We start from the raw sequence: 72,089 nt of genomic DNA on the forward strand, positions 1-72,089 counted from the left end.
GTTAGTTTGAAAGCTCCAGTTTCTAGAGTCCCTAGAGCGACTAGCCTAATCTAGAAACTAGGAAAACTAGCTGAGGGAATCTAGATTCCCTCACATGCCTCCATAATGAAGCTTTGCTGTTGACGAAATTTTAATTTTTGCAAAAAACTTGCTCCAATCCCTTCAAGAAGAAATGCCATGTAAAGCGAAAAACATTGCGACCAATCACAATAGTTACTGCAGAGAAAATGTCAGATAAGCTGAAAGTCAGTATTAAGCCTGGCAAAAAGTTGTGCACATCATGCAGAAAGGAATTCGACAGTAACCAGGTGAGTGAGTCCAGCTCTACTGAATCTGATGGCCCTGCTGATAATATGGAAATCTGTGAAAGTGTAAACACAAGTTTATCAGTATTAGACATCTTACCCATTAAATATCAACGAGTTAATGCAAGGGATAAGCATGGTTATACAAAGCGTAAGATTAGCCAAACACAGGAAATAATTGCCAAGCAGATTGCTGCAATTGAAAATATTGATTGTCAAAACCTGTTGGTACCAAGCTTCTAGCCAACAGTGCATAAATTGCCAAGACTCCAATAAACTCATTGAAGAAATGAAGCTAAAATTCCATGTAGCAAAGTGCCAAAAATAATACAAATCCTAACCCTCGTGCCACAAAGCTGGTTTATCAAAAAGACAATGGAGCAATTCAAAGTTTCAGAATACATGGTTCGCGAATCTAGGAACCTGAAAGAAGAACAGGGAATACTAGCAATTCCTAAGAAAATACAGGGCAAGTCAATTCCAGAGGAAGTGAAGGAAAGGGTAGTACAGTTTTTTGAGGGTGAAGAATTTAGTCGAATGTGTCCCGGAAAGAATTGAAAGAAAAAAAGTCATAATCAGTGCACAAAGAAGAAGGAGAATCATAATTTCATTTTTTCGAAATCGCACCAAGGTATGTCATTTTCAGAGTCCTCTGGCTGAACTAGGAATTCAGATCCCATACTAAATAAAAGTTACTCTTGTTTAGAAAAATCTACTTTATCCAATGGTGTCATTCAAAACCAAATTGGGACTGACGCATATTGATATATTTTGCCTTGAAAGTTGGCTAGTTTTGCACATCAATTTTTTGGGGCTAACTTTCAAGTGGGCCACCTGTGGAGAGAAACAGCTGGCATTTGAGAATGGCAACGGGGCACCAGACGACCGGGAAGCATCATTCATCACAGCAGCACCTGGTGACAGGTCCGGGACTGCCAACAGGGCAAAGTCCTCCTCCCTAAAAAAGTTCAGAGGGCCAACCCGGCTTGCCCCACACCCCCAGCCTGGTGGCCCGATAGCCCGCACTGGAAACAAGTCCGGGGCTGACCTACATAGAATATGTGTACCATGGAGCCCAGTAGCAGGAGAGACGAAAGGATGGAGTCCTTCAATTGCATCGCCACTGTGTGTGTCCCATTCGGGATACTCGTCCACCACCTAGAGGAGACAGCATTCATATGGACACTCAAGACCAGCCCATATCGGGTGAAGTAACGCTGGAGTCGCTTCACCCACTGAGTCAGGGAACTCGAAGGGAGCACCATAAACTCTCACATAGGTAGTCTCACTGCATCTGTTCGACACTTCCACCGAACCACTACCCTCAGGCATAGTTATAATCTTCCCATCATAGCGGTCCACAAAGTCACGATACACACCCGTGGAGCTGAATTTCACAACAGCTCGATGCCCAGATACAAGTTGAACGGCGCACACAGACGCCACATTCACTCGCAACATATCAATCATGACCACTTCAACAGCCGGGTATGACGCTGGTCCAGTGAATTCCAGGCCAATGGTAACCCTCAGCTTCACAGGGAGGAGGGGAGCTGCCATCCCTCCAGCCGACACGGCCTAAAGGGCCCACTCACAAACACAACTACCACTGACCAGCAAAACAGGAGCTCACAGGCGACGCGTCCGCCTCCACCAAGAGCTAGGCGAACACCCCGACATCCCCCAAGTGATTTGGTATTGTTGCCTGGTCCCCAGATACGTCGCCCCCATGTGGTCCGATATTGATGCCTTGTCCCCAGATACGTCACCACCAAGTGGTCTTGTATTGTTGCCTGGTCCCAAGATACGTCATCCCCCCAAGTGGTCCGATATTGTTGTCTGGTCCACAGATATGTCACCCCTAAATGGTCCGATATTGTTGCCTTGTCCCCAGAAACGTCACCATACCAAGTGGTCGATATTGTTGCCTTGTCCACATATATGTCACGCCCAAGTCGTTTTGTATTGTTGCTTGGTCCCAAGATACGTCGTCCCCTCCCCCTAAGTGGTCCGATATTGTTGCCTGGTTCACAGATACGTCACCCACATTTTTTTTTTAATTTATGGAAATACACAATATATACAAAGTAATCCCAGTGTCAAGTCACCAGTACAAACACAAGAACCTTGAGGTTATCTTGAAGTGATTTTCAGGGCTTAGCGTCCCTGCGGCCCAGTCCTCGACCCGGCCTCCTTTTTATTACACCCCCCCCCTCCAGGAGGCAACCCATAGCAGCTTTCTAACTTCCAGGTACCTATTTACGGGTAGGTAACAAGGGCAAAAGAAACTCTACCCAGTTTTATCTCCCTCCACCGGGGATCGAACTCGGAACCTCACGACTACGAATCCGAGCACAATCCACTCAGCTGTCAGGCTCCCCAACAGAGAAACAGTATAAAATCAAAATATCATAAAACACCAACATGATACACAAACGAAAATACACAGAAGTACTAAATAATAGAATGTAAATAAAACCAAACCAAACACAGGAGCTTCCAACACAGGGTAGCAGCATAGACCGGGAACGAGGTCACGCACGCTTGACTGGTTTCTACTGATACTTATACTTCTCTGGAAACTGTTGCACAGGATACCAAGAACAGTAAGAATCCCAAAGAGGTGACTCCTCCTTGGTTGGGCGGATTGGGCACCACATAAATTCAGGAATGACGATCTAGGGAGGCGTCCGGACCTGATTCGACGACATGGGCCGAAGACACAGATGACACAGGCTGGAGAAGCAGAACCACGGAAGCGCAAGGCACAGAGGACGAAGATCTAGAGGACAGAGGGCAACTGCGCAGAGGCTGGCTGCACAGGGGGCAGACGCACGGAGTTGCATACAAATTCTGTAGGACGGGGTGTCCTCCAGCACTTTCTGAGCACGGAGGGCAGACACGCTGACCTCCCTGACCACGCCCTCCCTGAGGGCATGGTCAGAGAAGCCAGTGGCATGGGGGCTGCCAAAACAGAATCCTTCTTGAAAAGGATTTTAAGAAGAATCCACAGCTGGGGCCACAACCCAGGGGGGAACCAGCTATCGGGGATACAGAGGCAGCCAGAGAAGACACAAGAACAGCTAGGCATTGAGTCCACTACAGGACCCGACACCGCCACAACACAGCCTACAGGAGTCACAGGCACCCCAACAGCATCACCCACATCATCCGCATCAGAACTCAAGGAAGACAGCTAACTGCCAAAATCACCCACATCAGCATATGAAGCACGAGCAGGGCAAGGGGACGCGTTGTGAGCCACACGAGATTGTTTCGAAACTGGCCGCATATTATCAGAGTCCTCCAACGCCTTCACGACCTACACAGGCGAGCCATAGTGTGACAGCTCACAGGCACGCTCCGCAAAGCCATGCAAGACTTTCCCCGGAGCAACATGCGGAGGCATCAGACCATGCACCACCACACACGACGCAATGGGAACAGGCACGTCATCTGAAATACAAGGCACCACCACTTCCCCCATCCACCAAAGAAACCATATCCTCCAAAGAAACCGCCAGAGGAAAGAGGCCACGGGGAGGCGCAGGCTGGCACGTCACAGACGGGACCACACGATCCATTTCCAGGACATCACCAACAACCTGGGAGCACACGGACGACAGTGACATCCGCCACATCACACACAGATGCCTGCACGTTCACCAGCAGGGAAAAGTCTTCTTCAGGGAACAAGGTCACGGGAGCCGCACCATTTGCATGGCAACCTGTCGCCTGGTGCCCATCAAGACCACAATCAAGACCATCAAGACACGTTCTAGGCTGTTCAGCGTAAAAGATGTCACCGTTGAGGTCAAGAAGTATTATGGAGGAAGGAATCGGAGACTGAAGGCGCATGGTTATAATACATGGCTCGTTCGAAACGCCTCGCCATCTGCCAGACAATACAACGTTCATCCGCACTTTCACAACAGCCCGAAACTTGCCAAAAGAACGCTCTAACAGGCCCTCCGGGAACTCGAATGGTACTCCATGCACCACAACATAGGTAGAGGAACCACTGCGGTCCGATACTGTTACAGTTACACCGACACCAGGCAAGGGGGGGAACGTCCTCATATCATATGAGGCCTCCATATATCTTGATATCTTCGTTATCCTCAAAGACACCTCGAGCACTGTTTATGAAGGAGAGATATAAGTCTGTGTAATTTAAGTAAGTAGGTTAGATTAGCATTTTAAAAGCACTACACTTACATTCTTACACTGCGTCATTTCTATATAGATATATATGATGATGATTAACTGTGTGTGGTTCTTGCTCTGTGTTGCTTTATTTATTTATTTTGATGAGCTATGTGATTCGTTTTTTTTTGTGTTTCTTGCTTAGTTATTGTTGGGTTATAATGCTCAAGTGTTTTTTCTTTTCTGACTGTATTTCATTGTTACCTACGGTTATGATTCCATTTTGTGTATTGTATGACTTTTGTTTGTGTTTTCCCTGTTCTACAGTTTGTCAGTGTGTTTCTTGCTTTGTTCATGTAAATGATGCTGTTGATGTTTTTCTGTTTTGTTGTATTTGTTTCCAAAATAAAAAGAAAAACTAACTCTAAAGCGAAGGATAACCATAAGGTCTGGGACCCCCATTAAGAGAGATCTGGTAAACACATAGTTCAGTGATTTAATGAACAATCAACCACGCTGAATCCAGAAGCTGAATCCAGATGCTTACGAAAAGTCAGCACAAGCTCCTAGACAGCAGGAATCAAGTCGTGTTCATAGACTTTCTAAAATGACAAGAGATCATTATCCTGGGGGAAGAGACTCACGATTAAGAAGTCACCAGAAGATGGATTACTGTGATACCAGTGCCAATCAAGTTCAGAATTCTGCCCATGAGCAGCAGGAGTCTAGCTTCAGCCCTTTTTCAGACTTTTTAAATGTTCGTCAAGAATCTTTAAATAGAGATCCGTCAAGTTCTGTTACTGGATGTGAACAACCTGGTTACAACCATTAATAATTTATATTTTTGACATAAGAACTTATCTGATTTGAAGAAATGCTTAAAATTAATTTGTATATGTCATGGTAGAAGTTGGTTGATGACAGAACTTTATATTCTACCAGTAGAACCTAGAATCTTACATGATTCATGAAAGGACCAAACATTCTGATAGGTATGGGCATCATACAACAGTTCCCACATAACCTAATTGAACCTAGCTTCAGCATATAGTACAGACTGACTATACTTATGTAGCTTAACCTAACCAGTATGCTGTAATTTTAATATGAATAGCCACTTGAAATGGTTTGCTTTGATTTGGTTTAGTTGAAATTACAGTTCAGTACCTTTAAGCATAGACATCAGACTGGTAAGAAATAATAACACACATATTCTACTGGTAGAAGCATTAATTTTCCATCAAATTCCAACTTCTTCCTGATAAATATACTCTGTCCAAAATCTTGCTCAATATTCTAAGAAATTCCTTAAATTTGTCATAAGAAAGCCTAATGGCTGAAGTATCTAGATTATTTTGTCTCTTATGGGTTTAAGGCTAAAATAAATGTTGTAAGGTTAGTTAAATCATTAATAATTTTCTTGGTATGTCTTACATATTTAAAGTCATTTGTAAGCACTTTGTTAGATAGTCCATTAGGGGTATTTAATTTTGCATTTTTTTGTATGTGTAGATCCATAGTGTGTGTCGAGCACTTGGTTGGTAGTGTGCCAGCATATTAATTATGCTAGTGACTACTCTTACACTTACTAATAAAGCTCCGAGTTGATGAGTTTGTGTTAATGTTCTGCCCTGAAGAAAACCTTTATAGCCATATAGAAATGTAAAGATTTATCTTAATTCTCAGCACTGTTATTGCCCTCATCACCATTATTGTCTGCATCATCATCATCATTATTGCCATCACCATTGTTGCACTCATCATTATTATTGCCCTCATCACCATTATTGCCCTCATCACCATTATTACCCACATCACCATTGTTGCCCTCATCACCATTATTGCCCTCATCACCATTATTGCCCACATCACCATTATTACCCTCATCACCATTATTGCCCTCATCACCATTATTGCCCTCATCACTATTATTGGCTTCATCACTATTGTTGCCCACATCATCATTATTGCCCACATCACCATTGTTGCCCTCATCACCATTATTGGCTGCATCACTAATATTGCCCTCATCACCATTATTGGCCATAATAGGGAGCCGGTCGGCCGAGCGGACAGCACGCTGGACTTGTGACCCTGTGGTCCTGGGTTCGATCCCAGGCGCCGGCGAGAAACAATGGGCAGAGTTTCTTTCACCCTGTGCCCCTGTTACCTAGCAGTAAAACAGGTACCTGGGAGTTAGTCAGCTGTCACGGGCTGCTTCCTGGGGGTGGAGGCCTGGTCGAGGACCGGGCCGCGGGGACACTAAAAAGCCCCGAAATCATCTCAAGATAACCAAGAACGCAGTTACTTCTTGCTGTAGGCATCCCGCTGAGCCCACAATTCCGCAGATGCGTTAACGTGACTACGTGATCCTCGCTGACGATGCATGAAGTCAGAAACATCCAGTTCGGCGCCCTCCACCATGGGGGTGGAAGTCACGGGAAGAGACCGCACAGAGCTTTTCGGTACAGACGGTGGAACCCCATGGGACTGAAGCACAGGAGCCGGCCGAACACAGGGCGGTAACATAACGGGCAGAGTCGCAGGGGACACAATCACAAAGGGCGATGGTGCAGGGGCCGACACCACTGGGGGCGGAGTAACAAATGACGGCTGAGCATAGAGCAGCCGTGCAGCGGTCGGCATCACCGAGGGCAGACGCGCGGAAGGCACAGACATGGACGCCAGAGGCATGGGGGGCCGTTGCAACAAAATCTTTCTTAAGAACCAGCACCAAGTCCCTACCCTCTCGCGAAACCTCGGTCGGTGCCACAACCTCCCAACTCGGGGAACGAGCAACCGGGGACGCAGAGGCAGCCGAAGAAGACACCGGACCAGGGCCAGGTGTCAGTCCCACCACAGGACCTCCACTGCAGCAACAGGGCCCACAGGAGCCGCAGGCACTCCAACAGCGTCGTCCACATCATCATCCACAGACGACGAACTTCTGGAGACCCCAAAATCCCTGACGTCAGCCTAGGCCTCACCACGAGGCGGAGACAGACTCAAAGCTCGCCGCGAACGAGTGTGTCGGGGTGGTAGTTAGTGCATCCCCGGCCCAGTTGTGTCTCCTGTGGCGTGTGGTCTAGTGCCCCCAGTCATCGAGGATGCGATGTGTGGAAAATGTGTCTTCGGCCCATGTTGACGTGCATGCGGTGATGTCTCCCGCGGTGTGTGGTCCTCTTCCCCGGGTTGTTGAGGCTGTGATGTAGAGTGATCGTGCACTGCGTGGAGTTGTGCGGCCGACCAGAGGTTCTACTGCGGTACCTCTTAGCGGGGGTGATAGTTCCGACGACCTGTATCCAAGCGATTTCGGCGAGCTTCGAGTCTGTCTCCGCCTCGTGGTGAGACCTGGGCCGACGTCAGGAATTTTTGTGACTCTGGGAGTTCGTTTTCTTTGGATGGTGATGTGGCAATGATGTTGGGGTGCCTGCGGCTTCTGTGGGCTGCGCTGCTGTGGTGATGGGTCCTGCGGAGGGATTGTCATCTGATCCTGTGTCTTCTCCAGCTGCCTCTGCATCCCTGGTTGCTGGTTCCCCCGGGTTGGGCGGTTGTGGCGCCGGCCGCGGTTGCGGTAGAGGGAGGGGACTTGGTGATGGTTCTTAAGAAAGATTCTGTTCTTGCGACCCCCATGCCTCTAGCGTCCTTGTCTGTGCCCTCCGTGCGTCTGTCCTCAGTACTGCCAACTGCTGCGCTGCTGCCCACTTCTCAGCCGCCCTTTGTTACTCCACCCCCCTTGTGGTGTCAGCGTCTGTGTCATCGCCCTCTGTGATTTTGTCCCCTGCGACTGTGCCCGTTGTGCTGCTGCCCTCTGTAGGGCCAGCTTCTGTGCTCCAGCCTCTCGTGGTTCCACCGCCGGTGCAGCTGAGCTCTGTGTGGCCTCTTCCCGTGACTTCCGCCTCCGTGGAGGGGGCGGAAGTACTTCATGTATCGACCGCGGGGATCGCGTCGTTTCGTTTCCTTGTCTGCGGAGGTGTGGGCTAGGTGGGATGCCTTCAGGAAGAAGTACCCTCGTCGTCTATTTCCGGATAAATATAATGATGATTAACTGTGTGTGTGGTTCTTGATTTGTGTTGCTTTATTTACCTGTTTTGATGTGCTGTGAGATACGGTTAATTTTGTCCGTGTTTCTTGCCTGGTTTTATTGGGTTACAGTGCTCTGGTGCTTCTCTTTGTTCTGTGTTTAAATGTTACCTATGTTTAGGTTTCCATTTTATTTGTATTGTACGACTTTTGTTTGTGTGTTTGTTTTACTGCTCTTGAGTTTTGTTCATGTGTTTCTTGCCTTATAAATGTGAATGATGATGTTCATGCTTTTCTATTATGTAGTATTTGTGTTTACAAAATAAAAAGAAAAAACATGGGGGGTGACATATCTGGGGGATCAGTAAAGATAATGGATAAAGGAGTCCTTCCCCTCTTATATTATAATAATATTTGAACTGACAATTCATCTTCAATATAGTTCACACTACTAGAGGAACTTTACAACTGTAAACTTATTATTTTTCTTTGGTATGGGAACCTTTTATAAGCATTTTAGTACAAGTAAAAGTTTTTACATTAGTGCTAAATATACTGTGAGTATCTGTCTTGGAAGCGCAAGTCTTCCTCTCATCCCTCTCTTCTCCATCTCTATGTTGTAACTAACAATAAGGTAAATGACGATAAATAATAAATTTTTAAACAATAAATAAACAAAATAAACATAACAGTGAAGGAGGGCAAGTAATGTTCGGTTAGTTATGGGGTTAAGTGGCCCTTGCCTGCATTGTTGATATTGTCAATGGCCACTTCTGGCGGTGGCATCTGGCCACTTGCATGTTATGGTCGTAGCGTCATGAGTAACTAGCATCTTGGACCCCTGTTGAGGAGTAGCCAATTCCAAGCCAGGAAGGAACTGTTGCTGCAGACTATTAACCAATGAGAAGCAGTGTGGTGTGTATAAAAGTGGGAGTTGGCGCTGAGTTGTGCCAGTTACCTCCTCTCCTCCACAGTAAGACGTCCTATTATAGTGAAGGTTTGTGTTATTATGTTAAGTATTATTGGTAATAATTTTAAGGTAATAATTTTTAGGTAATTTTTAGGTAATAATTAAGTACTATGGTAGACGTTGTATAGTTAAATGTTTCATAATCTTTGTAAGAATTTTTCTAGATTATCACATCCACACAGGTGACGTCCTGATAAAGTCTAATCTTTGTCAATTGACTAGATTATGCACGTAATTAGTATACCATTACTAAACAAATCCATGGCATCTTATGGATGTAGGTAACTACGTAGATAATAACCTCTAAATTCATATCCTGCCAAAATGCTCTTTACTTAATAAAATTAAAATAATATTTAGTGTTTAAGATTTTCTAAAATTTTAAGTTATATTTTGGTTCCGAATTAGTGCTAAACATTCCTTGCTCTTTGAGCTTACTTGTAGAGGATGAAGTGGTTTGGATACTGTTCACTTAATGAAATTCATGCAATTCACTTGGAAGCTACTATAATTACTTGCAAATGAAACTCTTAACTATCCATAACAAAGTTTTATTAATTACTTTGCTCGGTCATTACGTTCCAAATTAGTCTTAACTAGAGCAGTTAAAACCTTACTCCTCTTCTTAGTTCGGAGAGGCGTCGTAAGTTGCAGACTTGTTTGAGTAACGGGTATTGCAAGGAAAAACTTGCTAAATTTGTAATTTAATGTTGCACCTTCAGGTATACCACTCATGTCCTTACTGATTTCGGTTAAACCTTGTATCTAAATTACTTTAAATTTAAACTATAGGAATGACTTGGAATATATATTTTCCTCATGGCTCTCGTGAAACATAACTACCCTTATCTTCACTAGATACCAGTCTACACAAATTTTATTGACGCTACTATATTACGTAAACCAATCTCGCCCTTGCATCCTTAACTTAATATTAAAAAAAACACTTGTGAATCCTTGCTTAATACTTGACGAAACGCTCAAAGTTTAATTGTGCATAAACATAACTAATCCGTAAACGCCTTGCCTTCCATTCACTTTTCATACAATAATTTTCCGGTGGTCGTGCCGGTGGGATCACAACTCGCCTCCAGTGAGGTATACTCTGCCTTAAACGTGCTCTTGTAATTTCACATACCGGAGACCAGGTGTGTAACATTGATTATTGTACTGGTAATAATGCTGAACCTGTCAATGAAAACTTCTTGATGAAATGGCTGTCTCACCGTTTACGTTAGCCTTCGATAAAAGGTAATTACTTTAAACATTGGATAGGTATTGTCAAGCGATACATTTGAGAAACTCTACAATTAACATCTTGTCTAAAATATACCTATTAAACTTAACGGTAGCATATACATTGCAAGTCTTGCAAAATTATTTAACTTCCAAAGATTTTTTTTTACCTAAAACTTAACGATAGTTTTAAATGCTAAACTTCTCGGTCCCACTAAACTTCCACTTCACACCCTAAATTTAAATGCCTTGCGTTTGTATTTATAACTATTCCCGGCCACACGATGTGGCTCTGAAACTCCTGTGAGTTTCTAAGCCACGGTAACTTTCCTGTCTCCCAGTCCTCTCCCACTATTACCACCTCCCCTGTCCTCTCATCCTTGTCCTTCCCACTATTCCCTCATTCCACCATCCCCTCGTCCTGCTGGTCATCCTGCCCCCCTCTTACTCCCCCCACTCCTGTTCATTTGTCCTTTCCATTCCTCCTCGTCTTTCCCTCCAATCTCCCACTCCCTCGCCCGATGCATCACAAATGATCTGATGTTCCTATCGGTGAAAAAGTTTTAAAACGATAAAAAAGGGGAAAATAAACCAAAATCAACGGTATGGTAAACGCTGCTATATCAATGCAATGTCATACAAAATAATAGAATAAAAATAAATAGACCTCTAAAAATTCAATTCATCAATGCCATTGCAAACATTGAAATGGAATTGTAACATAATTAGTTGAACTTCTGGAGCACTTGAGACAAATGGTGCTGTTTAAAAATTTTTTACCAGTCATAGATGTGCTATCTATATAGTAGATATATAAACGCACGCCTATTCAAATGCAACTGTCAAAATTTAGAAGTAATTGGTAAAGAGGTTTTGAAGATTTCCCTCTTGAAAGTCTCTTCAAAACTTTTTACGGTAGGATTTGATATTTGTGTATAAAATTCTGTTTGGATGCAAATGGATAGTTTTGTGAGAATTTCAAAGCCATTGGTGAAGAAATTTCCGACATTAGTGGTTTTGAACAACTATCTTTTCCATTTTTATTTATATAGATTTAATAAATACTCATTACAGATGGCTGCCATAATAATTCTGGTGATGGCGGCGGCAGTGATGCCATCCAAGGCCCAATACTTCGTTAATAACAACGCTGCTCCCGCCATCTTCAGAGATACTGACAGGCCATTCGTTACCTCAATTGGAAACCTCTTGGTACCTGAAGGCGGCCCCACCCAACCTCCTCAACCCCAGCAACCCTTCCCACAACTACCAGCCCAACAACCTGTGTTTGTTCAGCCACAACTACCAAGCCAGCCTCGGGTCTTTATTCCTCAACAAGTATCTCCACTATTGACTCCCTTTACCTTCCGTCCAACTTCATCTTTATGCAACCATGCTGCTAAACCCCTGGTAAGAAGAGTTTTATTTTCCTTTCACATGGATGTATTTAAGGTTAATTGGTAATTAAAATGAGCTCTAACATAATTTGTGTTGTAACTTGTCAGGTTGACGAGGTAGTGGACGGCAGAGCATACCACTTCTCATGGTGTCACGACTCTGGTCGACTCTACACCTGGGAGCAAGGAACCTATTACTGCTCTGGGCTTGGCAACGGTTTCCAGGCCGTCAGTATTGAAAGTCTCGGGAAGCAAGAGTTAATTTCCAACTATATGATTACCCGTAAGTTGAAAAGCTGGTCTGGGTGTTTAACTAGGCCTTGAGTTACTAACTTGGACGTAATGAAAATGGTATAATTTCAGACTACATCAGCGACATCTGGACGAGCGGCAACAAACGTAACTCGAGGTCTTGGTCGTGGTTATCTGGCACTTCCTCTCCCTACTCTAACTGGTCTAGCACTGGCAGGTGAGAAGTGGTTTGTTGATCTTTAACAAAACTATTGGTTTTGACTGGTAATGATCATGGCCTTGAGAACCACTTGTCTTCCCCAGGCGAGGACTGCCACAGCCAGACAACGATGAAGGCAACGAGGACTGTCTGGCGGTGTTAAACAACCTGTATAACGATGGTGTCACTTGGCACGACTCCTCCTGTTTCCACCTGAGGCGCGTAATCTGTGAGGCACCACGCTTCTACGCTCAATAGTTGTTCCCCATCAGTTCTCATTATTGTAATATTATAATCAATAGTTTAAACTTGTAACTCTATCGATTGATACAAATTAATTCTAAAGAGAATAAGATTATATTGTGTAGTAATATAAATGCTATAAACGCATTATCTGTTTTATTTTTCTGAAGTTTGCAAACACGGCCCATCTTACAAATGTGGTATAGAAAAGTGTGAGGGGCGGTAAAGGGGATAATGTGTCAATGTTGACACCTTTAGTTTTTCGTCAGTCTGGTTAGATAGCGTAAGTTCTGATAGGCTGCCGACCCCTACCAGCTAGAGGTCGGGAGATAGCGCAGAACAGACTGTAAGGCAACCTGTTCTCACTAGGCTGTTTAGAGCGGTGGCAGTCTTCCCCAAACGCATTCATTTAACTTTAACCCTATCAGGCAATTAAGAAAAGAGCCAATCGCCTCCTTCCTTGACAGGCAGGAGGGGTAGCAGTAGTCTTGGTCACACTGTATGTGATTGGGTAAACTATGGGCTTAAACTTCCCTCTCACTCCCAGTAACAACCCTTATCAGAACCGTTCGGGACTGTCATGCCATCAGTGACCTTTTCTCACTGTGCCCATTTATACTCTCCTGCCGAGACTGTCGGGAGTGCCATCCAAGGTTATACAGTAGAGGTGTATACAAAGTGTTACCAGACAGATGTCGCCATACACGATATCTGAACTTTCAGAAGCCCGACACGAGGTACTTTGGCCCTTATATAGGGCGAAAACCAATGCCGAGTGTTCACCACTGCAGTCATAAGGTACAAATTTTGCGGAGATAACAATTACCTTACCTTAAGATTTCTTAACACACTTGTGTTGCATAATTCACAGGTAGGGTTTAAATCTGGTAATGGCTATTCAATTGCCTTTACAGACCAAATGTAAATACCATTTACCATGGGGGGGCTAACATCTTCAATTGAAATGGCTGCATTTTTGTTTTTCAATATTTTTTGCCTCTTAGTGGCTGATCATACGGCTCTGGAATCATTCAATCCTATACATCTTGTTGATAGTACAGAATGTTGCTTGGCTAGATTCCCAGCAACTGTGTTCACTTGAACCCCCCCCCCCCCCCTGCTCAGCTCGTTGTTGCCGTGTGGGGGCTTAGTGGGCGGCTGCTGGAGTGTGACGCTCCTTGGGACAGTCCTCTGTCCTTTTCGAGCATTGTGCTCCAGCTGCCGTCCTCTTCAATTCTGCTGGGCACCTTTTCCTTCCGTTTCGTTTTTGTCTCCCCTCTTCTCCTATCTGCTTGCCGTTTCCTGCCGATCTTTTGCTCGTTCTGGTTCTTCCCTTGGACGTCTTCTATTTTGACGCCCGGGTGCTTGAGGAGGCATACTCTTGCACCCGTAGAACTGTAGTACCCGACGTAGAGAGCGAAGGGAACCTTTTATTGTCAATCCCCCTTTCGTCACTGAACCCGTTCTCGACGGACTGTCAGTTTCTTAAGGTGGCGTTTGTGGGACGTATACTCGCGACGCTCCCCTAGGAGGCCCCGGCAAGATCGGCAATAGCTTCTTGTTGGGTGTCCTGCCTCTAATTGTGGCTCCATGGTGGGTGTGGGGGCACATTCGTGAATGAATTCTTTTCGTAATGAAGATGACCCCTGTTAAGGCTGCTTCTGGTTTACCTTCTCAGGCTCGTGGGGTGGGCGACCAAGCCCCGGAGTTGGTCCGTGTTGGAAGTCCGGGCTCTGTAGCTTTCGCTGCATTGAGCCCCGACCTTGCTCCTCCTTTGGCCTCTTTGACTCCTTCCCCTGGCTCCCCTTCCTCCTCTGTGGTTGGGTCAAGCCCCCAGTGGTGACTACCTCGTCCCTTGGCGCGGCTCCTTTAGTTGTAACTACTGCGCCTTTTAACCCCTCTCTCTGGGGGTTCTCACTGCCGTCCTCGTCACGGCCACCCTCGCTAAATTCCTTCCAGTTCTGCTACCTATGAAGCCTTGTTTGGTCCCGCTTCGTGGGCCAAATATTTTGATCTCCTCCCTCTTGATTCTGCGCCTCCTAATGATTTCTCCCACCATAGACATTTCGTTGATTCCGTGGATGCCTCCATTACTTTCAACCCCACTCGTCTCGGTACACGTGTCGTTGCGGCTCCTCCTCAGGATGCTGCTTCCCGCTTGGCTGCCTTATCCTGCCTTGGCGAGACCCCTGTTCGGGTCTCGAAGAACGCTCGGTTGAATGCCAGTGTTGGCACTATTTTGCTCCCGCCCCATGTTGCGACCGGTGTTCGGGACCTCCGCGACTGCCACGACGATATTAGAGACATCCTTGCTGCCCAGGGCCATTCTATTCTCGAGGGGGACACGTTTACTCGTCCCCCTCGTGGTAGTCGCCGTCATCCCCTCTGGGTTGTGAAGATTACCTTTGATGGTAGGACCCTTCCACCCTGTCATTCTTGCTGGTGCCAGGTGCTCTGTCCAGAAGTACATTCCTTCTCCGCGGCTCTGCAACAAGTGCTGGAGGTTTGGGCATGGTGCCCTCCGCTGCTCCGGGACTGTCTCTGTCCTTTGTTTGGTGGCGAAGGTCACTCTAAGTCGGAGTGCACTTCTCCCCAGGCTCGTTGCCTCAACTGCGGTGAAGCCCATCCTACCTTCTCCCGTGCGTGTCCATTAAAAGCTTGAGGCAGCCGTCCTCGACTTGAAGCACCGGGAGCGTTTATCTTTTCCTGAGGCGAGACGCCAGGTTCGCTGGCTCCCGCCTTATGCAAATATCTCTTATGCTCGCGTGTTGCACTCTTCCTCTCCTCGTCCTTCCTGCCTTCCTCACTCACAACCGTTTCCGGGCCTTGGACCCTGATGCGCCCACTGCCTCCTCCTCTGTTCCTTTAGGTTCTCTCCCGCAGGATCATCCTCCTGGTCCTCTGTCTGGGGTTCCCCTTCCTTCTACCCGGTCTGTCGTGTCTCCTGTCTTCTTCCTCGTCTCCCTCCGTTCCTCCTTCCCCTCCTTCTCTTGACTCTCCTCGCCGCCTGTCGGTGCGGGCTGATGTCCATCGCTCTGCAAACGGCCATCATGTGTGCTCTCGTTCAGCTTCTGTTGAGACGCTAGAATCCGTTGCCCAGTACGTGGTTGCTGGGACACCTGTCTCTTTACGTCAGAAGCGTAAACCTGGCTCCTCTCCTTCCTCCTCCCCGGCGGGTAAGAATGTTTCGCTTTCTTCCTCGGCCCCAACTTCTGCCTCACGCTCCTTTCCCTCCCATTTCGGTGGTTGCGCCCCCTGTTCCTGCTATGGAGGTTTCTTTAGCCCCTGCTTCCCTCTCAGTTGCTGCCCTTGCTGAGGTATGCTCCCCTCTTTCTACCCCTCTTCCTGCTGCTGTCCTTGCCTGCTCCTCTCCGTTGTCTCTTCCTCCTCCTCCTCCTCCGGACCCCGCCCGCCTACCTCTGATCTGTTCTCCCGTTTCCTTCCCTCCGTCTTTGCTCGGTTTACCCATGGCCCCCTGACTTTTCTGACCCTGATCCCGACCCTGATATTATTTACGTGCTGTGTTGCTCTTTCGCCTTTGTTTCTTCCCTGTTCTCTGTTTTTGTCCTTTCTCTTCTCGTCGTTGTCCATTCTTCAATGGAACGTTCGAGGTTATTACGCAAATTTCCTCGAACTCCAACTTCTGATTTCGCGGTTTTCGCCGTTTTGTGTCTGTCTCCAGGGGCCGATGCTTGGTGCTCGTCCTGGTAGTTTTCGAGGCTATTCCTTTCTCTCCCCCCCCCCCCCCAACCGTTGCTGGGACTTCTAATTCTTCTGCTCTTTTGATTGCCTGATGTTCCCTTTGTCCCTTTACTTTTTCCTTCGCCTCTCCATTGTTCTGCTGCTCGTATCTTTGTGGGGAAATGGTACAGAGTTTGTTCCATTTATCTTCCCCCCCCGAGTGTCACGCTTTCTCTTCCTGATTTGAAACACCACCTAGACTCCTTGCCGGAGCCTGTGCTCCTGCTGGGTGACTTCAATTGTCGTCATTCTCTTTGGGGTGACGTTCTGACGAATACCCGGGGTCGCCTTCTTAAGCCGTTTCTCCTCTCTTCCCTGTCTCTTCTGAATTCTGGCGAGCCCACTCATTTGGACTCTCGGACTCGCACCCTTTCTTGTCTTGATCTTTCTCTCTGCTCTTCTCTTTACTTAGATTTCACGTGGCAGGTTCTTGACCTCCATGGAAGTGATCATTTCCTCATCCTTGCTTGCTTTTTCTCTTTTCGCCCTTCCCTCTTTCCCTAGGTGGCAGTTTGCTAAGGCGGACTGGACCCTATTTACCCTCGGTGCTACTCTCTGACCTCTCCCTTCTGCCTCTCACGCTCTCCTCCTTTTTCATGACAGTCTTCAACGCTGCCCTCCGCTCTGTTCCTCGCTCTTCCTCTCGGGGTCCACGGAAGTGCGTTCCCTGGTGGAATGCGGACTGTGCTCGGGCTGTCTGCTGTAAGCGTGCTGCCTGGAAGAGGCACTGCCGTAGGCAGACGACCGATTCTTTTCTTTTCTTTCGGAAAGCGAGTGCGGTGGCCCGTAGGGCCATCCGTACGGCTAAACGTGAATGTTGGGCATCTTATGTCTCAATTACGTCCGAAACTCCTCTGGCCCAGATCTGGAAGCGTATCTGCAAGATAGCGGGCAAGTTCGTTCTCGATGTTTCACCGGTTCTTCACCTCCATGATACTCTTGTGGCGGACCCGTTGCAGGTCGCTTCTGTACTGGGTTCCCACTTTTCTTCTGTTAGCTCTGGTCTTCATCTTCCCTAATCTTTTCTTCGTAAACCTGTCCTTGAGTCTCGTCCTTTAGATTTCTGCACTCGTCTTCAACTTCCCTATAATGATCCCTTCTCTCTCTCTGAACTTCGTTCTGCCCTGGCCCTCTGCGGTTCTACGGCGGCGGCCTCCGATGGTATTCATTATGAGATGCTTCGCCATCTCCATCCGTGACGTCTCGGTATTTACTGAGTCTGTATAATCGGATCTGGGAATCGTCGTCAGTCCCTGAGGAGTGGCTCGATGCCGTTTTCCTCCTGTTCGCAAACCGGGGTCTCTGGGTACTTTCCCTAAGGACTTCCGCCCTATTGATCTCACAAGTTGTCTGCAAACTCTTTGAACGTATGGTTAACGTTCGTCTGATGTGGTTCCTGGAACACCATCACCTCCTCTCCCCTTCTCAATTTGGTTTCCGCAAGTGCCGCAGCACGACAGATGTCCTGGTGAACTTGGAGGTCTATATTCATACTGCTTTTGCTGCGAAGACCTCCGTTGTTGCCGTCCTTTTTGACCTGGAAAAGGCTTAAGACACCACTTGGCGTTATCATATCCTATACTTCATTCTTTTGGCCTTCGTGGTCATCTCCCTCTTTCTCCGCAGCTTCCTCTCTCGTCGTTCCTTTCGGGTGCGCCTTGGTACCGCTCTCTCTCCCTCTTTTCAGCAATACGAAGGTGTGCCCTTGGGTAGTGTTCTAAGCACTACTCTTTTTCTGGTTGCCCTCAATGGTCTTCTTTCCTCTCTTCCTTCTGGTGTCTTCTCCGCTCTCTGTTGATGATCTTACCCTTTGTTGTCAGTGATGATTCGCCTCTCCTTCAACGCCGGCTGTTCGGGTTGTTCTTCGTCCCTCTTTGTCACTTTATGGTCATCGCCTTGAATACAAAGATTCCGCAAAGCATTTGGGGTTATTCCTTGACACTCGTTTGTCTTGGTCTCCCCATATCTCTTACCTCCGTGTTGAGTGCTCTAAGGCCCTTACCCTCCTTCGGGTCTTGTCCCATACTTCTTGGGGGGCAGATAGGCGCTCTCTCCTTGCTTTACATTCCTCTCTCGTCCTGTCTAAGCTTGATTATGGTTGCCCTGCTTACTCGTCTGCTTCTCCTTCTACTCTTCGCTGTCTTTATGCTTTGCACCAAACTGGGTTGCGCCTCAGTTCTGGTGCCTTTCGTTTGACTCCCGTCCTTAGCCTGTATGTTGACACTGGCTTCCTGTCTCTCCAGGACCGCCGTGATCGCTACTGTCTTCGCTATCTTGCGCGGTCCTTACAACATCCTTCCTCTCGCCTCTGTCGTGCTTTAACTTTTACCCCTCCTGCAGTTCCTGTTCCTCTTCACCAGCTCCCTCTTTCTGTCCGGTTATCTCGCCTCCAGGATTCTCTTTCTGTTCGTATTTCTAATGTTTCTCCTCGTGTTGTTCCTTCTTTGACCCCGTGGAGAGTCCCTCTAACGCGGTTTTGTACTTCCTTGACCTGTATCACTAAAGCTTTTACCCCTCGTACGGTTCTAAAACGCCTTTTCCTCGAGCACCTTTCGTCTCACTCCCGCTCCGTTTCTGTCTTCACCGATGGGTCTAAGTCGGCGGATGGTGTTGGCTACTGTTGGGGTTTACTCTCTTTCGGATGAGCAACAGTAATACTCAAGGTCACTCACCGTAGCCCTGCGGGTCTTCACTCTATCCTCGCGGTGCCACTGTACGCCAGGAGTGTATCCCAGTCAATCCCAACCGGCCTCTGATTGAGGAGGAGTGGGAACACAACTCGTTCACTTGACTGTTATGTGCCCGCCCCAACAATAGGGCTCTACTATTAACCACAAGGTCGCCAACTGGTGTTTTCGGTGTCCAGTAACACGTCAGTGGATTGTTGAATTGTGGTAACCTTGGCAAGGGGACACTCAATAGATCTGATATATCAGGCAGGTATTTACTTCTGTCACTCTCTGCTTTCAGGTATTATATAGCCACAAGATAAATGGAGGGGATGATATAAACACAAATGTATTATGTATTTTACTTAACTCATTCAGAAACATCACAAGGTCATATCAATAAACAATCAGCTGATCCAGGCGGGAGTCGTTCGTTCCCACATGTAATATGTGCTCACTAAGTCGGCAACACTCCCCCCTCTCGTCACTGTCAAAATCAGCTGGGCGCCTTTCCCCGCGCGAATGTTTATTGCTTGTTTCTCTGGCGTCACGCGTGCTGTTTCTTTAAGTTCTCAAAGATCACTAGAAGTCCGAACACTCGATATTTGCGACAATAGCACGTATTACTTCGCTACACTGTTCTCGGGCTCAAACAATCGTTTCTATAATAAATGCGACAATAGTTCACTGTCATAGTATTTCACACTGCCCTTCATTCAATGATAACTTATGAAGTATTTTAACACTGGAGTTCTCAGTACTTCCTTTCGTGGGCGATAACATAATTAATCACTGCACTCACAAATGATTATTCAATGCACGAACATACATATATAATATAGATAAATCAGACATCAATAAATGGTAATAAAATAGTTACTGGCACATAGCCTAACTTCCAAATACTGGCATAATATTATATATATTCTCTCACTACATGTTTCAATTAAAGTCTCATGAAAGACATTCTCAACACCGTAAATTCATCAATAACTCCGGGTGCCTGTACACACCAATAATAATATATATATATTGTTGGGGGTTTCAACCTCTCTATTATTCTCTACCCTTACTCTGGGGTAAGCAATAGTTATGCTCAAGGTAACTCACCGTAGCCCTGCGGGTCTTCCCTCGATCCTCACGGCGCCACTGCACGCCAGGAGAGTCTCCCAGTCAATCTTAACGGCCTCTTTTTAAGAAAGAGTGAGAACACGACTCGTTCACATCGACTGTCGTGTGCCCTTCCCAACAATAGGGCTCTACGGTAAACCACAAGGTCGCCAACTGGTGTTTTTTTTAGGTGGCCAGTAACACCCTCAGTGGACTGGTGTATTCAGTGGTAGCCTTGGCAAGGTCACACTCAAAGATCAGGAATCAGGCAGGTACTTATTGTTATCACTCTATGCTGACAGGTATAGTATAGCCACAATATCAATGGAGGGGATGATAAAACACAGAGTTTTGTATTTTACTTAAAATGTATGAAAGATGTCACAAAGCCAAACAATAATCAATTAAATCAACTGATCCTGACGCGGCTGGTAATTCCCACGAATAGTCCGCGATCATTAGGTGGCAACACCTCCCCCTCCTCATCAAGTGTCAAGAACAGCTGATCGCAATGGACTCTCCGCGCGAAATTTGCTTGTTTGCTAGATTCACGCGCGCGCGGTTTCTTTAAATTCTCCAATATTACTAGAAACTCGCACACTTGATATTGGCACAAATAAACCGAATTACTTAGTTACACTGTACTCAGGCTCAAACAGTCTTTTCTACAATCAATTCTACAATGATTCACTGTAATGGTCTTACACTGTTATTTATCCAACAATATATTATGAAATATTAACACGGGAGTTTTCAGTACTTTCTCTCGTGGGCGATAACGCAATAATTCACTGTACTCACAAATGATTATTCACTGAATGAACATATACATATATATGGTATATAAATCAATCATCAATACATGGAAAATAAATAGTTTCTGGGCACATAGCCTAACCTCCAAATACTGGCATAATCTTATATATATTTTACCACTATATGTTCATATCAAAATCTATAGAAAAATATACACAACACAGTAAATTTATCACTGGTTCCTGGTGCCTGTACACACCAATAATCAACATGAAAATTACAAGTACTCTTGATAGTACTGTCTAGCACCCTGGTGCTTTACCATGACATCGGTGAGACTTGCTCACGACATATAAAATCTTCAGGCTAGATAATATAGCCAAATAATATAGCTAACTAAAGGGGAATGGGGAGGGAACTAGAACCACCTACTTCACCCTATCCTTCGATGAGAGTCGAGATGTAGCTCCTGGTCCTCGTGTCGGGAACGCCCCCACACTACACGTCGTCGTGTCCTACCAGAGCCTCTCGTCGTCCCACCGTTTAGCGCGTCGTCTCCGTGCCTCCTCACTGCAGGTCCGTCCTCCTTCTTGACTTCTTGAAGGTTGGAGTCGGTCTCCTGGCCGTCGTCTTCTCCCAGCAACGGCTGTCGCCTACGTCTCAGCTACAGTCGTTCGGTTTCCCCAAATAGTCCTCTCTTCCTCAGCTACCCAGTGGCTCTGTCAGCCACTACGCTGTCACGAACTGGTGAATTGCCACCGACGTCAACATACGTCACTGCACGGCTTCACTGCTACTGGCACAGTACCTGACTGGAGCACTTGTTGCTCAAATAACCGTCAATTCCCTCTTCTGGTTCAACACATGAACTAGGGAAGACTTCTCAGAGTACTGGCGGAATTCCGGTGACGCATAAATCCACGGGAGCTGGAATAACTGTCCGACTGACAGGACCACTCGTCGCACGCCCAACCTCTATGACGTGTCGTGACTGACTGCTGGCGCCAGCCCGGCGCGCTGGCCGGACCCCCTTCCTTCGTGACGTCACTTTCGCTACGGGAAGTTTTCATTGGCTCCCGGTGCCACATTGCTGTCGGTGACCAATCCGGTGCCACTGACGTCACACGGTTTTGGCGGGAGATCAGAGAGGTAAGCGCCATCTTGGCTCCCTAAAGGGCCTAAACCACAGGCCAAAATATCACTATTTCACAAATTTCTCGGCTCTCCGAGAACACTTCACTCTCTCCCATATATCAAATTGTAGCCTGCAACGTAGAGAACGCTTGGGAAAAGTAGACATGACTCTTACTGCAGGCGTGGGAGAATTATAAGGGGGGGAACTCCGTCACAATATATATGTATCATGAGTACTCTTGATAGTACTACTCTGCACACTGGTGCCTTACTGTGACATAGGCGAGTCTTGCTCACGACATACAAAATCCTCAGGCTAAATAATATTGCTGAACAATATAGCTGACTAAAGGGGAATTGGGAGGGAAATTAGAAACACCTACTTCCACCTATCCTCCGATGAGAGTTGTTGTAGCTCCTGGTCCTGGCTCCTGCCTCGTGTCGGGAACGCCCCCACACACACATTGTCGTGTCCTCCAGGAACTCAATCAATGTCCCACCATAAGCGCGTCGTCTCCGTGCCTTCTCCCAGCAGGTCCGTGCTCCTCCTCGACTTCTTATAGGGTTGGAGTCGGTCTCCCAGCCGTCGACTTCTCCCAGCTACGGCTGCCCGCCTACTTCTCGGCTGCAGTCGTTTCGGATTCCCAAATAGTTCTCTTCTTCCTCTGCTACCCATTGGCTCTGTTCAGCCACTACGCCGTCACGAATGGGTGAACTGCCTCAGACGTCGCCTACGTCACTGCGCAGACTTCACTTCTCCTTGCACAGTACCTGTCCTGGAGCACTTGTTGCTCAATATCCGTCGATTCCCTCTCTGGTTCAACACATGAACGAAGGAAGACCTCACAGAGTACTGGCAGACTTCAGGTGACGCGTAAAATCCACGGGAGCGGGAAACAACTGTCAAACTGACAGGACCAATCTTCGCACGTCCAACCTGCTTGACGTGTCGTGTCTGACTGATGGCGCCAACGCGGCGCACTGACCGGACCCCCTTCCTTCGTGACGTCACATTCGCCACGGGAGGTTTTCATTGGCTCCCTGTGCCACATTGCTGTCGGTGACCAATCCGGTGTCACTGACGTCACACAGTTTTGGCGGGGAAACAGGAGAGCCAGCGCCATCTTGGCTTCCTAAAGGGCCTAAACCACAGGCCAAAATATTATTGTTTTATAAATTTCTCGGCACTCCGAGAACACTCCACTCTCCCACATATACCAAATTGACGCCTGCGACCTAGAGAACGCTTGGGTAAAGTGGACATGACTCTTACTGCAGGCGTGGGAGAAATATAAGGGGGGGGGGGGGAACACCGTCACACTACTCTGTTGTTTTTCCTGATCGCGCTTATGTGTCGCTTACCTCCGGAGACTAGCATCTTTACAGCGGAACTTTATGCTATTCTCTATGCTCTTCGTCTCCTGCTTTCTCGTTGTCAGTCCTCCTTTGTAGTTGTTGTTGACTCTCGTAGTGCCCTCATGGCTCTCGGGTCCTTTAATCCGGTTCATCCAGTAGTTGTCGAGATCCAGCATTGGCTGTTTCTTGTTCACAGTAAATTTAAGTCGGTTGAGTTTTGTTGGGTTCCCAGCCATATTGGTGTCTTTAAATGAGCGTGCGGATGTTGCTGCCAAGGAAGCTGTCCGCTCTTGTCCCATCTCTCGTAAAGGTGTTCCGTATTCCGACTTTTACCCGGTTATCCATTCCTCAGTCCTTACCCGTTGGCAGGCTTCTTGGTTGTCTCTTACTGGTAACAAGCTACGTACTCTTAAATGTTGTGTTTCCTCGTGGCCGTCCTCCTTCCATCGTAACCGGCGGTGGGAAACAGCTCTGGCGAGATTGCATATTGGCCATACTCGCTTAACCCATGGTCACTTGATGGAGCGCCGCCCTGCTCCTTATTGTCCTAGTTGCATTGTCCCTCTTACGGTCGTGCATGTCCTTCTTGAATGTCCTGACTTCCAGGACGAGCGTGTGTCTTGCTTTCCGACCGCCCCTCGCAGTCACCTGTCCCTCAATAGAATTCTTAGTGACTCGGATACTTTTGATATCGTTCGCCTTATGCGTTTTTGTTCTCATATTGGCATCCTTGGTGATATTTAGCGCCCTCCGATTATTTTGCGTATTTGATGGTGCTACATAGCCTTCCCGGTTTGGTGCCTTCTTTTGATAATTACTTACTTACTTTTATAAGCATTTTAGTACAAATAAAAGTTTTTACATTAGGGCCCCCTCACTGTCTGGCTCGTTGTCGCCGTGAGGGGGCTTGGTGTGCAGCTGCCGGAGTGTGATGCTCCATGGGTCAGTCCTCAGTCCTTTTGCAGCCTTATACTCCTGCTGCTGCCTTTACCAATTTTGCCAGACTCCTTTTCCTCATGTTTCATTTTTCTCCCCCCCTCTTCTCCTATCAAATTGTCATTTCCTTACGACCTTTTGCCTGTTTTGATTATTCTTTTGACCTTTTTTTGTTTTGACACCGGGGTGTTTGAGGAGGCATACTCTTGCACCTGTAGAACTGTATTACCCAACGTCTCGAGCGAGGGGACTCTTTTATTGTCAATCCTCCTTTCATCACTGAACCCGCTCCCGACGGATTCACGGTTCCAACCCGTTCTCGTACTTATTAATATTGACTTAATAAATACGTGCATATGTGAGATACTAATTTATTGTGAATATTTTAGTTTACCTTGAAAAGCTTCATAGAAATTACTGACCTTACCTAACCTTTTTAGTATGTTAAGATAAGCATGTTAATGCTTCGTAATTACAATTATTACTTAACCTATACCTATAATAGGTAATGCTTGGGCGGTGGAAGGGTATCCCAAATGGGACACACACTGTGGCGATGCAATTGAAGGACTCCATCCCTTCGTCTCTCCTGCTTCTGGGCTTCATGGTATATGTGGGAACCGACCTGTGAGATTTATATTTAATTTATATGAATTTATATAGAATTTATATTTACGTTAATTTATATTTTTCGATAGCAATTGGTATGATGCTAAGTGGACTGTATTTCTACAGTAATCTCACAAATCGATCCATACACATTGGGTGGGGTTTATATTGAATTTATATATATGCAGCCAATCAAACTACAGTATTAACTACATATGTTAGAATACATAGAGGAGGTTCCTTATTTTATTATACAGCAGGCTTTAGTCCACCAGGTATAACTAGGATGTAGATACCAAATTATCCTCATTTGAGGCTGCTTCCATCACCCAGTAACTGATATACCAAGCTTGCTTCCTCTTCTTGACCTGTCAAAGGGCGCTAGCTGTAAAACCAGAATCCTAATATATGACAGGTATATCAGAGAAAACACTGTATAATGAATCATAAAGACAAAGGCTTAATTACCTTTTTTGAGTCGATCATTTGTGCTCTCACCGGTTCGCCCAATATCTACCTAACATTAATGGCCAAAAATAATTAGATAAACGGGTTTCAGAAAAACACTTCCCATGTGATTGATGACAGCGTGTTGATGATGGAAGACCTTTGGTTTCCATAACACATCGTCCAAGAGAATTTATAGGAGCTGTTTACTCCACGACTCTGGTCTAACAACAATGGCTGACCTCTCCTTCCTCACTGACACTACTGGCCTACTTTGTCCAGATATCAGTAACTGATAGAAGGGTCACATTTACTTTATTTTGATTCTGATAATTAATTTAATTTAAATAAGATGGTTTTATGATGGTAAAAGTCCAAAAACTAATGTATTTAAGAATAATTCCCACCATAATAGGTGGTGAATTTATAATAGTATGTGGCAATGATATTCCATTTTCTATAGATAGAAAATTCCACTACAAGCTACATTTCCTATGGGTTAACTTGTGTATAGAACGCAGCAATACTATCTGCAATTGCATTGATATTATTAAATGGTGTCGGACTTTCCGACAGTACACATATTAAAAGGTTAAGTAATAATTGTAATTACGAAGCAATAAGATGCTTATCTTAACATACTAAGAAGGTTAGGTATGGGTCATTGTTTTCTATAAAGCTTTTCAAGGTAAACTAAAATATTCACAATAAATTAGTATGTCACATATGCACTTATTTAATAAGTCAATATTGACTTAAAGAAAGTGCGAGAAAAGGATGCACGGTTCTTAAGGTGGCGTTTGTGGGGCGTATACTCACGACGCACCCCTGGGGGGCCCCGGCAAGATCAATGATAGCTTCTAGTTGGGTGTCCTGCCTCTAATTGTGGCTCCATGGTGGGTGTGGGGGCACATTCGTGAATGAAAGTTTTCCCTCGTTTTCATGGCTGATAATGTTTCCCTTGTACTTTCTCAGGCTCATGGGGTGAGCGACCAAGCCCCCGAGTCGGAGTGTGTTGGAAGACCAGGCCCTGTAGCCTCTGCTGCATTGGGCCCTGACGACCTGACTACTCCCCTCCCTCCTCTGCGGTAGGGTCGATTCCCCAGCCCCCAGTGGTGACCACCTCGTCCCCTGGCACGGCCTCGTCTCTCATTGTGACTACTGGGCCTTTTACCCCCATGAACTCCGGGGGTTCTCAACGCCGTTCCCGCCACTTCCGCACTCGCACGATCCCTTCCCGTAATAGTGCTTACAACGCCTTGTTTGGTTTGGCTACGTGGGCTAAATACTTTGATCTCCACCATCTGGATTCTACTCCTCCTGACGATTTCTCCCTCCATAAACACCTTGTTGATTCAGTAGATGCCTCTGTTACTTTTAACTCCACCAGTTACGGTACACATGTTGTCGCTGCTCCTTCTCGGGATGCAGCTACTCGCTTAACTGCTTTGTCCTGCATTGGAGAGACCCCTGTTCGGGTCTCCAAGTACGCTCAGTTAAATGCCAGTGTTGGCACTGTTCTCCTCCCACACCATGTTGCAACTGGTGTTCGGGACCTCAAAGATTGCCATGAGGATATTAAACATATCCTCGAAGCCCAAGGCCATTCTGTCCTCCAGGTGGACACGTTTACTCAACCCCCTCGTGGTCGTCGCCGTCAGCCCTTCGAGTTGAAAAAATCACCTTTGATAGTAGGGCCCTTCCACCCTCTATTATTCTTGCTGGTGCCAGATGCTCCGGTCAGGAGTACATTCCCTCTCCTAGACTATGCAATAAGTGTTGGAAGTTCGGACACGGTGTCCTCAAATGCACCAGTACTGTGTATCTGTGCCCCTTGTGTGTTGACGATAGTCATTCTACGTCCGAGTGCACTTCTCCCCAGGCTCGCTGCCTCAATTGCGGTGAAGCCCACCCTACCTTCTCACGCTCGTGTATGCACTACAAACTCGAGGAAGCCGTCCTCAACTTGAAGCACCGTTATCGTCTGTCTTTTCCTGAAGCGAGACGCCAAGTTCCTCGTCTCACCCCTTTCGCGGGCGTCTCCTACGTTCGCGTGTTGCATTCTACCTCTCTTCGTCCTTCCCATCTTCCTCAGTCTCACAACCATTTCCAGACCTTAAACCCAACCACCCCCACCACCTCCTCCCCTATTCCTTTGCTTCAGTAGGGAAATATGTAACTAGACCCGCGCGCACCACCTGCCAGGTGGCACTCACGTGAGTGGCACCTGGACAGATGGCGCGCATGTGTCTAGTCACAAAGGGTTTTGGGGGAATTTCCCGGAAGTTTGGCGCGTGTCGGAGGTAAGTGGAGCGCGCGGTTCTAGTCCTCGGGGTTTTGGGGAGCTTTTTCTGTGTGTTCGGTCAGGAAAGCGGGAAGCCCTGTTGTTTGGGATGTAGGAGAGTATGTGGTAGAGTAAGAAATAGAAGGATAAGAGTGGAATAAGAGGAAATAGTAGTTAAATATGTATGTGTGTTTGTCATAGACTTAATCCTGTGTGAAGATAATAGTTTTGATGATCGTAAGTAAGTAGAGGTTGAGGGGATCCAACATAGTGGATATGTTGTTTGGGGTGGAGGGGAGGGGGAGGGGGGAGGGAGAGGAGAACCCCCATACCTGAGAGGAAAGCCTTTACGTCCATTAGCTTCCCCCTACAGGAAGTCGTAAGTGTTGAGGGGTAAGAGAGCGAGAGAGCACCCTCCTGCGGAAGTGGGCCATTTGCCTTAAAGACTTTTCGATGTCTTCAGAGTGGAGATGTTCATCCCACCGCGGTTCCCCCTCTACTGTGGATTCGTTAAGGAGGAGCGAGGTACATACTCTCGTCGGCAGGGGCCCCTCACCGGCAGACCCTCACCTGCCAACCATCAATCACTCCCACCCCTCATCCCCCCCGCTCCCCATACCATCAACCATTGTTCTGTGCAAACTCTTTTAGTATTATTTCTGTTATTATGTGTAAGCTATATCGTAACATGATCAACATGGTGAGAGCAATAAACGAGGGAAAAGTAAACACATTATATATAAATTTATTTCTTTATTAAACACTTAAGCGATTTACAACGATAATAATAATAATAAGACTTCTTCTTGCTGGTTTAGCTAGCAGACAGATGTGGAAAGGCTTTCATTCAGTCCATCGAACCTTCCCACCACGCTAGTAAACCAGCCAATCTGTAGAAAGAGTTTAGGTAGTAGACAGATCGATTGGGAGTCATTCATCCACTCCAACGAACCTTCCCGGCACGCTAGTCAATCACTCGATCTGTAGAAAGGGGAAAAGGTTATAAGTTTTGTTGTTGTTGTCAATGTTGTCAACATAAATACAGACATTATTATGTTCATCATTCAATCCTAACATAAAGTATTACTCACCGCACTATCATCCTAGCCAACTTCGGCACACAGCGTTTCACACACAGCATCACTACCGTTTAAGCAGAATGTTTGCTTACACACAGGCATTTTCATTTGAGCGTAATTGAATTTCAACACTTTTTCCTCATTCTTGCGAAATTGTCCATATTTAAATGCTTCATCAAAGTGAAGCAGGGCGGCCTCTAAGCCTAGTCTGCAAAAATGATATGCAAAATAAACGGCGTAATTCCCACAGAAGTAACTATTCAAGGATTGAATCCTTTTCTTCATAATATATAGGGTATAGTCTTGGAAGTAAGACAAACTCTTCGAAATATCTTGAATAAGATCCTATTGCAGGATTGACATAGCTGTCTAGTATAACTATCTCGCTTCTACCTTCATCCTTATTTACATAGAATGTTATCCAATGGCCCATTTTATTACGAGAACCAGACTCCAGAGTGTTGATTGTGAACACCGCGGGTCTTTTTTTATGTATTTTTGTCAGTATTTTCCATACGTCATCAGCTAGGAAACATCCTAGATAGTCTACCTTATCACCTAAATTACTTCTGATAGCCTCATTTATTTCCAAACAATTCATATTAGTATTTTATCCTCGCGTATCGCAAATAACGCGACGATCCGCGTTAATGCTGATCACACCTGTTGTAGACCCATAAACTAGAATGACTTTATTTCTAGCCACACCGCGTTTAAATTCCAAAGCAATCCGCAGATTACCACTTTTTTCAATCGGGATGGTGTCATCTATATCCTCGGGTTGTAAATTAAAGGCCAGTATGGTTCCACCATTCACATATGTGTCATAAGATAATATATTTTCTTTATCGAAGCCTAAGGCTTGTAATGCGGTGTAATACAACTTGGCCTAGTTATGAGGGACGTCGCACCCAATATTGACAATATTAGTGCTATTCTGCGATATTAATACTTTACCAAGCTCGCAGTTTTCCAAAAAAAGCGGGTTGCGATTATATGCACCAGACACCGCCTCCATATCAAGGATGATCATATATAAATGTTCTGGTATAACAGTCCCCCACGGCTGGTCCATTGTTATAGAGCGCTGACCTGTGCCCAATATATACGTTTTGTATAAAGTTTTATTAAAAGTATACGTAATAGGAGAGTTGTTCTGCACCATGGCCTTATTAACAGCTACTAATCCTTCAGGGTATGGCAATACCCGATCCACCCATAGACGTGTAGACTTGATATTGTATTTAAAATTAGCGTGTTCATTATCGCTGAGTATAAGCCACTTATCAGGTTGAAGTTCGAGCCGCACCCTGATGTCCACATTATCCAAAACGTATTCACTAACTGATGTGACATCCAGCATTAGTTTAAAACAAGTATTCACGCCACTCGTTTTCATATCAGCCATCCGTTGCTTCTCACCAGCCGAGGCGTTAGTGAAATATCCAGCTTCAATTTTACCAGGATCGACTCGGTTAAAAAACTGTGACAGTTTATCATAGCGGTTAGCCTTACACCGAGAAATCGTAGATAATAACTTTACGTATGACCAGAATGAGAATAATGAGCTGGTTTCAACTACTGTTTCGTTTTAATACACAATAGTGGATTTGAATAGAGTTTGCGATAATCCATTCACCAACGAAACGTTTTTAGCGTCTCCTAAAGGCGTTATTCCATCTTCTTCAGTTAGATCAATAGTCAACTCCAAAGCTATAGATGATAAATCCACCAGTTGACCATTCACTCCCTTGATGATGAATTCCAGATAAGTGTCTGTAAACTTATTATTGACCCCAGAATTCACAGGTAATACATCCACCGTTTGTCTGCTGGCAATTGTTGATTCTACCAATCGAGGGGAAAATACTTTAGGAAAGGCTTCACTAACAGCAGCTGTATAATGTTCTAATGGCACCTGGAGGCCCAGAGCGTTATATCCGGCCATGTTCGCGCTTTAGACAACACCAACCGAGTGAGAAGAAGTTATGACAACACATCATTATATTTCGCTTTAGTAAAACGTTTGATGTTTACTAATTTTTTTGTTTGTTTATTTTTTTTCTGCACTCTTCCGCCTATCATTTGCTTCCCCACTCCTTTCAATGTTTCAATTCCGCGTTTCTTAAGAGATTGTTTGAAAGTTTGTTTGTCATTATTAATGTCGTCTAGTACGTTCTGCCCCAAGCTAAGCGCAGCCGGGGCCAGAGTCCTCATGATAAAGGGCGCTGCTCGACGCGCTATCCCGCTTAAAAAGGAAAATATTCCTCCTCCTCGCGTATAACGTCTACTGTTGTTGAAAATCCGTATATCATCAGTCCCCCCACCTCTAGGAGGGGTTAACAGAATGTATAATTCCTCAACAGAGGGGGGAATAAAGTGGACACGCATTTCTCCGCTTGTTTCAGACGAATGAGGAGTGGCGGGAAAGCGTTGGTGTTATATACCTCCTGCAACGGGGCGTACATGCAAGACTGCTATGGTGCACCCACGTTCATCGAAATGTATTGGGTTACCATCTTGATCCCTAATAGTGATGCTGACGCTGTCTATCATGTTAGTGTTAAGATGCACATATAGTTTTTTATTGTTGCTGTTATCACTTCCATTTAGGGAGATTACATCCAAAATATTTACAGACTGGTTTCCATATCTAGTAGAAGAGATTTTATCGCAATAAACACACAGAATATCAACTCCTCTAGGCATTGGCGGGAATAGACATGTGTTAACTACACTCGAGGCATACTGACGTTTTGCGAATGTCATATTCTATTTCTGGAACTATGCCCAACACTTTCCCAAAAGCGGTTCCAAATGATAATGTAACTCTACTGATGTTTTTATGCCCCATTGCAGAGCTAATATTCTCTTCACTAATCACAGTAGTGAACTTGTTTCGATTGGATGAAGAATCATATTTAATAAAATGCGTTCCATATTTAGCTGAAAATTGTTTTAATGACTTTCCTAAAAAACTCAGTTTAGCATTACTTGAAAATATGGCGTCTATTTCTGTATTAATAATGGTATTAATTTCTTTTATAGTTCCAGCTAAAACATCAGATGATGATAAATGCTTTGAATGCATGTATTTTCCCTCGTTCACTTTCTCATACGTAACGCCTACACGTATATAGGCCTCAGGATTATCACGCTTAATAACGTAATGTGAAGTGGGGAGGAGTAATTTTTGTAGACACATTTCATAACTCCTCCTGGGATCTAATTCTAGCTGGTTAAACAATCGATTTTGGAAAGATGCGGGGATGTTATTGGGGAATAAATGCGTATCTGATACGCTGGTGGTGTATATCACGTGAGTGTCCATCGCTCTGTCTCCTTAGACTGCGTTTTGCCTAGTAAAGCCATCTACACATTACACGCTCATTTAAATACACTCACCTGTTAATATACGATCCAGGAAGCATTCCTTTTACTGTGAGGATCAATCTTGACAGTTGCCTTTCTCTTAACAGATGGAGGCTCATACACTTGACTGCTTGCCATAGTATTACGGAATAAATCTCGCGATGTAGATGTTAGTGTGAAAAACAGTTGAGCAATGGGGAGTTTATCCGGTAAAAAAAATGATTTAAGCACAGTCATTTTATGTATAATGTCATTAATTATATATATGCCCGATACTGGAGCCAATACATTTCCATTCAGATCCCAACGAACGATTCCAGTAGCATCATAATGGTTTAGCAAGGATCTTGCATATTCATGATCTCGCACTTTCAACTTCAAATCTATTAAATGTTTTATGGAAGGGTTGGTATGCAACTGAGGAGGAGGAGGTGGTGGTTTGACAGTAAGATGTCGAGCAACAGCTTTCACAGTGGGGTAAGCAGGACTGTGTGCAGCTTTCCGGTTGTCCACTATTTTACGCGGTATGAGATAAAAGGCTTTCATTTTACTTACTTACTGAACAACCGTGTAATTAAACTAGCTGCAATTGGTAAAATAATGGATAAAATACTGCCTCCTCGTTTGCTGGTTAATATCCGTTTCTTAGTTGACACAGAAGGTTTCTTACAGGCTAGTGACCGAATAAGCAATTTATATTTTTTCAACTTTTTACGTCCTTGTCAGGCACGGGCAATTTTTTTTTTTTTAAAGTTATTAAAAATTTCTGATAAACAATTTATATGTGGTGTCTTCAATTTTTCAATCAACTGCTTTCTCGAAGAATACTGAAGTTTTGATAATAATTGGATCACTTCCTTGTATTTATAAACTAAGGGCTTCTTCATTATAAATGTAATATCTCAGCAGCATCAATCCATTGATCGAATGATCGATCATAACCTGCGTACCTAACTTAATACTGGAGTTTGCCAGAGACTCTGCGTTGTCCCAATACCTTCTCAATATTAAAGGTTTGAGGCAAATGTGTTTCTGTTAATTCTTGTTTATAGAAGCCACCATCAATTTCTTCCCCATTCAGATCTTTTAGAAAGTATAAAGGGATGTGTTGTCTCCGATCAATACGTGTAACTGTAAAGATCTCTCGGGTGTTCTGCTGCTTAAACCCTTTCTTAAACTTGGAAATGTGATCAGATAGAGTGATGCGTACTGTATCACCAACACTCAATCGAGGAATGACAGCTCTCTTTGATTTGCTCGGGCTTTTATACATTAAATCAAATTGTTTGGCGTGTTCGCTGGGCGAGGATAGAGCGTGCACCTCCGCAGGTGTCTTCCCCTTCAATCCTCTGTGTGGGGTTAAATTATATATTTTCACAATATCTGGTAGAGCCTGCATGTATTTTAAAGTGTTGTGCGCCGTCATAAACTTGTAAAGTTTACCTTTTAAAGTACGTATGAACCGCTCAGCGATTGAAGCTTTAGTCTCCTGAGAAAATACACTATATAACTGTACTTTCCTTGCTGCCAGCATTTTTTTCATAGTGGCGTTATAAAATTCTCCACCTCGATCAGAATTAATTTTGCGCACTCCCTGAGAATGCGGTGAATCTAGAATTAAAGCTAGAGCTTTACTGGTGCTTTTCCCATCCTTGGCGCGTAAGGGTACTACTTGGGCGTACCTGGAGAAAATATCTACACATACGAGTAAATATTTCACTCCGTCATTATGTTTGTCCAATAAACTCATCTCGGCCAAGTCTATAGCTTGAAATAGTCGTGGTTTAGGGCTTAACACCCGACGCCGAGGGAATTTATGTGGTTGTAAATAATGCAGCGTATAGGAGTCAGAGCTTTTCAGATAGTCCTTTACATCGGCTAGAGTTATACTAGAGTTAATTAATTTGGCGGCCTTATACAATCTCTGTACCCCTCCAAGCCCCCCGCTAGATGAGGGGGTCGTTATATACTCGTTCCAGTACATCTTTCTTGCTCACCATTGGTAAACTATCTCATAGGGCGGTTCGTGAACAATATTACCGCGTAATGTTATCGTAGATGGAGTGTTCGAGCCCAGATCTACTAGCAAATAGCCGTAGGGTTGGCTAATAACTTGCTTATATAACTACAAATTTCATTGAATCCACTTTCCCAAATATTTGTCGTCCGAGTGTTTCAATTTGTGACAGGTCTCGTGATTTAACCAATATGAAATGAGAAGCATTTAAACTAATATTCCTCGAATATTTACCAGGAAAAAATATATTTTGAGTAATCAATATGACGGAAACCGTGAAATGTCTGCCCCTAGTAAACATGTCTGATACGATTTTTGAATTCGCAGACTCTGTAAAAAGGTCATCATAGATTACTAAGATATGCGAGTCATTAGCTACTCGCTCTTCCACAGGATCAATAATGGTTGAATGCTCGATCAGCTTCCCTTTAATTTGTGGATCTGATCGTAATTCAGAGTAACCTCCTCCGCATATGATTATTGAGGAGAACTTGTGTTGATACTTCCTTACAAGTTTACTGCACAAGTAGGATTTTCCGCTGTTTGAATAACCAGCAATAATAACACGAGATGGTTCTCTGAAAATATCTAGATGTTCCTCATGGATTATATCATAGGAACTATCCATGATTAATGCTTCGTTAAGACTGCTAAAAACTAAGAAACTGAGGTGGTATTTATACAAACATAGTCATTTACAGGTGTTTATTCACATATTTTATGTACAGCAACATCATTTTTAAAACTAAACATAGTTCTTTTAGTTCACAAACAATAATATTAAACATCATATTTTTTAAAACTAATCATAGTTCTTACAGTTCACAAACAATAATATTAAACATCCTATTCATTTAGTATAAATAGTTCTAGTCATATGGGGCACCCATCTTAATACTACCTAACAATTGTACAACATAAAATCTAGCGAGGGTTGAATAGTTTCTGAGCTGTAGCATCGCGTTTGCTCCAGGGATGGAATATTGGGTGGAGTCTCTGTGCTTGATCTACTTCCTCCTCCATAAACACTTCTTCCATCTCCTCCTCTCCCACTTCTACATCCATCTCATCATCATTGTTATTGGGAATATCAGGATGACCATACGCTAGGGACTGTGTGGGGCTTAAAATGTAGCGTTTATCGTCAAATGCTGACAATCCTCTGCAGGTACTGCGACATGTACAAATCTTTCCTTGCACGTTGCGTATAGATCTCGACACATACCTGATTGAAGTGTTTGTTTCAAGAGTGTGTTGAAATGAGTCATGTGAGAGTTTCTCTTGTAGATGGTATGGTACGCCCTTACACTTACAAGTGTGCTCCCCATCATGTGTGGTGAACGAATATGTTTTAGGTCTGAGAGCAATTAACTGGTTAATAATCTTAGAGCCTATTTCAGACTTGAGCAATCCTAGTTCACCTTCTCGCGCTTTAGAGTAGGATGGATGTGTGTCATTAAAATTACTAAAATCCATACAGTCGAAGAGAGGAGACTTATTCAACTCTTCAAACACATCCTGACAGTCCAGTTTAATGATGAAAGAGTCTGTGTCTGTATATAACAGACTCGCTTTATCCCCATACGCAGGTTTAACAACATCATACCAGAACTCATAGAGTCGCCTCTTAGCAATTTGAAGTATATGGTAGCCCAGATACGTAGGAGTGTTGACTAGGAGAGACTTCTGCTTGATAGCTCATATCACACGATCCTTACTTAACAAAAGACTCCGCTTGAAGAATGGGTTTCGAGCATGTTTCAGGAAATGACTACGATCTGTGACCAAATAGTGTTTGTTCCCATATTTAGATACATCTGTGAGACTCTTTCCATATATAGAGTTTGATACGAGTTTGAAAGCCTTTTTTTTATCGCGCATTTGGTACTGGCACGTTCACGAACATTGGTTTCAATGAAGTCTTTAAGGTAACTCTCCTGCTCGAATTCGTAGATGTCGTGAACTTTAGCTACTTCTAATCCAATGCGCATGAGCAACTGTAACAAGTCCAGACTAACGAGGTAGTCTTTCTGAGGAAGGTGAGAAGCAATTAATTTAGTGTTTTTTTAGGTAGCCCGTGACTTTCTTCTGTAAGAATATTCTTACTGTAGGGTGAAATGTGTTCCTCGGTAATGCAAGTATGGGAAAGAACAAGGGGTAGTTCATCTGTATACCTAGCTACCTCCGGTCGGACCTGCAGTGTATCACACAACACCCAATATCCCTTGGACCCATCACATGGGATATTCTCCAAGCATGCTCTAGCAGTACGTCACGCTCATCGTGTGTCAGTTTCCGGATCCCGCCACGAGGGAGTAGTTCAGTCATACACGCCCCGTAAAGACTATTAAAATCTAAGTAAATGATGTAGCTACTATCTTCCCATAGATCTAAGCCTGTGTGCCTGTTCTCCACATTCGTGTACTGTCTCGTCACACTGGTGAACCCACCTCGGAGATTCCGACGAAGTAAATCATATAACAATGGGTCTGACACAACATCAAGTTCAACTTTCGATTTAAGCAAGAACGCATCCCAAGCAAATGAGGGTAAAGAAATGTAGTGTGAAATGTCTAATTTGTAGAGAGCAAGCACGGTGTCTCGCCAGACTGTGAACACATCAGCTAGCAAACCTGTGTCCACTTTGATGTAAAGGAGCAGATACTCCCCTATGTTACGACATTTAGCCAAATCAAAAATTTCTAAGGCTTGTTTATAATCTGTTTCTGACAACTCTTCGTCTTTTAGTGTATTGTAAAACTTATCGCGAGAAGGGAGTTGTGGTTCATCTAACACAGACATAGAGGATAAATAATCATAGCAGAATGATTGTTTACCCGTGAGCAGTTTTGGGATGGCCGCTTTATTTACCCCTTTTAACATAGCCAAAGTGAATGTGGTAGGTTTCCCACTATCAATATGATCCTTGGCTATTCTTCCTAGCGAGCCGTTGAGAAGGGCTAAACTATCCAAAAATCTTAAGTTGTTCACATCAACTTTCATAAATTTAAATCCATCCCTAGCTAATATATCTATTTCACTTCCTGATCTATCTCTCATCTCGTTTAGGATTACTCCTAAATCATAGGAAGCGTTGTGTGAAAAAGTGTATAGGAACTTGTATGAATTTATACATTGCAAATTACATCTATCACAGTAAGCTGCTTGATAATTGTGGAATCTTACTGTGTGGTCGTGATGACGGACTTTGATTACATCTTCCCCGTTAAAAGGTTCATCACAGAGTTCACAGGCTGTTTTTGTCTCAAATATCGCCTGCTGTTGCTGGGACATGTGAAGTTCATAGGATACTAAACCCCTCTTGATTCTAGCCCATGATACTTCTAGCGTGGTTACAAAGTGATTGACCGCATCTTTACCCAAATAAGTATCTTTCTCAACAATATTCATCTGTCTGTCAATGATAATGTACGCATACGCCACTGCGTTGTGACGTGATTCTATCATTCCCTTAGGGTTCGAGCGATCTAACATGCACTCAAAGTCATAAAAGCACATGTGACTAGGTCCATAGTTACGGAAAGTAATCTTCCTCTCTCGTGGGTAGAATTTGAGAGTCTGATGTACTTTGCATGTACTTTCATGACTCTGCATACTATCTGCTGGGAGTGATATCAAACAACAATGACAGAAGCTGTGATGACTTGGGATTAGATCTCCATGACCTCGCATATTACGTACATATTGGTTAAAATCCTTAATTAATACTAAGTGTTGAGCTTCCAACATCAGCAGTGGTATGACGTCTGTATATCCCCCTCTTCCCTTCCTAGCTAGTGTAATGTAGTGTCGTTGTCGTCGTCTAGCATTTTCATCTCTTTCTAGTGAATAGATGAATATACTGACTTTATTCATTTTCTCTACCTTGTGAATATCCTCAAACGTCACTGCAGAATTGACATCTGCTGGCCAATTCATGTGTCTGAGACACCAACTAGCATTCACAGATCTAGCGCGAATATTATCTAGGTGCATCCCCTTAGCTAAACATTTATAAGCTGCAACACACTGCATAAGGCAAATATCCGCCTCTCCCTCTGGATTGAAAACCAATTTTTTTCCACGCAAGCCTTCAGGATAGTCTACATGCGAGCCTAATCTTATCGGATGTTCAATCTGACCACAGTTAATGTAAAACCCGGTGAGCCACTCAACCAAGACATTGGACCCCACCTTCTCTTCCAGGTACTGGGATATTTTCCCTGTCAATTCGTCAGTCCAAAAATCAATAAGAGTTTCTACTTCCTCTAGAGTTATCGTTCGCCCCTCACCTCGTATGGGAAAGCCATCGTTATTTATAGGATCCAATAGGTCCTCCTCCCCGTCTTGTTGTACATTTAAATTCCGCACAATTAGAGTGATGTCTGGGTAAATTAGGAGGGATGGGTGTTGTGGAGAGAAAAGGGATCGAACCTCATTAATGAAAAAATCCCTGTATGTTCTCAGATAGAGTCCTGGGGAGGTGTTAACATGTTCTGGTATGGAGAATGAAAGCCGAACATAACCGCCGTTAAAGTTATCAATTCGATCCAGCAGCTGAGGTTGAAGTTCTAGGGCAGGTGGGGGAGATGGAGAGAGAGGTGGTGGGGGTGATGGGAGAGGGCTGGGAGGGGTGGGGGGTGGTGATAGCCCCCCTCCGACATGAATGGGGGAGAGTGCACGGTCAGCTATTACGCCAGACGGTGCTAAGCAGTCCGAATTGACAGACGCTTGCGAGTCAAGGTCACGGTCTGCTGAGCTGTTGTCTGAGTCACTGTCTGTGATGTTAATGGTACTGTTCTCACCACTGCTGCTGCTGCTGCTGCTGCTGCTGCTGATGCTGTTGCTGCTGTTGCTGTTGCTGCTGCTGCTGCTGTCGCTGATTGATTGGGGTATGGGGCTGGGGGAGGAACGGGGGGTTGAGTGAGCGCGTGAACGAGCCCTCCCCTCCCTGTGAGAGCCGGATGAGGGTAATGTCCACTCTGCTGTGTCACTCTCACGGCCGCTGCTCTCAGCGCTGCTGGATGCCAAATCTATGCACAGTGGTGTGTCATCTGTGAAAAAAAAGAAAAACATATTATCTCTAGAAAGAATGAAAGCATATATATATATATGTATATATATATATATATATATATATATATATATATATATATATATATATATATATATATTATGAGGTGAGGGAACAGACTAGTGGGAATTAATATGTTTAGGAAATAGACTGAAATAAGACAGTATTAACTTACTTATGTCATGGTAAAGGGGTTGAGCAGGTGAGTGGGTATGAATCCGTAACATCGTGTTAACAGGATGATATGGTCTCGTAGCCCCCCATCTGGCGGCGTGGCTGACCTTGATGAAGGGGCGGGGGCTGGCCGCGAGTGAGATCTGCTCTCCTTAGCTCAGTGTGTGAGGAATGTGGTATAGACTCGATGACGTCGATCTGTTCCCTCCGTCGATTGAGGTAGGGATTATAACCTGAAATGGAACAAATGATATTCAGCATGGGTGAATGGGGAAAAATATGTTTATTATGCATGTGTGTGTGTGTGTGTGTTCGCTTGCAACTGGATGAAATAGAGATACGAGAAGTGTATTTTATATGCTACCTACGTTTATGTGAAGTTTCATTCCGGCGATGAACTCCTCGCGGGGCAGGTGAGCAATAAGGACACTTCACGGTTTTGTAAACTGAAATTGGAAAGAACATATTTAACTGTGTGGAATGTAATAGCCCGAATAAGTAAATATTCTCACACTATAGTAGTTTACACACGCGATATTTCACCTGTGGATGCCATAAAATGAACTGTGGAATATTAAATATGAATAACACTCACAGTTATCACAGAAAATCTGCTGACATCGCTTGCATTTGATGTCGTAATGTCCTAGGGGCGGTTTTTCACAGCTTGCGCATTGCAGCTGACACAGTTGATTTGGTGATGGAATATAAAACACTCCGCATTTCATGCAGGCTGTAGAGCTTCGCCTTTCCATGACGCGGAGCTGTATGACGAGTGTGTGTAGCGGATGAAGTCTCGCAGGGAACTAACGGCGCGTTTGTGTGTGTGAGGGGAATGAAATGCCCTGGGTCAAATGAGAAGTGATTGATGGCTGACAGGTGTGGGTCTGTCTGTCGGCAGGAGTATGTACCTCGCTCCTCCTTAACGAATCCACAGTAGAGGGGGAACCGCGGTGGGATGAACATCTCCACTCTGAAGACATCGAAAAGCCTTTAAGGCAAATGGCCCACTTCCGCAGGAGGGTGCTCTCTCGCTCTCTTACCCCTCAACACTTACGACTTCCTGTAGGGGGAAGCTAATGGACGTAAAGGCTTTCCTCTCAGGTATGGGGGTTCTCTTCTCCCTCCCCCCTCCCCCTCCCCTCCACCCCAAACAACATATCCACTATGTTGAATCCCCTCAACCTCTACTTACTTACGATCATCAAAACTATTATCTTCACACAGGATTAAGTCTATGACAAACACACATACATATTTAACTACTCTTTCCTCTTATTCCACTCTTATCCTTCTATTTCTTACTCTACCACATACTCTCCTACATCCCAAACAACAGGGCTTCCCGCTTTCCTGACCAAACACACAGAAAAAGCTCCCCAAAACCCCGAGGACAAGAATCGCGCGCTCCACTTACATCCGACACGCGCCAAACTTCCGGGAAATTCCCCCAAAACCCTTTGTGACTAGACACATGCACGCCATCTGTCCAGGTGCCACTCACGTGAGTGCCACCTGGCAAGTGGTGCGCGCGGGTCTAGTCACATATTTCCCTACTTGCTTCCTGTCCCAGATGGTTTCCCTCCCAGTTCTCCATCTGGGGTTTCCCCCCCCTTCCTACCCAGTTTTATCTTATTTTATTGCCATATCTTCTTTGTCTTCTTCCCCATCTCCCCCCCCCCCTCTCTCTTTCTTCCCGACCCTCCCCCAGTCTCTTGACCCTCCACGCCACCTGTCTGTCCAGGCTGATATCCATCATCCTCCCAGCAATCTTCGTGTTGTTCGCTCTCGTTCCTGTTCTCCTGCTGAGACCATTGAGTCTGTCGCCCGATACGTTGTTACTGGAATGCCTGTCTCTTCGAGTCAGAAACGTAAGCCTGGCTCCTCTCCTTCCTCTCCGGCGGATAAGAAGGTTTCGCTTTCTTCCTCACCCCCTCCCTCTGACTCTGTCACTACATCCCCTCCCATTTCAGTAGTCGAACCCCGTCTCTGATATGGAGGTTTCTTCCGCCCCCGATTCCCTATCTGTTCCTGCCTTTCCTGAGGTGCACTCCCTGATTTCTGCCCCCCCTCCTCCAACTGTCCTTGCCTGCCCCCTCCCAGTTGTCTCCTTCTCCGGACCCCGTCAGTCCGCCTCTGGTCTGTTCTCTCGCTCCCTTCCCTCTCTCCTTACTAAGTTTACCCATGCCCCCTAACCTTGATTTTGCCGACCCTACTCCTGATCCAGACCCTGATCCTGATCCTGAGATTCTTTAATAAACTGTGTTCCTCTTTACCTTCATTTCTTTCTTGTTCTCTGTTACTGTCCTTTCTTTTTGATAATGTCTTTTTTTCAGTGGAATATTCGTGGATTTTATGCCAATTTCCATGAACTCCAACTTCTAATTACACAGTTTACACCACTTTGTGTTTGTCTCCAGGAACCAATGCTTTGTGCTCGTCCTGGTCACTTTCGTGGTTATTTCTTTCTTCCAAGCTCTTGCTGGGGCCCATAACTCTACTGCTCAATTAATTCGTTCTGATATTCCCTTCGTCCCCCTACTTCTTCCGTCCCCTATCCATTGTTCTGCTGCCAGTGTTTTTGTGGGTAAATGGTATACAGTCCATTTATCTCCCAAATGTCCCTCTTTCCCTTCCTGATCTTAAGCACCTCCTGGACTCCTTGCCAGAGCCGGTGCTCCATTTGGGTGATTTCAACTGTCGACATTCCCTCTGGGGTGATGTTCTGACAAACACCCGAGGCCGTCTTCTCGAACCGTTCGTCCTCGCTTCTTCTCTATCTCTTCTGAATTTTGGTGAGCCCACTCATGTGGACTCTCGAACTCGCACCCTTTACTGTCTTGATCTTTCTCTCTGCTCGTCGTCCCTTTTCTTAGATTTCACGTGGCAGGTTCTTGATGACCTCCATAACAGTGATCATTTCCCCATCCTCGTTTCCTTTTTCTCTTTCCACCCTGCCCTTTCCTTCCCTAGGTTGCAGTTTGCCAAGGCTGACTGGTGCCTATTCACCCTCCGTGTTACTCTCTCTGACCTCTCCTCTCTGCCTCTTCCTTGCGCCCTCCTCCTTTTTTATAACACTGTCTTCAACGCTGCCCTCAGCTCTATCCCTCGCTCTTTCTCCCGGGGCACACGGAAATGTGTTCCCTGGTGGAATGCGGATTGTCCTCGGGCTGTCCGCTGTAAGCGTGCAGCCTGGAAAAAACACCACCGCCAGCAGACGGCTGATTCTTTTATTCTGTTTCGGAAGGCAAGTGTGTTGGCCCATAGGACCATCCGTAATGCTAAACGTGAGAGTTGGAAATCTTATGTTTTCACCATTACGTCCGATACTCCTCTACCGCAGATCTTGAAGATCCGCAAGATTGCGAGCAAGTTCGTTCCAGATGTCTTGGCGGTTCTCCACCTCCGTGGGACTCTTTGTGACGGAGCCAGTGAAGGTCGCGGCCGAACTGGGTTCCCACTTTTCTTCTGTTAGCTCTGGTTCTCATCTTCCTCAATCCTTCCTTCCTTCATAAGCCTGTTCTTGAATCTTATCCTTTAGATTTCCACACTCATCTCCGCATTCCTTATAACGATCCTTTCTCTCTTTCTGAACTTCAGTCTGCCCTGGCCCTCTGCTGATCTATGGCAGCGGGCTCGGATGACGTTCATTATGAGATGCTTCGCCATCTCCCTCCGTGCACGTTTCAGTATTTACTGAATCTGTATAACCAGGTCTGGGAGTCGTCGTCCGTCCCTGAGGACAGGCTCGATGCCTTGTACTCCCTATTCGGAAACCAGGGTCTCTCGGTACATCCCCTAAGGACTTCCGCGATATTGCTCTCACGAGTTGTGTTTTCAAGCTGTTTGAGCATATGGTAAATGTCCATCTGATGTGGTCCTTGGAACACCATCACCACCTCTCTCCTTCTCAATTTGGTTTTCGCAAGTGCCGCAGCACGACTTATGTCCTGGTGAACTTGGAGGTCTATATTCGTACTGCTTTTGCTGCGAAGACCTACGTTGTTGCTGTCCTTTTTGAACTGGAAAAAGGTTATGACACGACTTGGAGATACCATATTCTGTCCCAACTTCGTTCTTTTCGCCTTCGTGGTAATCTCCCTCTTCCTTCAAAGCTTTCTCTCTCGTCGTACCTTTCGAGCCAGGCTTGGTGCCACTCTCTCTGCCTGTTTTCGGCAGTATGAAGGTGTGCCCCAAGGTAGTGTTCTGAGTATTACACTTTTTCTGGTTTCCCTCAATGGTCTCCTTTCCTCCCTTCCTTCTGGCATCTTCTCCGCTCTTTATGTTGACGATCTTACTCTTTGCTGTCGAGGTGAAGATTTGCCTCTCCTTCAACGGCGGCTTCAACTTGCGATTGATGCCGTGTCATCTTGGGCCACCAATCATGGCTTCAAGTTCTCTACTACTAAGACTTGTGCCATAACTTTTACTCAGAAGCGGGTCGCTCTTCGTCCCTCTTTGACACTTTATGGTCATCCCCTTGAGTAAAAGATTCCACGAAGCTTTTGGGGTTATTCCTTGACACTCGTTTGTCTTGGTCGCGCTATGTCTCTTACCTCCGTGTTGAATGCTCTAAGGCCCTTAACCTACTGAAGGTTTTGTTCTATACTTCTTGGGGAGCGGATAGGCGCACGCTCCTCTATTTGCATTTCTCTCTCTTCCTGTCTAAGCTCGATTATGGTTGCCCTGCTTACTCTTCTGCTTCTCCTTCTACTCTTCTCCGTCTTGATCCTTTCCACCATACTGGGTTGCGCTTCAGCTCTGGTGCTTTTCGTTCAACTTCTACCCTCAGCTTGTATGCTGACACTGGCTTTCTGTCTCTCCAGGATCGCCGTGATCGCTACAGTCTTCGCTATCTTGCGCGATCCTTACAGCATCCTCACTCTCGCCTATATCGTGCTTTGACTTTTACCCCTCCTGTAGTTCCTGTTCCTCTTCACTACCTTCCAGTTTCTGTCCGTTTGTCTCGCTTACAAGATTCTCTTTCGGTTCGTATTACTAACGTTTCTCCTCATATTGTTCCCTCCTTGCCCTCGTGGAGGGTCGCCCTTCCCAAATTTTGTACTTCTCTGACCCGCATCACTAAAGTAAGTAAGTAAGTAATTATCAAAAGAAGGCACCAAACCGGGAAGGCTATGCAGAACCATCAAATGCGCAAAATAATCAGAGGGCGCTAAATATCACCAAGGATACCAATACAAGAACAAAAACGCATAAGGCGAACGATATCAAAAGTATCCAAGTCACCAAGAATTCTATCGAGGGACAGGTGACCGCGAGGGGCGGTCGGAAAGCAAGACACACGCTTGTCCTGCAAGTCAGGACATTCAAGAAAGACATGCATGACCGTAAGAGGGACAATGCAACTAGGACAATAAGGAGCAGGGTGGCGCTCCATCAAGTGACCATGGGTTAAGTGAGTATGGCCAATACGCAACCTCGCCAGAGCGGTTTCCCACCGCCGGTTACGGTGGAAGGAGGACGGCCACGAGGAAACACAACATTTAAGAGTGCGTAGCTTGTTACCAGTAAGAGACAACCAAGAAGCCTGCCAACGGGTAAGGAATGAGGAATGGATAACCGGGTAAAAGTCGGAATATGGAATGCCTTTACGAGAGATGGGACAAGAGCGGACAGCTTCCTTGGCGGCAGCATCCGCACGCTCATTTAAAGACACACCAATATGGCTGGGAACCCAACAAAACTCAACCGACTTAAATTTACTGTGAACAAGAAACAGCCAATGCTGGATCTCGACAACTACTGGATGGACCGGATTAAAGGACCCGAGAGCCATGAGGGCACTACGAGAGTCAACAACAACTACAAAGGGAGACTGACAACGAGAAAGCAGGAGACGAAGAGCATAGAGAATAGCATAAAGTTCCGCTGTAAAGATGCTAGTCTCTGGAGGTAAGCGACACATATAAGTGTGATCAGGAAAAACAACAGAGTAGCCAACACCGTCCGCCGACTTAGACCCATCGGTGAAGATAGAAACGGAGCGGGAGTGAGAAGAAAAGTGCTCAAGGAAAAGGCGTTTTAGAAGCGTAGGAGGGGTAAAAGCTTTAGTGATACGGGTCAAGGATGTACAAAACCACGGAAGAGGGACCCTCCACGGGGGCAAAGAAGGAACAACACGAGGAGAAACATCAGAAATACGAACGGAACAAGAATCCTGTAGGCGAGATAACCGGACAGAAAGAGGGAAGTGGTGAAGAGGAACAGGAACTGCAGGAGGGGTAAAAGTTAAAGCACGACAGAGGCGAGAGGAAGGATGTTGCAAGGACCGCACAAGATAGCGAAGACAGTAGCGATCACGGCGGTCCTTGAGAGACAGGAAGCCAGTGTCAACATACAAGCTAAGGATGGGAGTCAAACGAAAGGCACCAGAACTGAGGTGCAACCCAGTATGGTGCAGAGCATCAAGACGGCGAAGAGGCACCGCAGTAGAACCTCTGGTCGGCCGCACAATTCCACACAGTGCACGATCACTCTACATCACAGCCTCAACAACCCGGGGAAGAGGAACACACACCGCGGGAGACATCACCGCATGCACGTCAACATGGGCCGAAGACTCATCTTCCGGACACAGTGCACGGCCGGGCCGCATCCTCGATGACTGGGGGCACTAGACCACACACCACAGGAGACACAACTGGAGACTTGACTGGAGATGGGGGCAGGCGGGCATGGCTGAGGCAGGGGAGTCGGGGATGCACTAACTACCACCCCGACACTCACACCACCAGCCACATGTAGGCTGGCATTTGAGAATGGCAACGGGGCACCAGACGACCGGGAAGCATCATTCATCACAGCAGCACCTGGTGACAGGTCCGGGACTGCCAACGGGGCAAAGTCCTCCTCCCTAAAAAAATTCAGAGGGCCAACCCGGCTTGCCCCACACCCCCAGCCTGGTGGCCCGATGGCCCGCACTGGATACAATAATGCAGTTATTGTTGGGTTATAATGCTCAAGTGTTTTTTGCTTTTCTGACTGTGTTTCATTGTTACCTACGGTTATGATTTCATTTTGGGTATTGTATGACTTTTGTTTGTGTTTTCCCTGTTCTACAGTTTGTCAGTGTGTTTCTTGCTTTGTTCATGTGAATGATGCTGTTGATGTTTTTCTGTTTTGTTGTATTTGTTTCCGAAATAAAAAGAAAAACTAACTCTAAAGCGAAGGATAACCATAAGGTCTGGGACCCCCATTAAAAGAGATCTGGTAAACACATAGTTCAGTGATTTAATGAACAATCAACCACGCAGTTACTTCTTGCTGTAGGCATCCCGCTGAGCCCACAATTCCGCAGATGCGTTAACGTGACTACGTGATCCTCGCTGACGATGCATGACGTCAGAAACATCCAGTTCGGCGCCCTCTACCACGGGGGTGGAAGTCACGGGAAGAGACCGCACAGAGCTCTTCGGTACAGACGGTGGAACCCCATGGGACTGAAGCACAGGAGCCAGCCGAACACAGGGCGGTAACATAACGGGCAGAGTCGCAGGGGACACAATCACAAAGGGCGATGGTGCAGGGGCCGACACCACTGGGGGCGGAGTAAGAAATGACGGCTGAGCAGAGAGCAGCCGTGCAGCGGTCGGCATCACAGAGGGCAGACGCGCGGAAGGCACAGACATGGACGCCAGAGGCATGGGGGGCCGTTGCAACAAAATCTTTCTTAAGAACCAGCACCAAGTCCCTACCCTCTCGCGAAACCTCGGTCGGTGCCACAGCCTTCCAACTCGGGGAACGAGCAACCGGGGACGCAGAGGCAGCCGAAGAAGACACCGGACCAGGGCCAGGTGTCAGTCCCACCACAGGACCTCCACTGCAGCAACAGGGCCCACAGGAGCCGCAGGCACTCCAACAGCGTCGCCCACATCATCATCCACAGACGACGAACTTCTGGAGACCCCGGGCGTCTGCCCCCTGTGCAGCCACCCTCTGCGCAGTTGCCCTCTGTCTTCTAGATCTTCGTCCTCTGTGCCTTGCGCTTCCGTGGTTCTGCCTCTCCAGCCTGTGTCATCTGTGTCTTCGGCCCATGTCGTCGAATCAGGTCCGGACGCCTCCCTAGATCGTCATTCCTGAATTTATGTGGTGCCCAATCCGCCCAACCAAGGAGGAGTCACCTCTTTGGGATTCTTACTGTTCTTGGTATCCTGTGCAACAGTTTCCAGAGAAGTATAAGTATCAGTAAAAACCAGTCAAGCGTGCGTGACCTCGTTCCCGGTCTATGCTGCTACCCTGTGTTGGAAGCTCCTGTGTTTGGTTTGGTTTTATTTACATTCTATTTTTTAGTACTTCTGTGTATTTTCGTTTGTGTATCATGTTGGTGTTTTATGATATTTTGGTTTTATACTGTTCCTCTGTTGGGGAGCCTGACAGCTGAGTGGATTGTGCTCGGATTCGTAGTCGTATAAAAGATAAGAGATAAAACTGGGTAGAGTTTCTTTTGCCCCTGTTACCTACCCGTAAACAGGTACCTGGGAGTTAGAAAGCTGCTATGGGTTGCCTCCTGGAGGGGGGGGGGTGTAATAAAAAGGAGGCCGGGTCGAGGACTGGGCCGCAGGGACGCTAAGCCCTGAAAATCACTACAAGATAACCTCATTATTCTTGTGTTTGTACTGGTGACTTGACACTGGGATTACTTTGTATATATTGTGTATTTCCATAAATTAAAAAAAAATGTGGGTGACGTATCTGTGAACCAGGTAACAATATCGGACCACTTAGGGGGGGGGGGGGGATACGACGTATCCTGGGACCAAGCAACAATACAAAACGACTTGGGGGTGACATATATGTGGACCAGGCAACAATATCGACCACTTGGTGTGGTGACGTTTCAGGGGATAAGGCAACAATATCGGACCATTTAGGGGTGACATATCTGTGGACCAGACAACAATATCGGACCACTTGGGGGGATGACGTGTTTTGGGACCAGGCAACAATACAAGACCACTTGGTGGTGACGTATCTGGGGACAAGGCATCTATATCGGACCACATGGGGGCGACGTATCTAGGGACCAGGCAACAATACCAAATCACTTGGGGGATGTCGGGGTGCTCGCCTAGCTCTTGGTGGAGGCGGACGCGTCGCCTGTGAGCTCCTGTTTTGCTGGTCAGTGGTAGTTTGTGTTTGTGAGTGGACCCTTTAGGCCGTGTCGGCTGGAGGGATGGCAGCCCCCCTCCTCCCTGTGAAGCTGACGGTTACCATTGGCCTGGAATTCACTGGACCAGCGTCATACCCGGCTGTTGAAGTGGTCATGATTGATATCATGTTGCGAATGAATGTGGCGTCTGTGTGCGCCGTTCAACTTGTATCTGGGCATCGAGCTGTTATGAAATTCAGCTCCACGGGTGTGTATCGTGAATTTGTGGACCGCTATGATGGGAAGATGTTTACTATGCCTGAGGGTGGTGGTTCGGTGGAAGTGTCGAACAGATGCAGTGAAACTACCTATGTGGGAGTTTATGGTGCTCCCTTCGAGTTCCTTGACTCAGTGGGTGAAGCGACTCCAGCGTTACTTCACCCGATATGGGCTGGTCGTGAGTGTCCATATGAATGCTGTCTCCTCTGGGTGGTGGACGAGTATCCCGAATGGGACCCACACAGTGGCGATGCAATTGAAGGACTATATCCTTTCGTCTCTCCTGCTTCTGGGCTTCATGGTACACATATTGTATGTAGGTCAGCCCCGCACTTGTTTCCAGTGCGGGCCATCGGGCCACCAGGCTGGGGGTGTGGGGCAAGCCGGGTTGGCCCTCTGAATTTTTTTAGGGAGGAGGACTTTGCCCCGTTGGCAGTCCCAGACCTGTCACCAGGTGCTGCTGTGATGAATGATGCTTCCCGGTCGTCTGGTGCCCCGTTGACATTCTCAAATGCCAGCCTACATGTGGCTGGTGGTGTGAGTGTCGGGGTGGTAGTTAGTGCATCCCCGGCTCCCCTCCCTCAGCCATGCCCGCTTGCCCCCATCTCCAGTCAAGTCTCCAGTTGTGTCTCCTGTGGTGTGTGGTCTAGTGCCCCCAGTCATCGAGGATGCGGCCCGGCCGTGCACTGTGTCCGGAAGATGTGTCTTCGGCCCATGTTGACGTGCATGCGGTGATGTCTCCCGCGGTGTGTGGTCCTCTTCCCCGGTTGTTGAGGCTGTGATGTAGAGTGATCGTGCACTGTGTGGAGTTGTGCGGCCGACCAGAGGTTCTACTGCGGTGCCTCTTAGCGAGGGTGATAGTTACGACGACCTGTATCCAAGCGATTTCGGCGAGCTTCGAGTCTGTCTCCGCCTCGTGGTGAGACCTGGGTCGACGTCAGGAATTTTTGTGACTCTGGGAGTTCGTTTTCTTTGGATGGTGATGTGGGCAATGATGTTGGGGTGCCTGCGGCTTCTGTGGGCTGCACTGCGGTGGTGATGGGTCCTGTGGTGGGATTGTCATCTGATCCTGTGTCTTCTCCAGCTGCCTCTGCATCCCTGGTTGCTGGTTCCCCCGGGTTGGGCGGTTGTGGCGCCGGCCGCGGTTGCGGTAGAGGGAGGGGACTTGGTGATGGTTCTTAAGAAAGATTCTGTTCTTGCGACCCCCATGCCTCTAGCGTCCATGTCTGTGCCCTCCGTGCGTCTGTCCTCAGTGCTGCCAACTGCTGCGCTGCTGCCCACTTCTCAGCCGCCCTTTGTTACTCCACCCCCTTGTGGTGTCAGCGTCTGTGTCATCGCCCTCTGTGATTTTGTCCCCTGCGACTGTGCCCGTTGTGCTGCTGCCCTCTGTAGGGCCAGCTTCTGTGCTCCAGCCTCTCGTGGTTCCACCGCCGGTGCAGCTGAGCTCTGTGTGGCCTCTTCCCGTGACTTCCGCCCCCTCCACGGGGGCGGAAGTACTTCATGTATCGACCGCGGGGATCGCGTCGTTACGTTTCCTTGTCTGCGGAGGTGTGGGCTCGGTGGGATGCCTTCAGGAAGAAGTACCCTCGTCGTCTATTTCCGGATAAATATAATGATGATTAACTGTGTGTGTGGTTCTTGATTTGTGTTGCTTTATTTACCTGTTTTGATGTGCTGTGAGATACGGTTAATTTTGTTCGTGTTTCTTGCCTGGTTATGTTGGGTTATAGTGCTCTGGTGCTTTCTCTTTTCAGACTGTGTTTAAATGTTACCTATGTTTAGGTTTCCATTTTATGTGTATTGTACGACTTTTGTTTGTGTGTTTGTTTTACTGCTCTTGAGTTTTGTTCATGTGTTTCTTGCCTTATAAATGTGAATGATGATGTTCATGCTTTTCTATTATGTAGTATTTGTGTTTACAAAATAATAAGAAAAAAACATAGGGGTGACATATCTGGGGGATCAGTAAAGATGATGGATGAAGGAGACCTTCCCCTCTTATATTATAATAATATTTGAACTGACAATTCATCTTCAATATAGTTCACACTACTAGAGGAACTTTACAACTGTAAACTTATTATTTTTCTTTGGTATGGGAACCTTTTATAAGCATTTTAGTACAAGTAAAAGTTTTTACATTAGTGCTAAATATACTGTGAATGTCTGTCTTGGGAGCGCAAGTCTTCCTCTCATCCCTCTCTTCTCCATCTCTATGTTGTAACTAACAATAAGGTAAATGACGATAAATAATAAATTTTTAAACAATAAATAAACAAAATAAACATAACAGTGAAGGAGGTCAAGTAATGTTCAGATAGTTATGGGGTTAAGTGGCCCTTGCCTGCATTGTTGATATTGTCAATGGCCACTTCTGGCGGCGGCATCTGGCCACTTGCATGTTATGGTCGTAGCGTCAAGAGTAACTAGCATCTTGGACCCCTGTTGAGGAGTAGCCAATTACAAGCCAGGAAGGAACTGTTGCTGCAGACTTTATTAACCAATGAGAAGCAGTGTGGTGAGTATAAAAGTGGGAGTTGGCGCCGAGGTGTGTCAGTTACCTCCTCACCTCTACAGAAAGACACCCTATTTTAGTGAAGGTTTGTGGTATTATGTTAAGTATTACTGGTAATAATTAAGTATTATTGGTAATAAAGTATTAGACGTTGTACAGTTAAATGTTTCATAATCTTTGTAAGAATTGTTTTCTAGATTATGACATCCACAAAAGTGACGTCTTGACAAAGATTTAACTTTGTCAATTGGCTATTTTATACACTTAATTAGTACAACATTGCTAAACAAATCCATGGCATCTTATAGATGTAGGTACCTCCGTGGATAATAACCTCTAAATTCATATCCTGCTAAACTGCTCCAAACTGAATAAAATTAAATTTAAAATATGAATATTTAGTGTTTAAGTTTTTCTAAAATTTTAAGTTATATTTTGATTCCGAAATAGCACTAAACTTTCCTTGCTCTATGAGCTTACTTGTAGAGGATGAAGTGGTTTGGATACTGTTCACTTAATGAAATTCATGCATTTCACTTGGAAGCTACTATAATCGTTACTTGCAAATGAAACTCCTAACTATCCATAACAAAGTTTAATTAATGACTTTGCTCGTTCATTACATTCCAAACTATTAGTCGCTAGAGCAGTTAAAACCTTACTCTTCTTAGTTCGGAGAGGCGTCGTAAGTTGCAGACTAGTTTGAGTCACGGGTATTGCAAGGAAAAACTGTAAAAACATTTGTAATTTAATGTAGCACCTTCAGGTATACCACTCCTGTTCCTACTGATTTCGGTTAAACCTTGTATCTAAATTAAATTAAATTTAAACTATAGGAATGACTCGGCTAAAAATTATCTATATTCCTCATGGCTCTCGTGAAAGATAACTACCCTTACCTTCACTAGATACCAGTCTACACAAATTTTATTGACGCTATAAATATTACGTATACCACTCTCCCTTGCATCCTTAACTTTCTATTTAAAAAACGCTTGTGAATCCTTGCTTAGTACTTGACAAAACGCTCAAAGTTTAATAAATTGTGCATAAAGAACGGAACTAATCTGTAAACACATTGCTTTCATTCACTTCTCATACAACAAATTTCCGGTGGTCATGCCGGTGGGATCACGACTCGCCTCCAGTGAGGTATACTCTGCCATAAACATGCTCTTGTAATTTCACATACCGGAAACCAGGTGTGTAACATTGATTATTGTAAGTGATCAACCTGTCAATGAAAACTTCTTGATGAAATAGCACTCATCGTTTACGTTAGCCTTCGATAAAAGGTAATTACTTTAAACATTGGATAGGTATTGTCAAGCAATACATTATTTGTGAAACTTCACTATTAATATCTTGTCTAAAATATACCTATTAAACTCAACGGTAGCATATACATTGCTCGTCTTGCAAAATTATTTAACTTCAAAGGGTTTTTTTTTTTTTTTTTTTTTTTTTTTACGTGCAACTTAACGATAGTTTTAAATGCTGAACTTCTCAGTCCCACTAAACTTCCACTTCACACCCTAAATTGAAATGACTTGCGTTTGTATTAATAACTATTCCCGCACACGTTGTGGCTCTTAAACTCTTGTGAGTTTCTAAGCCATGGTAAATTTCCCGTCTCCCAGTCCTCTCCCACTATTACCACCTCCACTGTCCTCTCATCCTTGTGTCCTTCCCACTATTCGCCCCACTCCACCATCCCCTCGTCCTACCAGTCATCCTGTCCCCCTCTTACTCCCCCACTCCTGTTCCTTTGTCCTTTCCATTCCTCTTCGTCTTTCCCTGCATTCCCCCACTCCCTCACCCGATGCATTCCCAAATGATCTGATGTTCCTATCGGTGAAAAAAGTTATAAACGATAGGAAAATAAACCAAAATCAACAGTATGGTAAACGCTGCTCTTTCAATGCAATGTCATACAAAATAGAATAAAAATAAATAAATAGATCTCTAAAAATTCAATTCATCAATGCAATTGCAGACATTGAAATGGAATTGTAACATAATTACTTGAACTTGTGGAGCACTTACGTGAGACAGATGGCGCTGTTTAGAGAAGTTTTTACCAGTCACAGATGTGCCGTCTATATAGTTGATATATAAACGCACACCTATTCAAATGCAACTGTCAAAATTTAAAAGCAATTGGTAGAGGGTTTTAAGATTTCCTAATCATGAAAGTCTCTTTCAAAACTTTTTACGGTAGGATTTGATATTTGTGTATAAAAACCTGTTCGGATGCAAATGGGTAGTTTTGTGAGAATTTCAAAGCCATTGGTGTAGAAATTTCGGAGATTAGTAGTTTTGAACAAACGATCGTTTCCATTATTATTTATATAGATTTAATAAATACTCATTACAGATGGCTGCCATAATATTTCTGGTGATGGCGGCGGCAGTGATGCCATCCTGGGCCCAATACTTCATTAATAACAACGCTGCTCCCGCCATATTGGGAGCCACTGACAGGCCATTCGTTACCTCAAGTGGAAACCTCTTGGTACCTGAAGGCGGCCCCACCCAACCTCCTCAATCCCAGCAACCCTTCCCACAACTACCAGCCCAACAACCTGTGTTTGTTCAGCCACAACTACCAAGCCAGCCTCAGGTCTTTATTCCTCAACAAGTATCTCCACTATTGACTCCCTTTACCTTCCGTCCAACTTCATCTTTATGCAACCATGCTGCTAAACCCCTGGTAAGAGGAGTTTTATTTTCCTTTCTCATGGACGTATTTAAGGTTAATTGGTAATTAAAATGAGCGTTAACATAATTTGTGTTGTAACTTGTCAGGTTGACGAGGTAGTGGACGGCAGAGCATACCACTTCTCATGGTGTCACGACTCTGGTCGACTCTACACCTGGGAGCAAGCAACCTATTACTGCTCTGGACTTGGCAACGGTTTCCAGGCCGTCAGTATTGAAAGTCACAGGAAGCAAGAGTTAATTTCCAACTATATGATTACACGTAAGTTGAAAAGCAGGTCTGGGTGTTTAACTAGGCTTTGAGTGACTAACTTGGACGTAATGAAAATGGTATAATTTCAGACTACATCAGCCACATCTGGACGAGCGGCAACAAACGTAACTCGAGGTCTTGGTCGTGGTTATCTGGCACTTCCTCTCCCTACTCTAACTGGTCTAGCACCGGCAGGTGAGAACTGGTTTGTTGACCGTAAACAAAACTATTGGTGTTGACTGGTAATGATCATGGCCTTGAGAACCACTTGTCTTCCCCAGGCGAGGACTGCCACAGCCAGACAACGATGAAGGCAACGAGGACTGTCTGGCGGTGTTAAACAACCTGTACAACGATGGTGTCACTTGGCACGACTCCTCCTGTTTCCACCTGAGGCGCGTCATCTGTGAGGCTCCACGCTTCTACGCTCAATAGTTGTTCCCCATCAGTTCTCATTATTGTAATACTAAATCAATGGTTTAAACTTGTAACTCAATCGATTGATACAAATTAACTCCAAAGAGAATAAAATTCTATTGTGTAGTAATATAAATGTTATAAATGCAATTTCTGATTTATTTCTCTGAAGGTCGTAAACACCGCCCATCTTACAAATGTGGTATAGAAAAGTGTGAGGGGCGGCAAAGGGGATAATGTGTCAATGTGGACACCTTAACAGTTTTTCGACAGGCTGGTTAGATAGCGTAAGTTCTGATAGGCTGCCTTCCCCTACCAGCTAGAGGTCGGGAGATAGCGCTGAACAGACTGTAAGGCAATCTGTTCTCATTAGGGTGTTTAGAGCGGTGGCAGTCTTCCCCAAACGCATTCATTTAACTTTAACCCCTATCAGGCAATATAAGAAAAGAGCCAATCGCCTCCTTCCTTGACAGGCAGGAGGGGTAGCAGTAGTCTTGGTCACACTGTATGTGATTGGGTAAACTATGGGCTTAAACTTCCCTCTCACTCCCAGTAACAACCCTTATCAGAACCGTTCGGGACTGTCATGCCATCAGTGACCTTTTTCTCACTGTGCCCGTTTATACTCTCCCGCTAAGACGGTCGGGAGTGCCATCCAGGGTTGTACAGTAGAGGTGTATACAAAGTGTTACCAGACATTATGTCGCGATACACGATATCTGAACTGCTACTAAACTTTAAAAGCCCGACACGAGGTACTTTGGCCCTTACATAGGGCGAAAACCAATGCTGGGTGTACACCACTGCAGTCATAACGTACAAATTTTGCGGAGATAACCATTACCTTACCTTACGATTTATCTTAACACACTTGTGTTACATAATTCACAGATGGGGTTTAAATCTGATAATAGCTACTCAATTGCCTTTACAGACCAAATGTAAATACCATGTACCATAGAGGCTAACAACTTCAATTGAAATGGCTGCATTTTTGTTTTTCAATATTTTTTGCCTCTTAGTGGCTGATCATACGGCTCTAGAATCATTCAATCCTGTACATCTTGTTGATAGTATAGAATGTTGCTTGGCTAGATTCCCAGCAATTTTGTTTACTTGACCCCCCCCCCCCCACCTGCTCAGCTCGTTGTTGCCGTGTGGGGGCTTAGTGGGCGGCTGCCGGAGTGTGATGCTCCTTGGGACAGTCCTCTGTCCCTTTCGAGCCTTGTGCTCCTGCTGCCGTCCTCTCCAATTCTGCTGGGCATCTTTTCCTTTTCCTTCCGTTTCGTTTTCTCTCCCCCCCCCCTCTTCTCCTATCTGCTTGCCGTTTTCTGTCTATCTTTTGCTTGTTCTGGTTCTTCCCTTGGACTTCTATTTTGACGCCCGGGTGCTTGAGGAGGCATACTCTTGCAACCGTAGAACTGTAGTACCCGACGTAGAGAGCGAGGGGAACATTTTATTGTCAAGCCCCCTCTCTTCACTGAACCCGATCTCGGACTGTCGGTTTCTTAAGGTGGCGTTTGTGGGGCGTATACTCGCGACGCACCCCTAGGAGGTCCCGGCAAGATCGGCGATAGCTTCTTGTTGGGCCCGCTCAGCTCGTTGTCGCCGTGTGGGGGCTTAGTGGGCGGCTGCCGGAGTGTGATGCTCATTGGGACAGTCCTCTGTCCTTTTCTAGCCTTGTGCTCCTGCTGCCGTCCTCTCCAATTCTGCTGGGCATCTTTTCCTTTTCCTTCTGTTTCGTTTTTCTCCCCCCCTCTTCTCCTATCTACCCCCTCCCCGCTCAGCTCGTTGTCGCCGTCTGGGGGCTTAGTGGGCGGCTGCCGGAGTGTGATGCTCCTTGGGACAGTCCTCTGTCCTTTTCTAGCCTTGTGCTCCTGCTGCCGTCCTCTCCAATTCTGCTGGGCATCTTTTCCTTTTCCTTCTGTTTCGTTTTTCTCCCCATCTTCTCCTATCTGCTTGCCGTTTCCTGCCGACCTTTTGCTCGTTCTGGTTCTTCCCTTGGACTTCTTCTACTTTGACGCCCGGGTGCTTGAGGAGGCATGCTCTTGCACCCGTAGAACTGCAGTACCCGACGTCGAGAGCGAGGGGAACCTTTTATTGTCAATCCCCACTTCGTCACTGAACCCGATCTCGACGGACTGTCGGTTTCTTAAGGTGGCGTTTGTGGGGCGTATACTCACGACGCACCCCTAGGAGGCCCCGACAAGATCGGCGATAGCTTCTTGTTGGGTGTCCTGCCTCTAATTGTGGCTCCATGGTGGGTGTGGGGGCACATTCGTGAGTGAATTCGTAATTTCGTAAAGATGATAACCCCTGTTTCGGCTGCTTCTGGCTTACCTTTTCAGGCTCGTGGGGTGGGCGACCAAGCCCCCGAGTCGGTCCGTATTGGAAGACCGGGCTCTGTAGCCTCCGCTGCATTGGGCCCCGACCTTGCTCCTCCTTTGGCCTCTCTGACTCCTTCCCCTGGCTCCCCTCCCTCCTCTGTGGTTGGGTCGAGCCCCAAGCCCCCAGTGGTGACTACCTCGTCCCCTGGCGCGGCTCCTTCTCTAGTTGTAACTACTGCGCCTTTTAACCCCTCTCTCTCTGGGGGTTCTCACCGCCGTTCTCGTCACGGCCGCCCTCGCTCGATTCCTTCCAGTTCTGCTACCTATCAAGCCTTGTTTGGTCCCGCTTCGTGGGCCAAATATTTTGATCTCCTCCCTCTTGATTCTGCGCCTCCTGACGATTTCTCCCTTCATCGACATCTCATTGATTCCGTGGATGCCTCCATTACTTTTAACCCCACTCGTCTCGGTACGCGTGTCGTTGCTGCTCCTTCTCAGAATGCTGCTTCCCGCTTGGCTGCCTTATCCTGCCTTGGCGAGACCCCCGTTCGGGTCTCGAAGAACGTTCAGTTGAATGCCAGTGTTGGCACTATTTTGCTCCCGCCCCATGTTGCGACCGGTGTTCGGGACCTACGCGACTGCCACGACGATATTCGACATATCCTCGCTGCCCAGGGCCATTCTATTCTCCAGGTGGACACGTTTACTCGTCCCCCTCGTGGTAGTCGCCGTCAACCCCTCCGGGTTGTGAAGATTACCTTTGATGGTAGGACCCTTCCACCCTCTGTCATTCTTGCTGGTGCCAGGTGCTCTGTCCAGGAGTACATTCCTTCTCCTCGGCTCTGCAACAAGTGCTGGAGGTTTGGGCATGGTGCCCTCCGCTGCTCCGGGACTGTCTCTCTCTGTCCTTTGTGTGGTGGCGAAGGTCACTCTAAGTCGGAGTGCGCTTCTCCCCAGGCTCGTTGCCTCAACTGCGGTGAGGCCCATCCTACCTTCTCCCGTGCGTGTGTCCATTACAAGCTTGAGGCAGCCGTCCTCAACTTGAAGCACCGGGAGCGTTTAACTTTCCTGAGGCGAGGCGCCAGGTTCGCCGGCTCCCGCCTTATGCTAATATCTCTTATGCTCGCGTGTTGCGCTCTTCCTCTCCTCGTCCTTCCCGCCTTCCTCAGACTCACAACCGTTTCCAGGCCTTGGACCCTGATGCGCCCACTGCCCCCTCCTCTGTCCCTTTGGGTTCTCTCCCGAAGGATCCTCCTCCTGGTCCTCTGTCTGGGGTTCCCCTTCCTTCTACCCGGTCTGTCGTGTCTTCTGTGTCTCCTTCCTCGTCCCCCTCCGATCCTCCTTCCCATCCTCTTCCTCCATCTATCGGCTCTCCCCGCCGCCTGTCGGTGCGGGCGGATGTCCATCGCTCTCCTAACGGCCGTCGTGTGTGCTCTCGTTCGGCTTCTCCTGTTGAGACACTGGAATCCGTTGCCCGGTACGTAGTTGCTGGGACACCGGTCTCTCTAAGTCAAAAGCGTAAGCCTGGCTCCTCTCCTTCCTTTTCCCCGGCGGGTAAGAAGGCTTCGCTTTCTTCCTCAGCTCCTCCTTCTGGCTCTGTTGCTCCTTCCCCTCCCGTTTCAGTGCTTGCGCCCCCTGTTCCTGCTATGGAGGTTTCTTTGGCCCCTGCTTCCCTTTCGGTTGCTGCTCTTGCTGGGGTGCGCTCCTCTCTTTCTACTCCCCCTCTTCCTGCTGCTGTCCTTGACTGCTCCTCTCCGTTGTCTCCTCTTCCTCCTCCTCCTCCTCCTCCTCCGGACCCCGCCCGCCCACCTCTGATCTGTTCTCCCGTTTCCTTCCCTCCGTCTTTGCTCAGTTTACCCATGCCCCCTAACCCTGACTTTGCTGACCCTGATCCCGACCCTGATATTCTTTAACGTGCTCTGTTGCTCTTTCGCCTTTGTTCCTTCCTTGTCTCTGTTTTTGTCCTTTCTCTTCTCGTCGTTGTCCATTCTTCAATGGATTTGAGGTTATTACGCCAATTTCCTCGAACTCCAACTTCTGATTTCGCGGTTTTCGCCCCTCTGTGTCTGTCTCCAGGAGCCAATGCTTGGTGCTCGTCCTGGTCGTTTTCGTGGCTATTCCTTTCTCTCCCCCCCCCCCAGCCATTGCTGGGGCTTCTAATTCTTCTGCTCTCTTGATTCGGGCTGATGTTCCCTTTGTTCCTTTACTTTTTCCTTCGCCTCTCCATTGTTCTGCTGCTCGTATCTTTGTGGGGAAATGGTACACAGTTTGTTCCATTTATCTCCCCCCGAGTGTCCCGCTCTCTTCCTGATTTGAAAAACCTCCTGGACTCCTTGCCGGAGCCTGTGCTCCTGCTGGGTGACTTCAATTGTCGTCATTCTCTTTGGGGTGACGTTCTGACGAATACCCGGGGTCGCCTCCTTGAGCCGTTTCTCCTCTCTTCTTCCCTGTCTCTTCTGAATTCTGGTGAGCCCACTCATTTGGACTCTCGGACTCGCACCCTTTCTTGTCTTGATCTTTCTCTCTGCTCTTCTTCTCTTTACTTAGATTTCACGTGGCAGGTTCTTGATGACCTCCATGGAAGTGATCATTTCCCCATCCTTGTTTCCTTTTTCTCTTTTCGCCCTTCCCTCTTTCCCTAGGTGGCAGTTTGCTAAGGCAGACTGGACCCTATTTACCCTCAGTGCTGCTCTCCCTGACCTCTCCCTTCTGCCTCTCTCTCGCGCTCTCCTCCTTTTTCATGACACTGTCTTCAACGCTGCCCTCCGCTCTATTCCTCGCTCTTCCTCTCGGGGTCCACGGAAGTGCGTTCCCTGGTGGAATGCGGACTGTGCTCGGGCTGTCCGCTGTAAGCGTGCAGCCTGGAAGAGGCACCGCCGTAGGCAGACGACCGATTCTTTTCTTTCGGAAAGCGAGTGCGGTGGCCCGTAGGGCCATCCGTACGGCTAAACGTGAATGTTGGGCATCTTATGTTTCAACAATTACGTCCGAGACCCCTCTGGCCCAGATCTGGAAGCGTATCCGCAAGATAGCGGGTAAGTTCGTTCCCGATGTTTCACCGGTCCTTCACCTCCATGATACTCTTGTGGCGGACCCGTTGCAGGTCGCTTCCGAACTGGGTTCCCACTTTTCTTCTGTTAGCTCTGGTCTTCATCTTCCCCAATCTTTCCTTCTTCGTAAACCTGTCCTTGAATCTCGTCCTTTAGATTTCTGCACTCATCTTCAGCTTCCCTATAATGATCCCTTCTCTCTCTCTCTGAACTTCGTTCTGCCCTGGCCCTCTGCGGTTCTACGGCGGCGGGCTCTGATGGTATTCATTATGAGATGCTTCGCCATCTCCCTCCGAGCACGTCTCAGTATTTACTGAGTCTGTATAATCGGATCTGGGAGTCGTCGTCAGTCCCTGAGGACTGGCTCGATGCCGTTGTCCTCCCTGTTCGCAAACCGGGGTCTCTGGGTACTTCCCCTAAGGACTTTCGCCCTATTGCTCTCACCAGTTGTGTCTGCAAACTCTTTGAACGTATGGTTAACGTTCGTCTGATGTGGTTCCTGGAACACCATCACCTCCTCTCCCCTTCTCAATTTGGTTTCCGCAAGTGCCGCAGCACGACAGATGTCCTGGTGAACTTGGAGGTCTATATTCGTACTGCTTTTGCTGCGAAGACCTCCGTTGTTGCCGTCCTTTTTGACCTAGAAAAGGCTTACGACACCACTTGGCGTTATCATATCCTATCTCAACTTCATTCTTTTGGCCTTCGTGGTCATCTCCCTCTTTCTCCGCAGCTTCCTCTCTCGTCGTTCCTTTCGGGTGCGCCTTGGTACCGCTCTCTCTCCCTCTTTTCAGCAATACGAAGGTGTGCCCCAGGGTAGTGTTCTGAGCACTACTCTTTTTCTTGTTGCCCTCAATGGTCTTCTTTCCTCTCTTCCTTCTGGTGTCTTCTCCGCTCTCTATGTCGATGATCTTACCCTTTGTTGTCAGGGTGATGATTCGCCTCTCCTTCAACGCCGGCTTCAACTTGCAATTGATGCCGTGTCGTCTTGGGCCACAGGTCATGGCTTCAAGTTCTCTACTTCTAAGACTTGTGCCATGACTTTTACGCGGAAACGGGTTGTTCTTCGTCCCTCTTTGTCACTTTATGGTCATCCCCTTGAATACAAAGATTCCGCGTAGCTTTTGGGGTTATTCCTTGACACTCGTTTGTCTTGGTCTCCCCATATCTCTTACCTCCGTGTTGAGTGCTCTAAGGCCCTTACCCTCCTTCGGGTCTTGTCCCATACTTCTTGGGGGGCAGATAGGCGCACTCTCCTTGCTTTACATTCCTCTCTCGTCCTGTCTAAGCTCGATTATGGTTGCCCTGCTTACTCGTCTGCTTCTCCTTCTACTCTTCGCCGTCTTGATGCTTTGCACCATACTGGGTTGCGCCTCAGTTCTGGTGCCTTTCGTTCGACTCCCGTCCTTAGCTTGTATGTTGACACTGGCTTCCTGTCTCTCCAGGACCGCCGTGATCGCTACTGTCTTCGCTATCTTGCGCGGTCCTTGCAACATCAGCCTCTGTCGTGCTTTAACTTTTACCCCTCCTGCGGTTCCTGTTCCTCTTCACCACCTCCCTCTTTCTGTCCGGTTATCTCGCCTACAGGATTCTCTTTCCGTTCGTATTTCTGATGTTTCTCCTCGTGTTGTTCCTTCTTTGCCCCCATGGAGGGTCCCTCTTCCGCGGTTTTGTACATCCTTGACTCGTATCACTAAAGCTTTTACCCCTCCTACGGTTCTAAAACGCCTTTTCCTCGAGCACTTTTCTTCTCACTCCCGCTCCGTTTCTGTCTTCACCGATGGGTCTAAGTCAGCGGACGGTGTTGGCTACTGTTGTTTTTCCTGATCGCACTTATATGTGTCGCTTGCCTCCGGAGACTAGCATCTTTACAGCGGAACTTTATGTTATTCTCTATGCTCTTCGTCTCCTGCTTTCTCGTTGTCAGTCTTCCTTTGTGGTTGTTGTTGACTCTCGTAGTGCCCTCATGGCTCTCGGGTGCTTTAATCCAGTTCATCCAGTAGTTGTCGAGATCCAGCATTGGCTGTTTCTCGTTCACAGTAAATTTAAGTTGGTTGAGTTTTGTTGGGTTCCCAGCCATATTGGCGTGTCTTTAAATGAGCGTGCGGATGCTGCCGCTAAGGAAGCTGTCCGCTCTTGTCCCATCTCTCGTAAAGGCATTCCGTATTCCGACTTTTACCCGGTTATCCATTCCTCAGTCCTTACCCGTTGGCAGGCTTCTTGGTTGTCTGTTACTGGTAACAAGCTACGTACTCTTAAATGTTGTGTTTCCTCGTGGCCGTCCTCCTTCCACCGTAACCGGCGGTGGGAAACAGCTCTGGCGAGGTTGCGTATTGGCCATACACGCTTAACCCATGGTCACTTGGTGGAGTGCCGCCCTGCTCCTTATTGTCCTAGTTGCATTGTCCCTCTTACGGTCGTGCATGTCCTTCTTGAATGTCCTGACTTCCAGGACGAGAGTGTGTCTTGCTTTCCGACCGCCCCTCGCGGTCACCTGTCCCTCGATAGAATTCTTGGTGACTCGGATACTTTTGATATCGTTCGCCTTATGCGTTTTTGTTCTCGTATTGGCATCCTTGGTGATATTTAGCGCCCTCTGATTATTTTGCGTATTTGATGGTGCTACATAGCCTTCCCGGTTTGGTGCCTTCTTTTGATAATTACTTACTTACTTCTTGTTGGGCGTCCTTCCTCTAACTGTGGCTCCATGGTGGGTGTGGGGGCACATTCGTGAATGAATTTTATTTTACGTAATGATGACCCCTGTTTCGGCCGTTTCTGATTTACCTTCTCAGGCTCGTGGGGTGGGCGACAAAGACCCAGAGTCGGTCCATGTTGGAAGACCGGGCTCTGTAGCCTCCGCTGCATTGGGCCCCGACCTTGCTCCTCCTTTGGCCTCTGACTCCCTCCCCTGTCTCTCCTCCCTCCTCTGTGGTTGGGTCGAGCCCCATGCCGTCAGTGGTGACTACCTCGTCCCCTGGCGCGGCTCCTTCTCCAGTTGTAACTACTGCGCCTTTTAACCCCGCTCTCTGGGGGTTCTCACCGCCGTCCTCGTCACTGCTGCCATCGCTCGATTCCTTCCAGTTCTGCTACCTATCAAGCCTTGTTTGTTCCCGCTTCGTGGGCCAAATATTTTGATCTCCTCCCTCTTGATTCTGCGCCTCCTGACGATTTCTCCCTCCATCGACATCTCGTTGATTCCGTGGATGCCTCCATTACTTTCAACCCCACTCGCCTCGTTACACGTGTCGTTGCTGCTCTTTCTCAGGATGCCGCTTCCCGCTTGGCTGCCTTATCCTGCCTTGGCGAGACCCCTGTTTGGGTCTCTAAGAACGCTCAGTTGAATGCCAGTGTTGGCACTATTCTGTTCCCGCCCCATGTTGCGACCGGTGTTCGGGACCTGCGCGACTGCCACGACGATATTCGACATATCCTTGCTGCCCAGGGAAATTCTATTCTCCAGGTGGACACGTTTACTCGTCCCCCTCGTGGTAGTCGCCTTCAACCCCTCCGGGTTGTGAAGATTACCTTTGATGGTAGGACCCTTCCACCCTCTGTCATTCTTGCTGGTGCCAGGTGCTTTGTCCAGGAGTACATTCATTCTCCTCGGCTCTGCAACAAGTGCTGGAGGTTTGGGCATGGTGCCCTCCGCTGCTCCGGGACTGTCTCTCTCTGTCCTTTGTGTGGTGGCAAAGGTCACTCTAAGTCGGAGTGCACTTCTCCCCAGGCTCGTTGCCTCCAACTGCGGTGAAGCCCATCCTACCTTCTCACGTGCGTGTGTTCATTACAAGCTTGAGGCAGCCGTCCTCAACTTGAAGCACCGGGAGCGTTTATCATTTTCTGAGGCGAGACGCCAGGTTCGCCGCCTCCCGCCTTATGCTAATATCTCTTATGCTCGCGTATTGCGCTCTTCCGTTCCTCGTCCTTCCCGCCTTCCTCAGACTCACAACCGTTTCCGGGCCTTGGACCCTGATACGCCCACTGCCCCCTCCCCTCTCCCTGTATGATCTCTCCCGAAGGATCCTCCTCCTGGTCCTCTGTCTGGGGTTCCCCTTCTTTCTACCTGGTCTGTCGTGTCTCCTGTGCCTTCTTCCTCGTCTCCCTCCGTTCCTCATTCCCCTCCGTCTCTTGACTCTCCCCGCCGACTGTCGGTGCGGGCTGATGTCCATCGCTCTCCAAACGGCCGTCATGTGTGCTCTCGTTCAGCTTCTGTCGAGACGCTAGAATCCGTTGCCCAGTACGTGGTTGCTGGGACACCTGTCAATTTAAGTCAGAAGCGTAAACCTGGCTCCTCTCCTTCTTCCTCCCCAGCGGGTAAGGTGGTGTCGCTTTCTTCCTCGGCCCCTACTTCTGCCTCCCTCGCTTCTTCCCCTCCCATTTCGGTGGTTGCGCCCCCTGTTCCTGCTATGGAGGTTTCTTTAGCCCTCGCTTCCCTCTTGATTGCTGCCCTTGCTGAGGTACGCTCCCCTCTTTCTACCCTCCCCCCCTCTTCCTGCTGCTGTCCTTCACTGTTCCTCTCCGTTGTCTCCTCTTCCTCCTCCTCCTCCGGACCCCGCCCGCCCACCTCTGATCTGTTCTCCCGTTTCCTTCCCTCCGTCTTTGCTCAGTTTACCCATGCCCCCTAACCCTGACTTTGCTGACCCTGATCCCGACCCTGATATTCTTTAACGTGCTCTGTTGCTCTTTCGCCTTTGTTTCTTGTTCTGTTTTTGTCCTTTCTCTTCTCGTCGTTGTCCATTCTTCAATGGAACGTTCGAGGTTATTACGCCAATTTCCTCGAACTCCAACTTATGATTTCGCGGTTTTCGCCCCTTTGTGTCTGTCTCCAGGAGCCGATGCTTGGTGCTCGTCCTGGTCGTTTTCGTGGCTTTTCCTTTCTCTCCACCCCCCCCCCCTCCCCCAGCCGTTGCTGGGACTTCTAATTCTTCTGCTCTTTTGATTCGTGCTGATGTTCCCTTTGTGCCTTTACTTTTTCCTTCGCCTCTCTATTGTTCTGCTGCTCGTATCTTTGTGGGGAAATGGTACACTGTTTGTTCCATTTATCTCCCCCCGAGTGTCCCGCTTTCTCTTCCCGATTTGAAACACCACCTAGACTCCTTGCCGGAGCCTGTGCTCCTGCTGGGTGACTTCAATTGTCGTCATTCTCTTTGGGGTGACGTTCTGACGAATACCCGGGGTCGCCTTCTTGAGCCGTTTCTCCTCTCTTCTTCCCTGTCTCTTCTGAATTCTGGTGAGCCCACTCATTAGGACTCTCGGACTCGCACCCTTTCTTGTCTTGATCTTTCTCTCTGCTCTTCTCTTTACTTAGATTTCACGTGGCAGGTTCTTGATGACCTCCATGGAAGTGATCATTTCCCCATCCTTGTTTCCTTTTTCTCTTTTCGCCCTTCCCTCTTTCCTTAGGTGGCAGTTTACTAAGGCGGACTGGACCCTATTTTCCCTCAGTGCTACTCTCTCTGACCTCTCCCTTCTGCCTCTCTCTCGCGCTCTCCTCCTTTTTCATGACACTGTCTTCAACGCTGCCCTCCGCTCTATCCCTCGCTTTTCCTCTCGGGGTCCACGGAAGTGCGTTCCCTGGTGGAATGCGGACTGTGCTCGGGCTGTTCGCTGTAAGCGTGCAGCCTGGAAGAGGCACCGCAGTAGGCAGACGACCGATTCTTTTCTTTTCTTTCGGAAAGCGAGTGCGGTGGCCCGGAGGGCCATCCGTACGGCTAAACGTGAATGTTGGGCGTCTTATGTCACAACAATTACGTCTGAAACTCCTCTGGCCCAGATCTGGAAGCGTATCCGCAAGATAGCGGGTAAATTCGTTCCCGATGTTTCCCCGGTCCTTCACCTCCATGATACACTTGTGGCGGACCCGTTGCAGGTCGCTTCCGTACTGGGTTCCCACTTTTCTTCTGTTAGCTCTGGTCTTCATATTCCCCAATCTTTTCTTCTTTGTAAACCTGTCCTTGAGTCTCGTCCTTTAGATTTCTGCACTCGTCTTCAACTTCCCTATAATGATCCCTTCTCTCTCTCTGAACTTCGTTCTGCCCTGGCCCTCTGCGGTTCTACGGCGGCGGGCTCCGATGGTATTCATTATGAGATGCATCGCCGTCTCCCTCCGTGCACGTCTCAGTATTTACTGAGTATGTGTAATCGGATCTGGGAGTCTTCGTCAGTCCCTGAGGACTGGCTCGATGCCGTTGTCCTCCCTGTTCGCAAACCGGGGTCTCTGGGTACTTCCCCTAAGGACTTTCGCCCTATTGCTCTCACAAGTTGTGTCTGCAAACTCTTTGAACGTATGGTTAACGTTCGTCTGATGTGGTTCCTGGAACACTATCACCTCCTCTCCCCTTCTCAATTTGGTTTCCGCAAGTGCCGCAGCACGACAGATGTCCTGGTGAACTTGGAAGTCAATATTCGTACTGCTTTTGCTGCTAAGACCTCCGTTGTTGCCGTCCTTTTTGACCTGGAAAAGGCTTACGACACCACTTGGAGATATCATATTGGTACCGCGCTCTCTGCCTCTTTTCAGCAATACGAAGGTGTGCCCCAGGGTAGTGTTCTGAGCACTACTATTTTTCTGGTTGCCCTCAATGGTCTTCGTTCTTTTCTTCCTTCTGGTGTCTTCTCCGCTCTCGATGTCGATGATCTTACCCTTTGCTGTCAGGGTGACGATTCGCCTCTCCTTCAGCGCCGGCTTTAACTTGCAATTGATGCCGTGTCGTCTTGGGCCACCGATCATGGCTTCAAGTTCTCTACTTCTAATACTTGTGCTATGACTTTTACGCGGAAACGGGTTGTCCTTCTTCCCTCTTTGTCACTTTATGGTCATCCCCTTAAATACAAAGATTCCGCAAAGCTTTTGGGGTTATTCCTTGACACTCGTTTGTCTTGGTCTCCCCATATCTCTTACCTCCGTGTTGAGTGCTCTAAGGCCCTTTCCCTCCTTCGGGTCTTGTCCCATACTTCTTGGGGAGCAGATAGGCGCACTCTCCTTGCTTTACATTCCTCTCTCGTCCTGTCTAAGCTCGATTATGGTTGCCCTGCTTACTCGTCTGCTTCTCCTTCTACTCTTCGCCGTCTTGATGCTTTACACCATACTGGGTTGCGCCTCAGTTCTGGTGCCTTTCGTTCGACTCCCGTCCTTAGCTTGTATGTTGACACTGGCTTCCTGTTTCTCCAGGACCGCCGTGATCGCTACTGTCTTCGCTATCTTGCGCGGTCCTTACAACATCCTTCCTCTCGCCTCTGTCGTGCTTTAACTTTTACCCCTCCTGCGGTTCCTGTTCCTCTTCACCACCTCCCTCTTTCTGTCCGGTTATCTCGCCTCCAGGATTCTCTTTCCGTTCGTATTTCTAATGTTTCTCCTCGTATTGTTCCTTCTTTGCCCCCGTGGAGAGTCCCTCTTCCGCGGTTTTGTACTTCCTTGACCCGTATCACTAAAGCTTTTACCCCTCCTACTGTTCTAAAACGCCTTTTCCTTGAGAACTTTTCTTCTCGCTCCCGCTCCGTTTCTGTCTTCACCGATGGGTCTAAGTCGGCGGACGGTGTTGGCTACTCTGTTGTTTTTCCTGATCGCACTTATGTCGCTTACCTCCGGAGACTAGTATCTTTACAGCGGAACTTTATGCTATTCTCTATGGTCTTCGTCTCCTGCTTTCTCGTCGTCAGTCCTCCTTTGTAGTTGTTGTTGACTCTCGTAGTGCCCTCATGGCTCTCGGGTCCTTTAATCCGGTTCATCCAGTAGTTGTCGAGATCCACCATTGGCTGTTTCTTGTTCACAGTAAATTTAAGTCGGTTGAGTTTTGTTGGGTTCCCAGCCATATTGGTGTGTCTTTCAATGAGTGTGCGGATGCTGCCGCCAAGGAAGCTGTCCCGTCTCTCGTAAAGGCATTCCATATTCCGACTTTTACCCGGTTATCCATTCCTCAGTCCTTACCCGTTGGCAGGCTTCTTGGTTGTATGTTACTGGTAACAAGCTAAGTACTCTTAAATGTTGTGTTTCCTCGTGGCCGTCCTCCTTCCACCATAACTGGCGGTGGGAAACAGCTCTGGCGAGATTGCGTATTGGCCATACTCGCTTAACCCATGGTCACTTGATGGAGCGCCGCCCTGCTCCTTATTGTCCTAGTTGCATTGTCCCTCTTACTGTCGTGCATGTCCTCCTTGAATGTCCTGACTTCCAGGACGAGCGTGTGTCTTGCTTTCCGACCGCCCCTCGCGGTCACCTGTCCCTCAATAGAATTCTTGGTGACTCGGATACTTTTGGTCTCGTTCGCCTTATGCGTTTTTGTTTTCGTATTGGCATCCTTGGTGATATTTAGCGCCCTCTGATTATTTTGCGCATTTGATGGTGCTTCATAGCCTTCCTGGTTTGGTGCCTTCTTTTGATAATTAATTACTTACAGCGGACAGCCCGAGCACAGTCCGCATTCCACCAGGGAACGCTATCCTTGGAACTCGAGAGGAAGAGCGGTGGGCAGCGTTGAAGACAGTCATGAAAAAGGAGGAGAGCGCGAGAGAGAGGCAGAAGGTAGAGGTCAGAGAGAGTAGCACTGAGGGTAAATATTGTCCAGTCCGCCTTAGCAAACTGTCACCTAGGAAAAGAGAGGGAAGGGCGAAAAGAGAAAAAGGAAACAAGAATGGGGAAATGATCACGTCGGTGGAGGTCATCAAAAACCTGCCACGGGAAATCTAAGTAAAGAGAAGAGCAGAGAGAAAGATCAAGACAAAGGGTGCGAGTCCGAGAGTCCTAATGAGTGGGCTCACCAGAATTCAGAAGAGACAGGGAAGAAGAGAGGAGAAACGGCTCAAGAAGGCGACCCCGGGTATTCGTCAGAACGTCACCCCAAAGAGAACGACGACAATTGAAGTCACCCAGCAGGAGCACAGGCTCCGGCAAGGAGTCTAGGTGGTGTTTCAAATCAGGAAGAGAAAGCGGGACACTCGGGGGGAGATAAATGGAACAAATTGTGTACCATTTCCCCACAAAGATACGAGCAGCAGATCAATGGAGAGGCGAAGGAAAAAGTAAAGGGAGAAAGGGAACATCAGCACGAATCAAAAGAGCAGAAGAATTAGAAGTCCCAGCAACGGCTGGGGGGGGGGGGGTGGAGAGAAAGGAAAAGCCACGAAAACGACCAGGACGAGCACCAAGCATCGGCTCCTGGAGACAGACACGAAGGGGCGAAATCAGAAGTTGGAGTTCGAGGAAATTGGCGTAATAACTTCGAACGTTCCATTGAAGAATGGACAACGACGAGAAGAGAAAGGACAAAAACAGAACAAGGAAGAAACAAAGGCGAAAGAGCAACAGAGCACGTTAAAGAATATCAGGGTCGGGATCAGGGTCAGCAAAGTCAGGGTTAGGGGGCATGGGTAAACTGAGCAAAGACGGAGGGAAGGAAACGGGAGAACAGATCAGGTGGGTGGGCGGGGTCCGGAGGAGGAAGAGGAGACAACGGAGACCAGTAGTGAAGGACAGCAGCAGGAAGAGGGGGGGGGGGGTAGAAAGAGGGGAGCGTACCTCAGCAAGGGCAGCAACCAAGAGAGAAGCGGGGGGCTAAAGAAACCTCCATAGCAGGAACTGGGGGCGCAACCACCGAAATGGGAGGGGAAGAAGCGAGAGAGGCAGAAGTAGGGGCCGAGGAAGAAAGCGAAACCTTCTTACCCGCTGGGGAGGAAGCAGGAGAGGAGCCAGGTTTACGCTTCTGACTTAAAGTGACAGGTGTTCCAGCAACCACGTACTGGGCAACGGATTCTAGCGTCTCGACAGAAGCTGAACGAGAGCACACATGACGGCCGTTTGGAGAGCGATGGACATCAGCCCGCACCGACAGTCGGCGGGGAGAGTCAAGAGACGGAGGGGAAAGATGGGAAGGAGGAACGGAGGGAGACGAGGAAGAAGGCACAGGAGACACGACAGACCAGGTAGAAAGAAGGGGAACCCCAGACAGAGGACCAGGAGGAGGATCCTTCGGGAGAGAACACAAAGGAAGAGAGGAGGGGGCAGTGGGCGTATCAGGGTCCAAGGCCCGGAAACGGTTATGAGTCTGAGGAAGGCGGGAAGGACGACGAGAGTTAGAGTGCAACACGCGAGCATAAGAGATATTAGCATAAGGCGGGAGCCGGCGAACCTGGCGTCTCGCCTCGGGAAAAGATAAACGCTCCCGGTGCTTCAAGTTGAGGACGGCTGCCTCAACTTGTAATGAACACACGCACGGGAGAAGGTAGAGTGGGCTTCACCGCAGTTGAAGGCAACGAGCCTGGGGAGAAGTGCACTCCGACTGAGAGTGACCTTCGCCACCACACAAAGGACAGAGACAGTCCCGGAGCAGCGAAGGGCACCATGCCCAAACCTCCAGCACTTGTTGCAGAGCCGAGGAGAAGGAATGTACTACTGGACAGAGCACCTGGCACCAGCAAGAATGACAGAGGGTGGAAGGGTCCTACCATCAAAGGTAATCTTCACAACCCGGAGGGGTTGACGGCGACTACCACGAGGGGGACGAGTAAACGTGTCCACCTGGAGAATAGAATTTCCCTGGGCAGCAAGGATATGTCGAATATCGTCGTGGCAGTCGCGCAGGTCCCGAACACCGGTCGCAACATGGGGCGAGAGCAGAATAGTGCCAACACTGGCATTCAACTGAGCGTTCTTCGAGACCCAAACAGGGGTCTCGCCAAGGCAGGATAAGGCAGCCAAGCGGGAAGCAGCATCCCGAGAAAGAGCAACAACGACACGTGTACCGAGACGAGTGGGGTTGAAAGTAATGGAGGCATCCACGGAATCAACGAGATGTCGATGGAGGGAGAAATCGTCAGGAGGCGCAGAATCAAGAGGGAGGAGATCAAAATATTTGGCCCACGAAGCGGGACCAAACAAGGCTTGATAGGTAGCAGAACTGGAAGGAATCGAGCGAGGGCGGCCGTGACGAGGACGGCGGTGAAAACCCCCAGAGAAAGGGGTTAAAAGGCGCAGTAGTTACAACTAAAGGAGCCGCGCCAGGGGACGAGGTAGTCACCACTGACGGCATGGGGCTCGACCCAACCACAGAGGAGGGAGGAGAGCCAGGGGAGGGAGTCAGAGAGGCCAAAGGAGGAGCAAGGTCGGGGCCCAATGCAGCGGAGGCTACAGAGCCCGGTCTTCCAACATGGACTGACTGGGTCTTTGTCGCCCACCCCACGAGCCTGAGAAGGTAAATCAGAAACTGCCGAAACAGGGGTCATCATCATTACGTAAAATAAAATTCATTCACGAATGTGCCCCCACACCCACCATGGAGCCACAATTAGAGGCAGGACACCCAACAAGAAGCTATCCCCGATCTTGCCGGGGCCTCCTAGGGGTGCGTCGTGAGTATACGCCCCACAAACGCCACCTTAAGAAACCGACAGTCCGAGATCGGGTTCAGTGACGAGAGGGGGATTGACAATAAAATGTTCCCCTCGCTCTCGACGTCGGGTACTACAGTTCTACGGTTGCAAGAGTATGCCTCCTCAAGCACCCGGGCGTCAAAATGGAAGTCCAAGGGAAGAACCAGAACAAGCAAAAGGTCTGCAGAAAACGGCAAGCAGATAGGAGAAGAGGAGGGGGAGAAAAAACGAAACGGAAGTAAAAGGTGCCCAGCAAAATTGGAGAGGACGGCAGCAGGAGCACAAGGCTCGAAAGGGACAGAGGACTGTCCCAAGGAGCATCACACTCCGGCAGCCGCCCACTAAGCCCCCACACGGCAACAACGAGCCGAGCAGGGAGGGGGGGTCAAGTAAACAAAATTGCTGGGAATCTAGCCAAGCAACATTCTATACTATCAACAAGATGTAAAGGATTGAATGATTCCAGAGCCGTATGATCAGCCACTAAGAGGCAAAAAATATTGAAAAACAAAAATGCAGCCATTT

At 47.2% G+C, this 72,089-nt stretch overlaps 1 protein-coding gene across 1 annotated transcript; it reads left to right on the plus strand.

Annotated features, from left to right (window-relative positions):
- The first annotated feature begins 9,418 nt into the window (after window positions 1-9,418).
- LOC138372408 (uncharacterized) lies at window positions 9,419-54,973 on the plus strand. Its single transcript, XM_069337879.1, has 5 exons — window positions 9,419-9,471; window positions 53,810-54,145; window positions 54,241-54,415; window positions 54,496-54,601; window positions 54,688-54,973. Exons 2-5 carry the CDS (start codon window positions 53,810-53,812, stop codon window positions 54,839-54,841), a joined length of 771 nt encoding a protein of 256 aa, XP_069193980.1. The 5' UTR covers window positions 9,419-9,471; the 3' UTR covers window positions 54,842-54,973.
- Window positions 54,974-72,089: the final 17,116 nt, after the last annotated feature.

This window comes from Procambarus clarkii, chromosome 38 (genome assembly GCF_040958095.1).
Source record: "Procambarus clarkii isolate CNS0578487 chromosome 38, FALCON_Pclarkii_2.0, whole genome shotgun sequence".
Lineage (NCBI taxonomy): Eukaryota > Metazoa > Arthropoda > Malacostraca > Decapoda > Cambaridae > Procambarus > Procambarus clarkii.

Bases quoted from the DNA above. Each gene is read 5' to 3' on its own strand.
- LOC138372408 (XM_069337879.1), top strand. From the start codon at position 53,810: ATGGCTGCCATAATATTTCTGGTGATGGCGGCGGCAGTGATGCCATCC. The intron at 54,146-54,240 runs GTAAGAGGAGTT...GTAACTTGTCAG, and splicing joins ACCATGCTGCTAAACCCCTG to GTTGACGAGGTAGTGGACGG. The intron at 54,602-54,687 runs GTGAGAACTGGT...TGTCTTCCCCAG, and splicing joins AACTGGTCTAGCACCGGCAG to GCGAGGACTGCCACAGCCAG.